Below are 72,089 nucleotides of genomic sequence, written 5' to 3' on the forward strand. Positions count from 1 at the left end.
TTCTGTTTGGAATCTAAAATTAAAGTCAAAGACTTAAATTTATACCAAATATAATGAGTAATTCTATCTTGGACCACCACTACTAATACAAACTCTAAGTCAGATTTGCCTATACAAGTAGGAGATTTCTAAGATTGAGGATTTATATCAATTGGGAATAGAATTTCGGGATTATAATCATAAGCGTCATTTAATTTCTTAAGAGAAAATATAATGACATGAAATGATTTATAGACCATTCATCCAATGATATATTATGGAGCTAATTCGAAATGAATAAGCTAAGAGGAATTAGGATAATTTCGTTTATAAATAAGAATCCAACGATGCTTCGATTAGCGAAAGACAAAGTAATCTTATTTATGCAATCTTCTTGTTTCATATTGTAAAAATACTAGTCTAAGGTGTCATCAATTGATGAACAGCTAGATGTTGCATATACCATATTTATCTTTCGAGATCTTACACTATTATGTATGTCTAATGGTGAAAATCTATTAGGGATTTATCTCATTAGAAAAACAAACATGTTAGACCAACAATGAAGATTCGAAATTAAACTACAACTTAATAACAGAAAATAACATGGTTCAATATAAATTCATACACAATTCAGAAATTATAAACATATAGCAAGTAGGAATGACAAGTGAAAATACTAAAACTTACAATCCTAAATAATTTCCAAGGTTTTCAACAAACTGATACAGTGTCCCGGTAGGAGAGAGTCAAAGCATCATTTATTGAATAGAGTTGTCAGCTCATCTAAAATAGAAACCATTCTAGCAACCTTTTATTCGATCAAAATAAGAATCCAACGTTGTCCCGGTAGGCGAGAGTCAAGGTTATTCTCATTTTATGAGCTTCCACCATTGTTTCATGTTTTATGAGTTTATCTCTAAGTAGTCTCCGTAGGGGAGAGTCTAAATAGAGACGAAAACTCACAAAACACTTATCAAATGAAATCTTACGGTGTTAAATGCGTTCAACGAATAACCATCCATAGGGGGACGAAGTCTAGCGTCTCGAGGTTATATTGAAAACATTTAACTTTTGTAAGACCAACAATGGAGATCGAATATCTTAATAATAATCAAGCTCATTATTTAAAGTGAGTTGTATTTTCTTTGATTCTCTTTATTTAATCTATTTATTTTAAATATATATTTATTTAAAATTTCTAATTTATGAAAAATTCTAAAAATAAATTTTAATTTAATATTTATAAATTTTACTTAGATGGATATGAAAATAACATGTATTTCTTCCATCTTAGTAATAATTTCCAATAAATATTTAGAAAAAATATTTAAGTTGTTACAAAATTAATTTAAATTAATTTACAACTCAAATTTAATTTTCTATAAATATATATTGCATTTCAAAAAATTAAAGTATTCAAGGATACAATTTTCGAAAATGCATGTTAAAATAAAAAATAAATCCTGGAAAAATTATTCTAATTTAATGTTGGCCCAAAATTAATTAATAAAATTAATTTACAACAAAAAATATAATTTTCCTATTTAATTAAATTTATAAGAAAAATTTCAAATATTTAAGTATGATGATGAAAATCAACTTAAATATTAATTTTCTATTTAATTAAATACACTAGAAAAATACTTTAAGCAAAAATATCACCTATCTAGATTTCCTTTGACTAATTAATGCAATTTCTAATAATATACTTTAATTCAATTTATTTTAAATTAATCAATAAATGAAAAAGTCATTGATTTAAGTTGATCCAAGAATTAATTAAAATAAATAATTAATTTACAACTTAATCTATTTTTCAAATAAAATTTGAAATTCCAGCATTTAAGAAATGCAATTTCGAAATTTGATTAATAAAATAAAGAAAAAATATATTTTGAAAATTATTTAAATTTAGTTGAAAAAAAATAAATTTCAACTAAAAATAATTTTCTATTTAATTAAATGTCATGAAAAAGAAATATTTAAGTATGATGATAAAAATCAACTTAGATATTCAATTTTCAAATTAATTAAATGTATTAAATTCAAGAAATAAATAATTAAGTGTAGAGAAGGCTTAATTATTAGTCTCTAGTTTAATACTAGGAAAAATATACTTAAAATAAATTGTACCAAAATTAATTATATAAATAATTAATTTCACAATGTATAATATTTTCCTATTTAATATTAGAAATAATAAGTAGTCTAGAAATAACTATCTAGAAAATATCTTATTTGACTAAGTATCTTTTCCACAAAATTTGAAAAAAATATCTAATTTAAGTTGTATTAGAAAAAATCTAGAACTTAAATATTTTTCAAATTTAAATTTAATTAAATATCAAAAATTAAGTTGTAACCACTTAATTTGAAAATATTCCATTTTAAGTTAATATTCGAAAAGATATTAACTTAAAAAAAATATCTAAAGAATCTTAATAACCAATGCCTAAAATTCCTCAACTTAATTTTGAAATTTGAAATTCAAAAGATATTCAGATTTAAGTTGGTTAGTTATAAATAACTAAATATCAACTTAAATAAGAATATTTAATGAAAAATTTAAATTAAGTTCCAGAAAGAATCTAGATGGTTATAATTCTATATTTAATTAAATACAAGAAAATACATATAGTTTAGCTTAGAATAAAGAATTCTTTAAACTATAATTTTCTTAAATTAATTTCAAAATAAATGAAATTAATTATGTTGCTAATCAATTTTAATTAGGTTAAACTAGTGTAATTAACCTAGTACAGTCATTCAAATCAGGCAAATGGGCCTTCACAATTGGGGTGCTGGGTTCAGTATGTCGTACCCAATTCTATGGCTCCCAACTCTCACACAAGGCCCAAAAGAGAGGAATTTAACCTTAATAAGAACAACTGTTATTAATTGAATAAGCCCAATAACTAAATGGGCCTAAATAAATTCTATCAAGAACTATGATAATTTATTTTAGCAACAACAACCTATATGTATCTATAATCAAATTAAACACATAGGCTCACACAGGCACACTTTGGATGGGTCCTATCATGTTGCTAGGTCATACACAGATGAAAGAAGATTGTAAATATACCTGTTACAAATTATTATCTTGACCAAGGGAGCCATCAGATCATTAGATCTGGCAAAAAGTAACCATGGCTATTTGCAATCAAGTAATAATAGGTTTTGAAAACTTACACATAAGCTAAAACACATACTCCTGCAACAAGGTTAGCTGGATAGTTGGATGTAGGATTTATTTAATTTTAAATTAAATTTTTAATTTCGAAAATAATTAATTAAAAAAATTTCGAAAAAATTTAAAAAAAATTTTGAAAAATTCGAATTTTTTTTTTAAAAAAAAATTAAATTTAAAATTAAACCTACAATTTTTGAAAAATTAGGTTTCAACCAACCTAAATATCATTTCAAAAATTTGCTAACTACTTTTAAATTTTAAATGTTATTTTATAAATAAAAATTAAATAAAAAATTAGAAAAGATAAATAAATATCTTTTTCAAATTTTAAATGTAATTTAAATAAATAAAATAACAAAATTTAAAAAATTAGCAAAATATCTTATATCATTTAAAAATTACATGATTATAAATATCTTATTTTTAAATTTAAAATAAGATAAGATATAATCAAATTTTAAAATAAGATAGATATTTTAAGCAAGAAGATAGATACTAATTCTATTCAAATTAAAATTACACTAATATCTTGAATTAAAATTAAAAAAATATTAAATTAATTCAAAATGATAATTAGAATTGAATTAGGAATAGTAATAGTATAAATACAAAACTATACAAAAAATTGGAAGTTAATTCCATGAAAAATCGAAGAAAAACGAAAAAATTGTGAACTATACGGACAGATTTGCGATCGCAGGAAAATATCAGCCCCGATTTTTTCAAATCTTCAAAAAATCATAACTAATTCAAATAAAATCCAAATTAAGTTCTGTAAAAGGCTAACTTGCTTAATTGTTTTCATACTATCCAATAAAAATAATTCCAGAAACAAAATCGCAATTATTTTTCACGAAAATTTACAAACATCAATCAATCATCAAATAACACTCAATACAACATGATACCATCCAAAGAACATACAAACAATCGTTTTAAAGTCCAAATTTCATGCAAGTAAATCAATTACCATGGCTCTGAGGCCAGTTGTTGGATATTATTTTACCAGGATCTTAGATCTACTCACAAGTATGTTTATTAACATCCTAAATAAGAACTTTCTAAAACGATAAATTAAACACATATAAAGTTTAAGAAACCTTACATTGGGTGCAGCGGAATAATATGACTCCTTCCGTTCAGATATCTAGCCCTTGATTCCTTTCTGTAGCAGAGCATTATCAATATCTGAACCTAGATCTCTTTCTCTGAATCTTTGATGCTGAAACTCCTTTCCTGATGATCTTTCTTCACGATCTTCCTCACTATGATTGAGGTATCACTTGATGTGTGTGGGCACTACTCTCACACTAAGATTTTTGAAATTGAAGAGGTAAGTAGAAAGAGAAGGGTCAGCCAAAGATAGGGAGAGAGAAGGCTTAGGTTTTCTGAATCAGAAGAAGTAATTTTCCTGAAGCCTTCACTATCTATTTATAGCATTCCACTAGGGTTAGATTTGAATTATATGGCATTAAAATAATGAAAAAATCAATTTAAAATACACTCAATAGGTGGCCGGCCACACCATTAATGGATTGGGCCTTGCTTTTTGCAATTTTGCAATTTTAACACCTTTTGTATCTGATTTTCTCAAAAATGCCAATTTCCTAATTCAACCATTTAAATGTCAATTCTAACTATTTAATAACTATAAATAATTATTAAATAATATTGTCATTTATCATATTTATTAATTGAACCATACAAAGTATCATAATTAACAAATATGCCCCTATAAACTCTTTCTTTACAATTTCGCCCTTACTTAGTGAAAAATTCACAAATAGACATAGTCTAACTTGTGAATTATAATTGATTAATCAAAACCAATTACATGAGTCTTACAAGCAATATTATCTCAACTAGTGGGGGGACCATGGGTCTATATAACCGAGCTTCCAATAAGTAGATCAAGAATTTAGCACTAAAATTCACTAACTTATTAATTCTTCGTTGAATCCACGCATAGAACTTAGAATTGCACTCTCAGTATATAGAATGCTCTATATGTTCCACCATATAGACACATCATTAGTTATCCATTGTTATAATCCTAATTTGATCAATTATCCTCTATATGAATGATCTACACAGTAAAGGGATTAAATTACCGTAACACCCTACTATGTATTTTATCCTTAAAACACTTGACCCCGTATAAATGATATTTCAGCTTATGTGAAATGAGATCTCCACCATTTATTTTCGTTTGGTCAAGCTCGAAGGAGATCATCCTTTGCTTACTATTCGCCAGATAGAAGCTATAGATTGCATGTTTATGCTAGCGCTCCCACTCAATTGCACTACCGTGTTCCCAAAAAGTACGTATCACCCTGACCTAAAAGTAGGCTTAACTAACAATTCAAGGAACACGAATAGCCTTTCAAGATTGAGCCTAATCATAACAGGATTAAGATCATTTGATCTAGGATCAACTAGGCGATATTGACTTGAATAGATTCTACGGTAAGTTTAATTAAATCTAAGTCAAAGTTCAATATCGGTCCCTTCCGATGCATACTCCATGCATCCAACCTGAGCTTTACTTTAACCAATGTTCTGGAAAGAACATAGTATTTCTCCAAATACAAGTAAACTCTTGTTGTAGATTATCATATCAGTAAAACCCTGTGTCTGATAAATCTAGGAAACTTTATTCACATAGTCATGTTTACTTTCCAATGTGTTGACGGCACAATAAACAGGATCAAGTATGTGAAAAGGGTTTCAGATGAATTTATACATTATGTACATATAATCATGAAATAAATCATGTGAACCATGCAACATTAAATGTTATTTCTGATCTATATTAATAAGTATATCTGATTATATTGAAATGAGTTTTATTTAGGGCATAAAACCCAACACATTTCCCACTGTCACTTTTTCCTTACCACCATACTCTTGCTTCTGAGGTATCACGGATGGGTCAACAGTGATATGGTTGCTGGCACCACTGTCAGCAAACCAAGCTTCACTATCAAGAACTTCTGGTGTAGCAATGAAGGCTGAGGGATTGTTGTTGTTTTGCCCAGTTTTGTTCTGGTTTGAGGAGTGTGGATCGGATCCCATATAACTGTCATCAAACCGATTGTAGCAAACCGCAGCGGAGTGTCCATATTTTCCACATACTTGGCATGTCGGTTTGGAATTGTTAGCTCTTCCTCGACCACGAGATCTGCCTCCATTTCCTCTATTAAAATGTCTGCCTCCACCATTGTTATTACCTCTGCCTCTGCTTCCTTGTGTTGGACGATGGGCATAGTTAGCATGAGGGTCAGTGAAGTTGGTGTGATTTTTGCCTTGAGATGAACCTCCTTGCAGCCTCTCCACTTTGCTTTCGAAGCTAAGAAGCAATTCTTGAAGTTCTTGCCAGCTAGTTTTTGTTCGAGCTTCAATTTGCAGAACAATGGTCAGATAATTAATATCAAGTCCAGATAGAACATTGGTTACCAGTTGGGCTTCAGGATATGGTTCTCCAGCAAGGGCAAGAGAATCGGCCCAGCTCTTCTTTTGTCTGAGATATTCGATCATAGGAGTGCTTCCTTTCTTGGTTGTCTGTATGAGAGTTCGAGTATCATCCATTTTGGATTTTGAGTGTGCACCATAAAGCTGCTCCAGTGCATGCCACAGTCCTGCTGCACTTGTTGATCCCATCACTTCGGTTGCTATAGTTTCGGTCATGGAACTATATAACCAGCCCATGAGTAACTGGTCATTGACAATCCAGTTCTCAAACTCAGGATTGAGTGTTGTGACAGTTTCAGACCCTTCTTCAGTGGAACATGTAGAAACAAATTCAGAGGGACAAATATTAGTACCATTCAAGAAACCGTCGAGGCGATGACCTCTTACTATAGTGGAGACCATTGTCTTCCACAAGCTGTAGTTGTTCATGTCGAGCTTCAAAGGGAATGGCTGGTTCAAGGTGCTGAAATGGTGTGGGACATGAAGCTGAGGGTTACTGGGTCCTGCGCCTGTATTTGTGGAAGCAGCAGCAGTGACAGCAGGATTTCCTGCATTAGATTGCGCCTGACTATTGGTTGACATCTTGGCTCTGATACCAAGTTAATTTTTAGAGATTTGGTTAATTGATTTCCTCAGCTTAATTTACTGCTGAGATTTCGGTTTCTTTATATAGACAAAGATGACCAAAGGCCAATTACAAACGTGAGCAATTAGCTCCAATATAGCTGGCAGAAATTAGGTAAAATAGGATCTTTTTGAATACAATGATTGGCAGGAAATCAAATATTCTAACGGAAAATATCTTCCTCAATTTCAGCAACAGAGGAGAGAGTAACACTTGTCCAATCATAGGACCACAGCAGCAACAGAATTGATTCAGTGAATATTCTTCTTGATTCCTTGGTGATGAGCAATGTTCCTCTGTAGTGCAGAGTGTAATGCATTAGATGCATCCCTCTGTTTCATTTTCTCTAACATTCCTTCAGTCGAAAAAATAGCTCCATCAACATTAACTTTTAACTTTAAGAAATCCGGTTTGACCCACCGCCCACTCACTTCCGGCCTCATCTGATAACTGTATCGGAATAAAAGACTTCTCTTGAGCAAAATGCCATTAATTAAAAGTAAGACTAGCTGATGAAATTATCTCAACTACCTTAGGAACTTTTTTGTTCCAAACCACATTGTTGCGAACTTGCCATAAAGCCCAAGACAACATCGAAACCTCAACCCGAACCTCCTCTCTCCATGAAACAGCCCCCGCCGCCAACCAAGTAGAAAAAAAAGTGCCTTCTACAAACCTCCAATCTAAACTAACCTTACTTCACATTGCTGTCGAGAACGAGCAGTATAGAAGAATATGGCCAATGGTTTTTGGCGTCCCCAAACACAATGGACAAGAGATATCAACATGGACATGTTTTGTTCTAAGTTTAAAACAAGTAGTAAGAATATTAGTGACTGCTCTTCATAAGAAATTTTTAACTTCAGTTTGAATCTTAAGATGCCACAAACATCTCCAAAAATTCTAAATTGGCTTCCTCCCCAACATTTTCTTTTAGCACTTAGTAATTTTTCATAGTCACGCTTAATTATGAAAACTCATTAAATTATATATGATATTCTTATTTTTCTTCTTCTTACTATCTATATATAATATAAAGGAAAGCATCAACAAGTTTAGGTGGCACTCTATATGAGTTTTTTCATCGATTATTAATTTTCTCATATTTGCCATTTTTTTTATTTTTTCAATTATTTTTAAAGATAAAAATTTATATATAAAACATCTACATTAATAACACATTTACTATCTATTATTATTACTAATAATTAATGATGAAGTAACTTATAACCACATCTAACTATTAATCTATTATAAATATCAATATATACAAAATATGTTAAATGATGTTATGTATATTTTTTAATCTATTTTTACTCTTTTTTTTAGTGTTTCATATTTTGTTTTTTCTTTTTTAAAAAAATTCCTATACCAACGTATGCATTAATATAACTTATTTTAAAAATCAATATATCTATATATCTATATAATCCTAATGTTAAACAAAGTACGTGGCATATAAAATTTTTCTAATGTGTTTTATCTTTTTTCTTATTATTCTAAATTTTTATACTTAACAAAATCTATTTTCATTTAAGAATAAAAACAAACAAAAAAATAATTACATATTTATTTTAGTTTCACATATGTTACACATCAATTCCTTCATATATGTAATTCATACATAACTAAATTAATACAAATTTTTAAAATGAAACGTTTTAACCTATGACATTCTAAATGACCTATAGATATATATTACACATCAATTTTTTTCATATATGTAACTCATACATAGCTACCCTAAATTAATACTAACTTAAAAGAAGAAATGTTTTGACCTATGACATTCTAATTGACCTATAGATATAATTTACATAGCCACATCACACGTTTTATAGTTCACTAAAGAGCATACATTAATTGCTATTTTTTTAAAAAAAAAAAAAAAGTTCATAACTCAATAGATTTATATGTGTTTAAAAATATAATAATAATGATTTAATTACAAGACTCATACTTTTGGATTTGTACCCATCTAAAAATCCAATCTATCTATAGCTATAAATATATATGGAAAAAAAAAACGCTTTAAAGAAGTTGATGTGGCATCACACATGGAATTTTTTCTACACTTTCTATTTTCTCCATTTTTTTTCTTCTTACTATTTTTATAAATTAAAACAAAAATTTGTAACAAAAAATTATTCATATTCTTATATCTCTTATCATTATTTATGTTTATATGTTAAAAGGAAAAAAACTATTTGTTTTCTTTATATAACTCTTTTTCATTTATGGTTATATATATATATATTAATTTTTATATTAATTATCAAAACTATTTGTATTCTTCTACTAAAAACTTAAATTATATATTTTCTTGCATGGTTTATTATGTTTGTATCTAGTACTCCAAACTTAAGTTGAAATTTTGTGTTCACTCATATAAGTTTTAAGTTGTTGTTATGCTCTCTATAAATATATATATGTTCTTTTTTTCATTTTAGTTGCAACAATTATTGGTTTTTAAATTTTTTGTTATGTTTTTTTTCTTCTAATTCTTAATGTTTCATTATAGATTACTTGGCAATGGCTATGAATTCACAAGTTCTTCTCCAATGGAAATATTTTACAACAAAACTATTAAGTAATTTTTCTTTTACTTTGAAAGATATTATTACTAGAACTATTATTATCATGTTAGATAAATTAACAATTAACCCAAGATCTATTTGTATATAACATAGAACACAATAATAAGATATAATAATTAGGTATGTGTACCTGATTGATCCATAGCAATTATCTCTGATTGATCCACAGCAGTTACTCCAATTTGATAGTGCAATACTATCAACTAAGTCTTCCTCCCTAGATCTCTAAATCAGAAGCAGTTTATTTTATCTGATTATCAAAAGGTATACAATTGTGATGAGACAATATGTATTTATAGAGTTAGGGAGGGGACTTAGCTACAAAACCCTAGTTGGGCTGGGCCTGCTCATCAAAGGCTTCAGTCAACTAGAAAAGCCCACACTTCTGCTTCACCTAGACTTTACTCACAGATGCTAAGCCCATTAACAATTGATCACCAACAACATGGGCTAACACAGCAAAGAACTATCCAATCAACCCAAGTTTTAATAAAACCAATAAAATTTAATGTAAGCCCAAATAAAAGTCTAACATTCTCCCACTTGGGCTACATTGATTTTAATACATATATATATTATATATCAAAATAATTTTATTTGAAAACGACTCATGGGTTGAACAACAGGATAACATTTGTGGCCACTTTAAAAAATGATAGTTCTCTGATAGCATCTCAACATACCGGTCCAATTCAACCTTTGATAATGAACTATGACAGTCATATTGTTTTTAGCTCAACAAAAGACATTCATAATCACAAATACCAAAGTATTAAATCGACATGGTCAATAAGTCTAGTAGTGTGGTAAGGAATTATGTTCAACATGTGATCAATTTAAAATAACATAATATCCTTATCAGTCCTCAATTTCACTGATACCGTGATGCTTAATAAATAAGCCAGTGAAATTAAACATACACCACTTAAAATAAGTAAGTGTCACTAAACTTGCTTAAAGAATTAAGCCAACAACATATCATTGTCAATAAGCAAATAAATTTAAAAGACAATGATCACAACAATATGAACCACATGCTTTCAATTCAATCATTCTCGAGAATATAACAAAACATAATTGAAAACATATCCATTCAATAATAAAAAATATTGAAACATAAAATGTAGTTCATAACTTTATTCAGAAAATTATAAATAATAATTTCTAAAAACAAACAAAAAAACAAAACTCCCACTAACCCAAAAGATCAAAAGATTCTAAAATGCCCATATTAACAACATGTTTATTAAACAGCACGGCACTTAACCCTTTGGTTAGAGGATCAGCTAACATCGACTCGGTCTTGCAATTTTCAATGACAATGTCTCCTTTCTTGACCAAGTCTCTGACAGTGAGATACTTTATTTCCATATGTTTAGAAGCACTACTAATCTTGTTATTCTTTGAAAAGAAAACAGCAGCATTATTATCACAATAGATTAGCATAGGTGTGGAAATAGAATCAACCACTCGTATCTCCGAAATAAAATTCTTCAGCCACAAAGCTTGCAAAGATGCCCCATAACATGCAACAAACTCAGCATACATAGTAGATGACGTGATCAAAGTCTGTTTGACACTCTTCCAAGAAATAGCGGCACTGCCAAGGTGAAAATATAGCCAGAAGTTGACTTTAAATCATCTACACAACCACCAAAATCTGAATCTGAATAACCAACAACTCGAAGATTGTCAACATGCTTATACACAAGCATAAAACTCTTCGTTCTTTGCAAATATCTCAAAACTTTCTTGGCTGCAACCCAATGATCAAGGCCAGGATCAGATAAATATCTCCCAAGAACATTGACTACGAAAGCTATGTCAGGTCGAGTGCAAACCTGAGCATACATCAAACTCCCTACTACACTTGCATAAGGGATGTTCTTCATTGCTCCTCTTTCCAAGTCGTTCTTAGGACATTACAGCTAGTGAACTTGTCCCCTTTCGAATAGGAACAGAACCACTTTACACAAATCCATGTTGAACCTTTTGAGCACACGATTAATGTAAGCTTCTTGAGATAAGCCAAGAACTTTTCGATTCCCCGTCACGATGGATCTCAATCCCCAAAACATAGGATGCCTCTCCAAGATCTTTCATATCAAAATTGGAAGACGAGAAAATTTTTGGTCTCATTTAGTAGTGACAAATCACTGCTGGCAAGTAAAATGTCATCTACATAAAGAACAAGAAAAATATAACGACTCCCACTGATCTTTATATAAATACACTGATCAAACTTGTTCTCTACGAAACCAAACGATGTCACAACCTTGTCAAACTTCAAGTACCACTGGCGAGATGCCTATTTGAGACCATAAATGGATCGTTTCAACTTGCAAACCAAGTGTTCTTTTCCATTCTCCTTGTAGCCTTCAGGTTGAGACATATAGACTTCCTCATTCAATTCTCCATTCAGAAAAGCAGTTTTAACATCCATTTGATGCAACTCTAAATCAAAATGCGCAACTAAGGCCATAATAATTCTGAATGAATCTTTAGTGGAAACAGGTGAGAAAGTTTCAGTGTAATCAATACCTTCTCTTTGAGTAAAGCCTTTAGCCACTAAACGCGCTTTAAACCTTTCAATCTGTCCCTTTTTATCCCTTTTAGCCTTTAAAATCCACTTACAACCTATTGGTTTAAAACCATCAGGTAATAAAACTAGCTCCCATACACCATTTTTCTTCATGGAGTCGATCTCATCATCCGTAGCTGTTAACCATTTTGAAGATTGTGGACTATTAAGTGCTTCACTAAAAGTGACAGGATCCACAAAATGATCAATATCATATTCTCCTTCTCCAAGATAAACAAAATTATCATGACACTTTGTTGACTTCTTTTGTCTCTGAGATCTTCTTAGAGGAGGTACTTCTGGAATAACTTCTCTTTGTTGATCATTGTTTTGAATAACATCTTCCACAACTGGAATTTCTTCAATAACAGGATTCTCATTAACAATAGGAGCTTCATCATTAACAAGCCCTTCATCAATAATAGGACCTTCATCATCTTCGATATCGGGAGCAATGTATTCATCAACAATGGGAGCATTACCAACTGGAGTAGGATTCGCATTATCATCTCTTGAAAATGACATAGGAATACAAATTCCTTTAGATGACTCCCCCATTTCAAGAGATGTTGAAGGAATCTTTTCAGCAACATCAAATTCCAGAAATTTAGCAGTCTGAGATTCAACAATTCGCGTATCACGAGTAGGACAGTAAAAGCGATAGCCTTTCGAGCGCATTGGATAACCAATGAAATAACAGCGATTTGTTCTCGGATCTAACTTTTTCAAATTAGGATCATAAATCTTTACTTCAGCTGGACAACCCCATACTCGAAAATGATTCAGACTAGGCTTCCGCCCAGTCCATAACTCAAAAGGGGTTTTGGGAACAGATTTACTGGGAACACGATTTAAAATATAAGTTGCAGTCATAAGTGCTTCACCCCATAAAAACTCTGGAAGATTTGTTCTACTCATCATACTTCTAACCATATCCATGAGAGTGCGATTTCTCCTTTCAGCAACGCCATTTTGCTCAGGTGAACCAGGCATAGTGTATTGAGCAACTATACCATTTTCTTGTAAGTACTCTGCAAAAAGCTCCATGTGTTGTCCAGATTCTGTATAACGACCATAATATTCTTCTCCACGATCAGAATGAACAACTTTGATGACTCTTCCTAATTGTATCTCAACCTCTTTTCGAAAAATTTTGAGTTTATCAAGGGCGTCAGATTTTTCTTTAATTAAATAGGTGAATCCATAACGAGAAAAATCATCGATAAAAGTGATAAAATACTTGTTTCTGCACAACGTGGTGGAATAAGGACCACTGATGTCTGTGTGGATAATTTCCAATACAGATTGACTGCGGTTTGCGCCTTCTTCTTGTTTTAGTCAATTTTCCACGAGTACAATCAACACAAGTATCCCAATCAGAAGCATCAAGAGGAGGAAGTATTTCAGATTTAATTAAACGATCAACCCTTTCTCTGGAAATATGACCCAATCTTTTGTGCCATAACAATAAGGATGTTTCCTTAATATGAGGTCTTTTACCCACAGTATTCACAACATTAAAAGAGGAATCTAAAGGAGCCAATGACAACTTGTAAAGACCATCAGAATAAAAGCAATTTCTAATAATTCGAGAGTCAAGCATAATGTCAACATTATCATTTGCAAAATGAAAAGAATATCCTTGTTTAACCAAAAGCGGAAGCGAAACTAAATTCCTTTTAAAAGTAGGAACATAAAAAGTATTGTTCAGAATAATCTTATCACGAGACTGTAATTCAAGAATAAATGTTCCAACATAGATAACGTCAACTCCAACATCATTGCCCACTTTAAGCTTGGACTCCCTCTCACTTGGCTTCCTGAGATCCCTTAGCCCCTGTAAGGAAGCAGAAACATGAACAGTAGCACCACTGTCTAACCACCAAGAATCAATAGGAACTTCAACTAGATTAGATTCAAAACAAACACATGCCAATGGATTACCTGATTGTGCTTGCTTCTTTTCTAACCAAGTCTTAAATTTGTGACAGTCCGTTCTCCGATGCCCCAATTTTTCACAAAAGTAACACTTCACATTAGAGTATTTGGACTTTCCGTTGTTATTTTTCTGTTTATGCTTATGCTCCTTACCATTACCATTCTGTTTAGTAGCACCATCATTTTTATTCTTGAATTTTCCTTTTCCTTTGTTGGGCTTGAGATGAGAAACATAGTTAGCAGATTCATTCTTCTCCCTTTTAAGCTTGCTTTCTTCAGCTACACACTGAGAAATTAGGTCGCTGATAGTCCATGTTTGATTGTAAGTGTTGTAGGCTGTCTTGATTAGGCTGAAAGAGGCAGGAAGAGCATGAAGAGCTCGATGAATAATGAAAGAGTCAGGAAGAGGAATATTATGATCTTTCAACTTGGACTGAACATTCACCAATTTCAGAATAAAATCTCGCACTCCTTTTAATTCATCATACTTAATGGTTGTCATTTCATCCATAAGATGTCCAGCTTCAGCGTTTTCACCAGTGTCGTATAATTTTTCTACAGCATTGAAAAACTCTTTGGCATTTGTAGTGTCTGGCAAACCACTCAATAGATGTTCAGGAATGGATCTTTTCATAGTAAGAAGACTAAGACGACTTGACTTTTCCCATTGTGCATGATGAGTTCTCTCGGCAGCTGTACTGGAGTCAGTAAGATCAGCAGGTTTTTCTTCTCGTAGGCACAAGTCCAAATCCATTATGCCTAAAGTAAATTCCACATCTCGTTTCCATGTCTTGTAGTTGGAAGCATTCAAAATATGGATGGAAGCATTATTGTTGTTCACAGAAAAGGAGACTGAAAAAAATTCAAAAATTAAAACTTGAATAAGCAATATGAGCAATGTATTAGAAAATATTGTAGAATCAACTGGTCATTATAAACTCCCCTTTGGGGTGAGAATATAACACACACATGATTTACCTTCATGAAGTTAACAACAAAGAAAAAATACATATCATTTAAGAATTTTATTACCTTTGGGCAAATAAATTTCTTAAAAATATGTATTAATTCAAGCAAAAAATAATAATAAATTTATATATTTAAATTATTACCTTTGGGCAAATAATTAAAATATATACATTTAATATTAACTCACTTCATGGAATGTGAACTAATATATGTAAATACTACCTTTGGGCAAGTAATTACACATATAGTCAACCAAAAAATATAATATTTTCTTCAACATGTGAAATTTGGTGATAAAACAATCATTGAAAATTAATAATTTTCAACCAAATTTCTAAAAGAGATATATAATTGCTTTTATTATATTGATAATAAAAAAAAAGTGTCTACCATAACACATTATTTTTATATCAAATAATCAAGTTTTATAACTTTAGAACAACAATTAATGGAAAAATGTGAAATAAAGAATATTGGTGGAGATTACATAGTCAAGATAAATTAAACAAGAGAGTGACTATGTCATATGGAACGAGAAGAAACTCAAAAAATTTTCTATGATTGACAAATTTTGAAAAATCATCAAAAAATATTTTTAATAATTTTTTAACTACATAATTATCATTAAAATAATAATAATTATTAAACGGAGTCAAAAAATTAATTAAAAATCATAGAAAAATCAGAAATTAAATTCTAAGCACGCTGAAAAAAAAAACGTCGAAAAACGATGCTCCACGTGGCCGCACGCGCCCCCACGCGCCACTGCCGCGAGTGGGCTTCGCTGGCTAGGAGTCATCTTCTTCCTTGGGCGGGTTCCAGTCGGGTCACGCGACCCGTTTGCCTCCAGTCGGGTCTGGTTGTGTTTTCCGGCCAAAAATCGACGAAAAGATGGGGATTTTGGATGGGTTTCGATCGGGAATCAATTTCTAGTTGATTTACACTATTAATTTCGTGTATTAAAGACTAAATGGGTAGATCTATGGCTAAAGTCAATCCGAAAATTGAAGAACACAACAAAAAAGAATTGTAATGCCAATCTTAGTTTAAATCCGAAATTAATTATGTAGAAACATTCTTAAACAATTGATAATGAGTTATCTATTATCAATTTTAGATCAAAAACTATAAAATTAAAAAACACAAATTATAATTTCATATTATAATCATATAAACCCTAAAACTTTAAATTTAAAATTCTCTTAATATAGACTATGAATTCAAACATATAATATATCAATTGAAAGAGAATTTAACGATGAATAAAAGCCCTAAAGTTTTAAGATTTAAAAACAAAAAATTGCACATAAAATAATAACGAAATTTATATGAAATTATGGATAATTAACATATACAAATTAATTATACTAATTATAGGTTCTAAATCATATACAATAGGCAATCTGATACCACATGTTAGATAAATTAACAATTAACCCAAGATCTATTTGTATATAACATAGAACACAATAATAAGATATAATAATTAGGTATGTGTACCTGATTGATCCATAGCAATTATCTCTGATTGATCCACAGCAGTTACTCCAATTTGATAGTGCAATACTATCAACTAAGTCTTCCTCCCTAGATCTCTAAATCAGAAGCAGTTTATTTTATCTGATTATCAAAAGGTATACAATTGTGATGAGACAATATGTATTTATAGAGTTAGGGAGGGGACTTAGCTACAAAACCCTAGTTGGGCTGGGCCTGCTCATCAAAGGCTTCAGTCAACTAGAAAAGCCCACACTTCTGCTTCACCTAGACTTTACTCACAGATGCTAAGCCCATTAACAATTGATCACCAACAACATGGGCTAACACAGCAAAGAACTATCCAATCAACCCAAGTTTTAATAAAACCAATAAAATTTAATGTAAGCCCAAATAAAAGTCTAACATATCATACATATGCATTTAGATTCAATTTCATTTCATTATACTTTTCTTAACATCGCTCAATCTTTTGCCATGCATAAGAGTATAAATTATCATTTTGCAATCTATATATAATTATTTTTCAGTTAAGATTTCATTTTCTTGGAAATATTTTTTGAACACCTTATTATATTTGGTGAAAGTATTTTATATACTTTATAATCTTTATTTTTTATTATGATATTTGTTCTAAGTAATCTTTAATCATAATAAATGAATTGTGTATTCTGATATGTATATATATATTATTACTGTTATTTTTTAGATACAAATTAATCATCATGTTTCATAAAATTATGATGGCATAACCTGAAGTTAACTAAAATATATTCTTATTGATTTGTTATAAAAAGGATTAGGATTGAGTCAACTATATATTCATCACCTTCTAAGTATATAATATTTTATTATTAATTATTAGTTAATAAATTTCTTAATTTTTTTATATAATATTAATAATGATAATTACAAATTATTAATATTATTTAATATATAAAAACTATTGAGAAATTATTATAAATAAGAATAATTTAACAATATATTAATTTAACATAGTTATATCTAAGAGTCATTATACAAGGAGAAAATAGAATATAAATATAAATATATATTTATATATATAGTTACATCTTTATATATAATAAATATATATAAGAGAAACTTAAAGAATATGATGTGTCATTTTTTCATTCCAATATTCTATTTTCTTTAAATTGTAATTTTTTCTAATTTTTTATTTAATATTTCCTAACAACAATTAATTAAAAGATAATAGAATTTTAATAGGCAATTCATATTAATTTTTAATTTTTAAAGATTAATGATAATGAATTATGTAATTATTATTCATTAAGAAAATTAATATTGTCTTTTCATTTTTTATAACTTAAATTATATATTATTATTATTATTATTATTATTATTATTATTATTATTATTATTATTATTATTATTATTAAATTCTTTATTTAATTATAATAATATGTTATACAATAAATTTTTTAAAATAAATATGATGTTCTATCATGAAAGGACTCATTCAAAGTAGCTAACCAAAAAAAAAATTGGTGAAAAAATATTTTCACATACAAAAATATACTCATGAAATTGTAGAAATATTCACCATACTTAAAATTTAAGAAAGAGTTATCGATGCATTAAGAAGATGTGCTTCAAGATCTTTATATGTTGTCATCAATTTTCTTATTTATAGATTTCACTTTGCCCTTTTTATGTAATTTTACAATCGATAAGAACAACAAGTGGGTTGTAAGAGCATTAATCAATACATTTTTATTTTCAAAAAAGTTTTGTCATTCTTGCTCTATGAAAGTATTTTTTTTTTTTTTTGTATTAAAAAATAAGAGCGAAGTGAAATATATGACACCCTAATTATTTATAAAAATTACTGTGTGTATATGTATATATATATATACTAACTATAGATTTTATCATGAAAATACGACTAAAATGTAAGTTATTTTCTAACATATTTTATCTCCTATTTATGTTGTATTTGTATTATTTTAATTTTTACAAAAATGGGACTTGATATGAAATAAACGTAGATAATTATCAATGTATAAAAAATTGTATTAATTCTCATAACAATTAAAAAAATTCAATATAAACATGATGTAAAATAAAATTATTAGTATTTTTTTTTTTACAAAAGAAAAATTATTAGTATTTAAAAAATATAAACACTTTATATAATATACTTTTAATAGGATATACGAATTAAAAAATATTTTTGGTAAACAATATTATGTTAAAAAAAATAATTAAATATATATAATATATAAATTTTATACTAAGAGTTGCACATGCAATAAATAAAATATTTTATGCTTCTATATCCACTAATATTTATATATTTATATCAAAGAAATCACAAAAGAATTAATATGAGGTGGCATTCTAAAGTATTTTTCATCTATTTTATTTGAATTTTAGTGAATTTAGTTCATTTGACTCATAGTAAGTTTTTTTTTTTCCTTTATGAAAATTTCACATTATGAGTAATTGTTAACTTAATCTTACCTAATTAGTTATAATTTTTTAATTATTTATTTTAAGCCATAAAATCAAAATTTATAATTTAAAAGTCGACTAATATTGTTTTTAATAGTACATCTATAAATTTATAATTTATTTATTAGCAATATCTATAATTTTTAATAGTAGACTAATAATGTTTTTCAATATTATACATATATATTATTATTATTATTTCGGAATTTATTAATTTTTAATAATTTTTTGTTAGCATTTTTAATATTTGTCCAAAAATCACAATCTTTCTATATATTTTAAAAATAATATTTTCAGTTACAATACTATTACTTTATTTATAATACACACGTTGAAATTAATGTTATACTTTAAATTATATTACTCAATGCGTAAAAATATAAATTCATATAATATTTACATAAAAAAATTATAAAAACTGGACAACACCGCGCGAAGCGCGGCTTAGTTTTCTAGTTATTATTATAAATGAAAGCCTCTAACTAAGCACGGATGTAGGTAACTTCAACATAGTATTTTTTTTTTGACATGAAATTGCAACTCCATTAAATTAGCATTCCGAATACAAAATAGTCTGAAGATCAGAGGGAATAGAAGTCTCAAGAATGCTACGACCAGGTAAGGATCGAGCGTACCTAGCAACAAAGTGGGCAGCTCAATTTGCTGATCGTCTAACAAAACGTAAATGAACATTGGAAAGAGAAGATAATAAATTTCTATAATCATTAACAACTAAACCAAAAACCGAAGTCATTGGCTGAGTAGAATGAATTGCTTGGACGACTAGCATACTACCACTCTCTATCATAACGCCTTTCCAGTTGTTTGTTTTAATCCATCTAAGAGCATCTTTTATGCCCATTGCTTCAATTGTTTCAGCTGGAAAATAGCCTCCATGATACATGGCTTGAATGTGGAGTGGGGAAGCATGATGATCACGGACAATAATAACAAACCCATAAGAATTTTCCTGCTCAAATAAAGCGGCATCGACATTAATCTTGATGGTTTCTATCTCTGGTTTAACCCAAAACTCATTTTGATCACCTATATTATCAAGGAATATAGATGAAAGTGAAATAATATCTTGAGCTTTTCTCCAATGATCAAAAGAAGTAATTGCCAATACCATAACCTCATTCAAAGAGGGGGTTTGATTTTTCCAAACTTTTTTGTTACGAGCTTTCCATAATGCCCAGCAGACCATGGCTATTTTGCACACATATTCAGTGGCAGCAGATGAAAATAAATGTTTGAGCCAAGAAGCAAAGGTGGCGAAAGGATTTGGACAAAGCACACCAAGCTGGTGCCAACAAGCAGCAACCAAAGAGCAATTAATAAAAGCATGGGTAGTGTTTTCAGGTTGGGAAAGACACATAGGGCAGATGGTAGAAATGTTTACATGATTTGTGACAAGGTTTAGACAGGTAGGGAGATAATTTGTCAAGGCTCGCCACAACATGTTTTTTACTTTTGGCGGTATCTTCAGTTGCCATAGATCTTTCCAAAACCCAAAATTATTTGCTGCAGGTTGAGGTGCTTTTTCCTTTTCCAGCAGCAAGTAGGCGCTGCTAACACTGAAGCTGCCATTTGCTTCACCAGTCCAGTACCAGCAGTCACCTGTTTCTGTAGAGCTCAGTGGTAGGCCGAGAATGAGGCTGACATCTCTTGGAAAGTTTAGAAACTATATATCTGGGTTGAATATGGGATAGGTAGTATCACCTCCGACCCTGCCCCAAACTCGCTTTGGATATATAAAATTATACCTCACCCTGTCCCATTACCCATGAAAGTAGGTAATTCCCATCCCATTTAAGATGGGTACCTATGGGTACCTGTCTTCGCGGGTACCCATTCTCACGAGTCAAATTTCTATCACTAATTAGAACGATAAAATAATTGACAATACTAATAAAAAATTAGTTCTTTCTATATGTTTTATAAAAATTTTGAAAATATATATTATATAAATGAAAAAAGAAAGAATTTGTGAAGTAAGTTTGCTATTTATTTTTTAAAAGTGAAAATTAAAAAGAAATAGTTTTTTTCCAAGTGTCTCTCTTTATCTTCCTCATAGAAGTGTAGAACAATTTTCTTTTACTCACTCATAATTTCTGCAACTAAATTCTCTCTCTTAGAATCTTTGTATATTATAAGAAAGCTGCTTCACAACCAAAAAAATATAATATATATCATAAAGATAACTTTTAAAGTTTCTTTTTCTCTTGAAAAAAATATATAAATAAAAACTAATTACATATTCTAGTAATAGTAATTTAGTGAAATTAAGTTATTCCGATTACCTTTTCTAATTATGTAAACAAAATAAAATGATTTTGATTTCCTTTCTGGTCAGTTTAATAAACAACAAAATAAAATATTATTTCTGATTATTTTATATTTTAACCCGATTTATTTCTTCCATTGATTATTCTGATTTCAATTACAGTAAACGTGCTATTAATATAATAAAACTACTAAAAAAAATTAAAATTATATATATGAAATAAATTAAGAATAATTGAGTAATAAAATTTATTAAATTTTAACTATAATAATTTTTAATTTATTTTTATCAAAATAATATGAGAAGTTTTTTTTTATTATTAACAAACCTTATGACATTTTTGGTATAAAATTAGTATTTGATTCGATGTTTGTTACATAAATAGATTATATAAGTATAAAATTTTCTTAGTATAGGTATGTAATAAAAAAAAAAGGAATCATTTATCTAAATTCAAATCTACATTTTTTTTTAGAGGGTAAATACTATTTTGGACCCTGTGTTTTGCAAAAATTACAGATTGGACCATGTATTTTGTTAAATGATAAAATGGACCCTATATTTTCTAAAATGGTAAAAATAGGACCCTGAGTTTAATTTTAGACAATTTTTTTTTTAATACAACCAACTTGAAGATAATTCCTAATACGAACAGATACAAAAAATGTAAACAATTTTGTCATAGCACTTTTAGATCGAATTATAATTAAACTTTAAAAATCAATTCAGGGTCCTATTTATACTATTTTAGAAAATACAGGGTCCATTTTATAATTTAACAAAACACAGGGTCCAATTAATAACTTTTACAAAATACAGAATCCAAAATGGTATTTATTTTTTTTTTAACGCGAAATTCAAATCCACATTTATATATAAATTAGTTAGATATAATTAATTGATTTGACCAAAAAAAAAAATTATATTGGAATTTTAAGAAAAAGAAATAGGGAAAGTCCTTTTCTCTTTTGGGTCTTTGGAAATTGGCCATTGGGCATGTAGGCGTAGGAAATGAAATAGAGTGTTAATTTGGTGAGCAACGCAGGCGGAGTGGGAGTGGGAGTGGGAGTGGGAGACTCCATTTGTGAAGGCTCAAATCAAATCTACACTAGTCAGTTTGGAGATGAGAGTGTAAACTTCAGTTAGCAGCAGCAGCTTTCTTATTCAAATGGCTTTTGTTCTTAGAAAAATTCAACAGGTATTTCTCTCTCACTTCTTTTTGTTATGGATTGGAAACTGATGCAATTCTTCAACATTTCAATTTTAGCTCACACTTATATCTTTTCGTTTAATTCGTACCCATTTGAGTGCTGGAGCTCAAAATACAGAAAAGAGGGAAGATTATATGACCTTAATCACTAATCTCGCTGATTCTTCCATTCATTTTTTTCCAACATAAATGCTTAGCTTACGTCGTTATGTGAACGAAATCTGTAAAGGCATCATTGCTGGCCTTGCCCTGAAACAATATCAGTTTTTTTAATTTTTTTGTGTGTATATAAATGTGTGTATATTTATCTATATTATATCTTTTCAGGTTGTAAAAAGTCTTGGAAAAAATAGAAAATTTGCTAAGGATCCAAGGAAATTGCAATATGAGGTAGACATGAACCGCCTGTTCTTATATACCAGGTTAGTTCACTCGGTACAACTTTCCAATGTATCAATTGTGGAGATTGAAGATGAGCAGGCCTTAAAGGCCTACAAACTTAGTGGTTAAGTTCTCAATGTTTGATATGTCAATATATCAGTGTGTAGTTCATTCATAGCATTACCATAATTGAGTGGCCAAACTATTTGACAAAGTTTCTTTTTCATGTTGTTGTAACCATGTATATATTAACCACTTGAGGCTAGCTCAAATGGCGATAGGTGGGTGTGTGTGTTGGAGGTCCTGGGTTCGAGTCTCAAGTAAAACATGATTGTAATATATAAACGCTTAAATCAAAAAAGAAAAACCATGTATATATCTCTTAGATCAGCGAGTTTTTGTGCTGCATTGCTGGGTTCATTTTGTTTTGTGATTTAATCTTTCAAAAGCCTCTGCTTCTGTTTGATTATAGGCTGTTACCCCATCTTTGCTCCCTCCTCAGTTTTATTGGCATCCCTTTAGGTATTCCTTTCAGTCTTCCAACAGCGTTGACTGAAAAATGAAAATATGTGCTTCCTTACTAACGCCTTACTAATTTTCATGACATATTATGTTAGAGTACTAGTGTTTCTGTCATGGTTAAATGGTGGAAACATCTTTTGTAATTAATACTCTCATCTTACTGTGATTAGTGCTTTGATTCGTCTGTACTGAAATCTATCTATATGAACCTGTTTTGTAGTTAAGAGTTGTATTTTCAACCCAGTCACAAGACACAACTAATTGGTTGCTTTTGTAATTGAACAATATTTTTCACTATTGAACAAAACAAAAAAAATCTGCAAATTATGTAGTTTACAACCACAACAGGAAAATTCAAAAATGGGCTATCTTACTACAGCACTCATTAGCAATAACCTTCCTTTCAATGCCTAAACAAATGACGATGGGTATATGCCGTGGTATATATGCATCTCACCATAAACGTACTCACTTTCACCACCAGTTCTCTGTCCTCACTACTAATTTAATTTCTTTTAAATTAGTCCTTTTTTTTCTTTGTTTCTAAATCCCTCTATCCATGATCTGACTCCATATAGTGTTAACAATGTTCTCAGCTATTACCTTCCATTAATGTCTTCATCGCCAGGCGTGTATACTATTGTACTATCATGTGATTTAGAATTTATAAGCATTTGATTTTTAGGAAATAAATTAGTTTGTTGACAAGGAGTTTAACAAGTGGATGTCCTTTTCTGTTTGTACTTTTGCTTTATTTTTAGGATAAGTGGCTAAATACTTCCCTGAACTATAGTAATTATCTTGTTTTAGTAACTCTCTCTCTCTCTCTCTCTCTACAAATATGGTAATAGTTCAGGCTCTGTAACTGTTTGTTTTAATTTTGATCATGTCTGTCTGAGTTTGTTGCCACGAAATTAATGCCGTTGTTCGTATGTTTCTAATTCTATTGCTTTCATTTTAGATTTTCTTAAACTTTTCCTTACCAGAAATCTTTTATTTTATTCAGTTTCAATCGTTTGGGAAAGAATGCTGAAGAGGCAGATGTAGATGAGATCATAGACATGGCAAGTAAATTCTCTTTTCCTGATCAGGAGAAGCTTGTCCAAGAAACTGTTCATTCTCAAATTAAAAGCTTTTGCGAGAAAATGGATAAAATTCTTGTTGACATGGATAAGAGAAATGAGCCAAGTGAATCACGTCAACGGTCAGATGTGGCTTCTGGCCGTAGTGGCCTTAGTTTGGCTATCGGGAGGAACACCTCATCAATTAATCATCCAGGTATGTTCCTATTGGCAATTTTTCCAATTATATGATACCAAAGCCCTTATAAAACTTGTAGGACTACTATTTTTTGCACGTAGTTATTTTGGTTCCAGGAATTTTGGGGACATTATTAATTGAGGCTAGGCCATTTAATTAAATTGAAAGTTTTTGGTGAGCGCCAATTAATTAATCAGTGCTAGAACAGGGCACTCTTTACTCTAGTTATTGTAGTATATTTGAATGGTTGTTGATAATGATTTTTCAGTGCAGATGTACCTAAAACTAAGCCATTAAGACGAGCTGAAGTGTCTCAGAAAATCAGAGATCTTTTGGGCTACACACTTGAAATCAAACCTTCCCAGATACCTCACAAGGAAGCAGGACAAGGTTTATTTTTGAATGGTGAAGCTGATGTTGGTAATGTGGTTGCCATCTACCCTGGTGTAATCTACTCTCCTGCCTATTACCGCTACATTCCTGGGTACCCAAGGGTTGATGCGAAAAACCCATATCTAATCACAAGATATGATGGGAATGTGATCAATGCTCAACCTTGGGGTTTGGGGGATGAAACCTGTGAAGTTTGGAATGCCTTAACCATTCCAAAAATCAGCGCCAATGTGCAAAGTGATGAGAAAGGTTCGGATAGGTTGTGGAAACTACTAAGTAAGCCTTTGGAAGGAAAACGAGTGGATTATGGTGGTGATGTTGTAGATCGGAGAAATCCATTAGCTTTTGCTCATTATGCCAACCACCCTGCCAAGGGTGTTGCCCCAAACGTTATGATTTGCCCTTATGACTTCCCATTGACTGAAAAGGACATGCGGGTTTATATTCCCAATGTTGTTTTTGGAAGTTCAGAAGACACAACAAATATGAAGAGGTTTGGCAGCTTTTGGTTCAAATATGGGAGTTCAATAAATACTGGATCTGATGTTCCCTTTCTGAGAACTCTTGTCTTGGTGGCTACGAGAGCTCTTTCCAACGAGGAAGTACTTTTGAACTACAGGTTAAGCAACTTGAAGCGTCGGCCAGAATGGTACACTCCTGTTGATGAAGAGGAAGACAAGAGAAGATGGAGCTAATTTTTCGGGGTCTGTAATCTGTTTTACTCTTTGTAGCATGGCCTTCCTTAGGTACTTCAGACTAGGGATTACCCGCTTTAACGGCTCAAAAGCTCCCCAAATATTGTGGGAGCAGAATTTTTTTCTGAGGCAGTTTTTACTTGTTTTGCAATAATCATTCTTACATCTAGATGTCAAGGCAGTAGCTCGTCTGATTGTCTAAATTTTGTTTGTTTGTCAATAACAATCCACATCTTGGATTCTAGAATGGTCAAAAAAGATTTAGATGGTGTGCGTACCATTGGATGTTACATTACTTCATACTTGAGTTATGGATAATAGTACTGGGAAAAAACTCCAATTGCTGGCCCCTCATGGATGTTACGACTTGTTTTCATGAAGCAAAACTTCATTTATAGCTGACAGTTTATAGTTATACATAGTTTTTTTTGCTGGAATAATAGTTATATACAGTTATCTGTAAAGAAATATTTAAATTAAAGTGATAAGTGTCTGCAATTTGAGTGTATTTAGCATTATTACACTTGTTTTTAATATTAAGAAATTTTAAATTTGGGATTATATTTCTAAAATACAGAAATCACATGATATGATCAGTGATTAGAATAAGGTAGATGAAGAAGAGAATATCCGTCTGTTACATTTAAAATTACTCGCTTTGCGTGCAGTTGTATTTTATTTAATGATAATTAAATTATAAAATTATATCAAATTTTAAAATTTAACATTTTCGTATAATTTTTTTAATAATGAGTACCTATTCGAAATTTTATTTTTTAACTCTTAATAACACAGAAAAAATAAATTAATGTTTTAGAGTCTTGATTTTTCTAATTATTTTAAATTCAATAAATTATAATTATTAATTAATTTATTGTAGACATATATATTTCTATAAAGTCCGTTTCAAAATATATAATTTTGGCATAAATTAAATTAGAATCAGAACATGATAGAATTTTAGTAATTTGATAAATATTATTTTGATGTGATTAAGTTTATATATAAAAAAATAGAATTGGGAAAAAAGATATAACGATTGATAAATCTATAGAAAACTCATCAATTTTAAAATTATTATCATCATCGTATCTCACTCGTCACTACATTTAAAGTTGTTGTTATTAACGTATCTCATTTGTAATCGTCACTATCTCAAAAACAAAATATAAAAGGGAAATTTGAATATATATACTTAATAATACTTAAAATTGGACCCCTAATCTTATACTATATAATATTTGTAAAGTGGGATATATTTTCATAAAACCCAATTTTACCCCCCTCATTTGAAAAGCCACTCTCTCTCTCTTCGTCCCATATTCTCTCAACCCACTCTCACCACTGAAGCTCCCCCAAACCAAATCGCACCACCCACTCGAACAATGAATCCACCACCGCACGGAGGGAACTCGCCACACCACGGAGGAAACCCGCCACCCCAACCGAACCCAAGACCCCACGGCCCGAACCCAGAATACGAGAGCAAGGTAAAATTCCCCCTTTCATTTTTTATTCTTTTATGTTATTGATTAGCGTTAAATTGTTGTTTATTTATAGGTTTAGGGTGTGATATGATTAGATCTAGGGTTAGAACATGTGGATCTAGGTTCTGTGATGAATTTGGGTAAGATTTCAAATTTTCCAAGTTGGCCTGATGCATCCCGATGCAGGTCCGATGTAGGTCTGATGCATCGGGATGAATATGATGACATTGTGTTGAAGATGAAGGCCCGATAAGGGCCCGATAGGGGCCCGATATATGGGCCCGATGCTTGCCTTTGATTTTTGTAAAATGCCTGGCCTGATAGGGGCCCGATATAGGGGCCCGATGCTTGCCTTTTGATTTTTGTAAAATGCCTGGCCCGATAGGGGGCCCGATAGGGGCCCGATGTATAACTTTTGAATTTTGAAAATGCCTGGGCCCGATAGGGGCCCGATTTAGAGCCCGATGCATGCCTTTCAATTTCGTAAATGTCTGGGCCCGATAGGGGCCCGATGCATACTTTGCTTGGCCCGATGCCTTTACAATATTAAATTTTCATAATTATTGCATATGATGGCCCGATGTAGGGGTCCGATGGGTCCGATAGGGGTCCGATGCCTCCACTTAATTTAAAATGATGGCCCGATTAAGGGGTCCGATGGGTCCGATAGGGTCCCGATGCCTCCACTTAATTTTGTTTTTAATTTTTTTTTCTGTTTATATTTTTGCAACATGTATTTAAATTTTGTGTCATTATTTTTTTACATATTATTTAACATGTATTTGTTTGTTTGTTTTTTGTTTTTTTTTTTTTGCGCCTTTCCAAAGTTCCACGACTTTTACTGCCAGTGTCTGAACATTACACTGGTCGTGTTACTTGGTGGGGCGGTAGTTGGTATTACCCCAAAGTAAAAGCCAAGTTTGTAGAAATGCAGTTGTTGGAAAGGGTGAAGGAGGAATCCCCTTTCAACAATTTTTTTGAGAGAGAGCCATTAGCGTTTTCAGGTGCTCTTATCCATCAGCTCTTCATGCATAAGATAAAATCAGATAAAGATGATGAGGTGCATTTTTATATTGCAAAGAAGAGATCCCGATTCGGCCGAACTGAGTTTGCCTTGGTGACTGGGCTTAATTTGTTACGTGGACCGACTGAGGCTGAGGTTTCGGAGAGGGCGACGTCAGACCGTTTGATAGTAGAACATTTTAATGGGGATCCATCTATCAGCATTGGTCGTCTGCGCAGCGTCTTTGAGAGTTGCACTGAGAAGGATGATTGTTACAAGTTGGGTTTGGTGCTGTTCGTGATGGGTGTTCTGACTGGGAAAGAAGAGAAGACCCTGGTTCCCCCATTTATCATTAGAATGGTTGAGGACCTCCCTTTTTTCTACAATTACCCGTGGGGGAAAATTTCTTTCAACTTGTTGAAAGATACTTGGAGTAAGGACTTCGTACAAAAGAAAAAGCATATGGATAAGAAGATTGAGAAGGGAACGACTCAGAAGGAGTCAAAGTATTCGGCCTATGGATATGCTGTAGCATTGCAGTATTGGGCTTATGAGTCCATCCTCGAGCTTGCTGAGAAATTTGCAATCAGAAGATCGCATCGCTTTCCCCGAATGGTGAACTGGGAGAGTAAGGATGCCCCACTCGGGAAAGAGGAAGTCATCAGATTATTTGCAAAAAAAGTGAGTTTGTTAATTCATTGCATTTGCTTACGTTTATTTATTTATTTTATTTTAATTTAAGTCTAATAATCAATTTGTTATAATTTGCAGTTGACAGTGTACTCCGTTTTATGTCCGCGGAGTAATGAGGCCGAGTTTTTGAGCCACGTCACTGGAGGTGAGGCGCCTCTATTTGTGGATATGGAGGAATTGGTTATTGGCAATGATGGCCAGCCTACTCAGGATAGTTTGCGCAGCCAAGCTTCAAAGCTTGCACTCACGCTAGAACAGCGAGCGGAGGAAGCTGGAATCTTCAGAGATGATACACCACCACATTCTCCACCATCAGGGGCCCGTTCTGTTCCACCGTCTGCCTCAATGCCCGATTCTGCATCTATGCCGCAGTCAGCATCTATTCCCAGCACCTCACAGCCTCAGGTGCCAATATCTTCTGCCATATTGGCAAGATTGGAGCGTGTTGAAAAGGAACAGCTTGCTTTGAAGCAAGGCCAGACTGATATTTTGAAAGGGCAGAATGAGATAATGGGTTACTTGAAGACCCTATTGGCTCTTATGGGAGATCAGAGAAGGCCCAGCGCAGAGGCAGAGCCACAGCCAGACGCCGTGTCTCCAGGAGATGAGTTCATTCTTCCGAATGATTACAGACCTAATGATGTGGAAGATGTACTCCAAACACCTCAGAACATGTCGGTCACGTCCATTGGAGATACCCAAGATTCAGAGGTTCAGGTTTTAAAGACCGTTCCAACACCGGTGGAGAAGAGACCGAAGAAAAGGCCAAGGTGGTTTGACGAGTACACCGAAATGAAGAAGAAGATGAAGCCATCAACAACCAATGTGAATGTTGACCCACTTCGGCCCGTTGATGAGAAGCTACTACATAGTTTTCGAAATTGGTTAGTGGGAACCATCGGAAACAAGTATCCGAGGGACGTCTTCACCGGTCTGTGTGGCGTGGCTTGGTTCTCGACCCTAAATACAGACAACAATGGCTTTCTGATGATGTAAGTTTATTAACTAAGTATTATATGTTGTTATTTACTGCTATTTACCGTTGTTATTTGTTTTATTTTTTTTAATGTTGTAATGTGGTTGTGCTGACTTATTTGTATGTGCTGTGCAGCATTTGGATGCTGCTTTCCATATGATGAGGAGGAGGCAACACTTCTTCCCGGAGTTGTACCCACGTAAGTGTACTGTCATGCCATCTTGGTTTTCCTCATCGTTGAGGGGTCGGTGGGATGCTTGGAAGAGCAATACTGACCATGATGGCTTTGTTTGGGATGAGTCCATCTTGGAACTCCTTCGTGGGGATCCAAACCAATTCTTGCCTTCTTGGAAGGGTATGGAGTGCATATACATGGCCATGTTCTTGAACGGACCGAAACATTGGATCGCTATGGAGGTCAATCTTGAGTTGTGGAAGCTATTCGTCTTCGATTCGAGTCTTGGATCTCTAACGAAAGACGAACTGAATTCGCTGATGGATGTGTGGTGCCCTTTACTAGCCAAATTGGTGGATCAGTGTGGTGTATGTGACACTCATTACATGGTGATGGTCCCTCAAATGACAGCCTCTGAAAGCCAGGTCAGACCCTTCGACTGGGATATAATGGACAATAAAGTTGTACCTCAGACAAAATCGAGGTAATTTAAATGCATTTTTTTATAGTATGTTTATTAATTAACAAAAAAAATTTATAATATTCTCTATGGTTTATTAAATTTTGCGTTTACCTACTATTGCAGCGGCGATTGTGGAATGTACGTCATAGAGCATATTGAGCATAAGTTATTGGATCTACCATTCGATGGAGTACATGATCAGCATATGTCGCTCTTTCGCCAGAGATGGGCAGTAGATTTATTCTACCAGAACTTGGCATGAACTTTGGATGTTTAATTTTTTATATTTGTTGAACAATGTTTACTTTTACACTTTTCAATTTGAACAAACTACTTTTCACTTTAATTATTTTATTTTATCAGTAGAACTTGTTTTTGGCTCAGATGTTTAACAAAGTTTAGAAATAATTTTCTAAGAAATACATAACAGTACAACACATGTTCATGCCACAAATTAAAAATATTTTACACCATAAATATAAATAACATAATAGTCCAGCGCATCACAATACTAATAAACTAAAAATTTATGTTCAACCTCGGTAGGTGCAAGTGCTTCTGTTGTGCCCCTTGGCACCGCACTTGCTACAGTTTCGTGATTTGATAATCCTTTCACCATTACAAGCAGTTCGGTTGTTCTTAATTCTTCCAACCTTTTGCTTCTTGGGTCGCCCTACTGGTTGCTTCTCAACAGGCACTCCAACTGTCATGTTCTTTATGTCATCAGGCAATTCCCAATCATCCTCGTCACCAACTGGCATAATTGTTCCTTCGTATGTCCTCCTCCAATATTCTGTTGTGTAATATGGCGAGCATAGTGTGTACACGCTAATACTTCGCTCTTGAGATGCAGCACATGCATGAGGACAAGGAAACTTCATGCACTGGAACAAGCCGCAAGTGCAACTCTGTTCCTGCAAGTCCACTACGCCACCGGTGAGAACTGTTCCTCCAGGGTGAACCTGCAACGTGTAAGGTCCGCATGAGTCAACGTTCAAAAACTGACCTTTTTCAAAATGCAATGCCAAGTCCTCCTCCATTTCTGGTGCTAGGGGTTTCGTCCACTTGTCAGCTTTTTCTTTTCGTGAAGCAAACCACTTTTGGACTTTGGACCTCAGGAATGCCACAGCAGCAGTGATCGGGAAGCCTCTTGCATCCTTAGTTGTGTTGTTGAAGCTCTCAGCCCAGTTGCTCGTCATTACATTGTAACGTACCCCTGGAAAGTACGACCGGACCCACTTTTCAAATCCAATTTCCTCAAGATATTGTGCAACCGCAGCATTCATTGCCCAAATGTTCTCAAATTCTCTGTGAAACTCTGATCTTGAGTACGTGTAGGCACACGTGTAAATGTGATTCGTGAAGACGTCAGTCTTGAACTTGTGGTTGACGTTCATAATAATGTGGTGGTAGCATGCACCGTGGTGTGCATCAGGGAACACGATATCCAAAGCACGAACAATGCTTTGATGCCTATCCGAAACAAAGGCTAAGTTCTCAACATCACCAATCGTTTCTTTCAATTTTCTCATAAAATAGGTCCAGGAATTGTGGTTTTCACTGTCAACTATAGCAAAAGCTATCGGAAAGATATGACTCCCTGCATCCAAAGCCACTGCACACAACATTTGCCCACCATATCTAGTCTTCAAGAAAGACCCATCAACGCATACAACAGGTCGACAAAACCTAAACCCCCGAATACAAGGACCCAGAGAGAAGAAACAATACTTGAAGCGACCATCTTCTACCACAAAATCCGTGATGGTACCTGGATTTTTCAACTGTAGCATGTGCAAGTAACTAGGTAATTTCGAGTACGAATCTTCAGGTGTACCCCGAGCTAGGTGTAGTGCCTTCTCTCTGCACCTCCATGCCTTTTCATAACTCATTTGGATCCCGTAATCCTTGTGCATACTTTTTCTTATATCAGACGCCAAGTGATCCGAGCCGTCAGTTGCGAACTTATCCTTAATTAGATGGGCAACTATCAAAGGTGATGCTTGACGGTTATCTTTTCCTCGAAGATCAAGGGAACATGTATGTACATTATGAAATGTACTCACCTCGAACATGTTAGAAAGTACGTTCTTCGTCGCTCTTAATCTCCACCCACAATCTGTATCCTTACATGTGACGTACCAAATATCAGTACCAGACTTCCTAACGTAGTAGTCAAACCCTTTCTTCATTGCATACAGGCCAACAACCATCTTTAAATGCTCTTTGTCTCTAAAAAACTTTCCCACATGTAACTCCCCACCTGGTGTGCCACCCGTAGATATATAATGACTATGATCCTCGATGTCTTCTCTTGTATACATTTTCTCCTTGAATTTACCGTAACTTGTCGAAGAAGAAAATGGATCGCTCCATCCAGTCACATTGGTCCCTCGAGCATCAGTAGGACCACTAACATCATTGGTCTCTCTACCATTATTAGGACTTGTACTGTCAGTAGTTCCTCTAGCATGACTGGTTTCGCCTGGACGACTACTACTAGTACCAGGTGTTTGGCAATTTTCTCTACAGGGCATTCTTTTCTGTGTCGGTGGCCTCGGTGGCCTCGGTGGTATTTGGTACGATACTGGAGTTAAGTTCAAAGGTACAGCAGCAGGGGCCTCTGTACCTTCGTCGTCTCTTACGCCATCATTGCCCTCAACATAATATTCAGGGTCTGGACCATCAAAAAAACCATCAATGAAGGGCATTTGTGCTACAATATCAGCACTCGGCATCATAGTATTTAATTCAGGTAATACATCCGCAACCAACACCTCTGGATTTGTTTCTGGAACAAAACTCCCAACCTCGCTACGATTATCCTTAACAGAACTTGGTGTGGGACTAGGATCGACCCAAACATTCTTCTTTAACAAAGTCACAAACAAAGGAATAAATTCATCTGGCTTCTTCGCAAGTGTAGATAAAAAGTACCTTGCACGCTTATCATTTCGAATAACTTCAGGGCGATACTCATAGCCTTTCCTGTACTTGTAATTTACTTCCAATTTCAAGTCATACTCCGCTTTGTCAACATCCAGTTCTTCGTACAAAACATCAACCAAACCTGAGTAGCTTAGGTTCGGATCAATGTCAATTGTCAAATTTTCACTCCCTTTATAAACCCAATCTCTACCATCAAGCTCCCAAACACCATTATACATAACACACGCATTAACAGTTGAACCTGTCACATACATTTAAAAAAACACAATTATAATTTACAACAAAAATCTCACCAATAAAAACTAAAAAACCATTTTTTTGGGCCCTATGGGACCCAAATCGGACCCAAAAAAAACTTAAAAACTGACATTTTAGGGTACAATCGGACCCCTATCGGGGCTCCATCGGACCCCATCGGGCTCCTCCCAAATAAATAAGGAAATGGGTGGCCATTGGACCACTATCGGGGGGTCCATCAGACCCATCTCAAAAAAGAGCAAAAAAGTACGTTGTACAATGCCCATCGGACCCTATCGGGGGTCCATCGGACCCCATCGGACCCGGCTCAAAAAAAGACAAAAAAAATATGTTTTACCAGCCCATCGGACCCTATCGGGATGCCATCGGACCCCATCGGACCAGGCTAAAAAAATTAGACAAAAACATTTTAGGGGGACCATCGGACCCCATCGGGCTTTCACCCCTGTTAGCCCTTTTCACTATGCATCGGGCCACAATCAGGCCACCATCGAACCCCATCGGGCCATACGGAAAAAATTGCAGGAACTAGGAAAATTCCAGTTTTCACACGCAGCAAACAATTTAACAGAAAAAACAGCAACATTCCACAGATGAAGCATCAGAACAACATTCTAAACTAAGTATAATAACAACAAACAAGATTACACAAAAAAAAAATAAAAAATTACCCATGAGTTAGTGTATGCTCGGCCAAAATGACAGAAATTAAGTGGTGAGCTTGTACTCTAGTAGTTGCTAGTGTAGTGAGGTGAAAATCCCGGTGAAAAGAACGAGACTAGAGAAAGGAAAAATTTGAGCTTCCCTCCCTTTGTGTGGTGTAGCTACGGGCAGCAGAGAGAAAGAAAGAGAGAAGGAAAGAGAGAAGAAGTGAGAGGGAGGGGGTGAAGTAATTAAAGGGGTATTTTGGACATAATATAAAAGTTGTCATATATAGGCAATTTTATAGTATTTAGTTTTACAAAAATAATTTTAAGGTTAATTAAGTATAGATTGTCAAATTTCCCATATAAAAATTGATAATTTATATAAAAAAAAATAATGATACTAAATATAGAGAATAAAGAGTATTAATAAATGATAATGTAAGCAAATTAATTTAAATTGTAAGATAATAGCATGCAATTAGAAAATTCTTTTAGAAGAACTTCTCAAAAACCTGGAAAAAAAAAACATAAGAGGTCAAGATGATAAATAGAAAATCGTGATGATCCCAGCTAGAGGGGATGTTACACCTTGGCCCACAGTTGGTGGCTGCATGTTTGGTTATTCATGATTATGGTGGGACCCTTGTATTCCCAGGAGTCTGCAATGTAAGATCTGCTAACAGTGGGTCACTCTGATCAACCACACCTCTGCGAGTTTGCACCACCATTTTGTGTGTCTGATGAAACTTAAGACAAAGAGCACACTTGGATTTCTGCTCTCAATGAAAGCACCAAAATGTTGATATCGCTTTTAGCCAACGACAATGAGTCAATTAATAAGCGATAAGAAATGTAATTAAGATAGAGCAAAAATCAGTAAGCAATAAAGAACACAAGATTTTAAAGAGGTTCGACCCCTTTAGTTCGGTAATAGCCTACTCCCCTTGGATTGTATTAACTTGAGAACAAAACAGTGTTTCCTCTCTCAAACCTCTCACAATGAAATCTATGAGTATTTTTTCTTAGATCTCTCTGAAGTAATTCTTTCGACCCCTTTTACAGTGAGAATGGATCACTATTTATAGGACTAAAAGCATGAAGGAAGGTTTCCCTTTTGCTTACAATATCTATAATGGCTAAGAACATACATTACATTTTTAGAATACATAAATTGAGGGATTCGGACAGCTTGCCATATCCCTTTGATACGATCTCATGATTGTAGGGATTGCTTGTGTGCTTCACGATATCAATCTTGAAGTTGCTAAGTTGATACATTGCTCGGAGAAATAACTCAGTTTGTTGTCCGGACCATCTACCCTTGCTCTGCTCGGTTAGGAAGACTTTGTCCGTGCAAATGCATGGCTGAGGTCTGTTCGGAATATCTCTCCAGCCAAATGTAAAGAATAGCAGACATGTGTCACCAGTATGCGTTGCCACGTCATAGTGCAAAAATTGGGATAACATATATATATGATGTAATTAAGAGTTGAAAAGCACAACTCGAGAAATCCCGAAGCCCATATTAAGAGATTGGTGTGATTTTTCTCATCTCATTTCATGGTGTCTCATGAGTTGATTACACACTGTGATAGAATTTTCGTCTCTCGAAATAATCATATAAGTCCACTCTTATCTTGAGTGTTAAGGACTTCCCCTAGTGGGAAGTCTTCATCAAGTTCTTAATTTTTGGATCAAATGATCGATATTTAATATGAAAAAAAAATCTAGATTATCTTGATAGACATCAAGAGGTAAAATTTATTTACTCATTGTTTAGATTTATTTTATGTAATTCTATTGAGATCTTAGACTTACGGTTCAGATTAGATTTATCTAAAATATTTTTTATATAACTCATGTCTGCTTTCTAATCTGATTTAGACTATAAAAATCAACAAATACTCCCTCATACAACAAAAAACATACCACAACTCCGAACACAAGTATCATGCCAACAAACATAAAAAATCAAGGTTTTGGAGAGACCAAATAATAAATGATCAAGATTTGTGGGTATATTTGGACATTGCCACCTCCGATTCGGATTGCATAATGAACACAAAAACTATAAATATTTTTCTTAGCTTTCCAAAACATTATGAATCATATAAATCAGAGTAAGATTGAAGAAGTTATGCTTGAAATATGGACAGAGTACATGGTAGGTATGACAATCTCAGCAAAAAGGCATAAAGCATATTCTTGGCCAGAAGACCTTGAGCACCATCTCGACCAAGAGGCCTTGAGCATCATCTTGGCCATGTCTCCATAAACATATATTGGCTCTGTAGATCTTTTTCTTAGATTTTCAAAATATTTTGAATCATCCAAATCAGAGTAAGATTGAAAAAGTTATGCTTAAAATACAGACGGAGTACATAGGAGGTATGAGCATCTCGACAAAAAAACCTTGAGCACCGTCTCGTCCAAGAGGCCTTGAGCACCATGGTGGCCATGTCTCCAAGAGCATCTCGGCCAAGAGGCTCATATCCACACCTCCTATGAAATCCCAAAGAGAGCTCTTCAACTCTCAAATGTCCAGAACCTAAAGAAAAATTTCACTCTCTCAAAGGTCTAAGATCCCAAAAGAGAAATCATCTATCAAGGTAAGAGTTCATAAGAGTACTTTTAGTACTCTTATGAACTCAGGACAAGTATTGAACCCAAAATTCTCCAAGTAAGAATCTCGAAATCATAATGAGAAAAAAGAGATTTGAAGGGAGACTTGAAGACCTTCTCGCATATGCATACCCTGATGTCCCGATAATGGCTGTCTTGCAGCCACTACCTCTGCATGTCGGGACTACCTGACACCCAATAAGGGGCACATTTGCAACCACTACCTCCTACAACTTGTGACCCAATGTTCTACTTGTCCTGTTGGAATATATCTCAGGTCATTAGAGCTTATAAATACTCTATATTTTAGATTAGAATGAAGGTTGAAAAATCTTTGTAACCAAATCATTTAGAGAGTAATAAAAGCTCCTACTTCTTCTTCATTAAATTTTTACAACTTACTTGAAGTTCTTAATTTCTTAAATATTTACTTTCATTTCGTCTTAAATTTTTTATTTCCCGGCCACAACTTCGTTGACAAAAATCAGTTCTCAACAGATCCCACCAATAAGCCCCAAAACCTATGGAGGCAGAGAATGAACACAAGAGCCACCATTAAAAATAGTCTCAAATTGCAGAAACTTCACCCTCACCATTAAAGATATTTTTTATCTAGCTAGCCCTCACACTAAGCATAGAAAGTCAAATTTGTCATTGAGAATTTCAATATTAATGACATGGACATTTAATACTCCAAAAGTACTGCCAAAAAGAAATGGTGTCCACAGTTTTAGGGGAATAAAAATAGTGAATAGTATCTTTTCATATACTTCCAGCTGGGAGAAAATGACCCCCCCAAAAAAAAAAAGGTAACAGCAAGACTACGCATATGAGGCTTATCTGTCTCACTTGAATCTTTCCCTGTACATAATCCACACGTACAATTTACACATCCCTTTTTATCTATATATATAAATACCTAGCTAATAATCTCGTAGATATAATTTGAAATCTTGTAGTATAGAATAATGGGTATGAAAAATAATTATCTGATTTTTGTTGTGATAAGTCTGAGCTTGTTATTGGTTGGTAGGATTAGTGGTACTGGAAATAGTGATGAATATTATAGTAATAAAGTGAGTGAGAAAATTAAAGCAGAGCAAGAGGCAGACCGAGTGGTTGGATTGCCGGGACAGCCACCTGTGAGCTTCAAACACTACGCCGGATATGTTAACGTTAACCAAACTAATGGAAGAGCTTTGTTCTATTGGTTTTTTGAAGCCATAAACAATTCTCAACACAAACCTCTCGTCTTATGGCTTAACGGAGGTACGTCCTTCTTTATATACATTATTAGCTAAGCTTTTATTTCAATTATTAATTAATTAAGCTTCTATACATATATGCAAAATATACCAACAATTATTCCCATTTCCCACCATTCTATTAATTTTGTGCTAAATTTTTGTTATCTGGGAAAACAACTCGATTCATCTGCTGCTATAAGGAATGTGCCCTTTTCCAATATTCTTTATTTTATTAATTATTAACATAAAAAAATTTACCATCATAATATAAGAAAATTAATAAAAGAAATCTTTGTCAACGTTCTTCTTATTCTATTTAATATTTAATTAGCATATCTAGTCAAACATATAATAATTCTTACAGTAATAATTTTTATACCGCTAAGATTATCAATAATATGTTTCAAACAAAAGCCAAATTGCATGATATTCCTCTATAATTGATCTCTGCTAGCAAATGGCATAAATGTATTTTAAAATATTTAATTACGATTCAGTTTTACGGATATAACATCTAAAAAAAAATAGATCTACTCGGGTAGTCAAATAATACTGACCATATTTTTTTTTTCTTCACTGTTATATTATTTATTGCACGACAATATTAACATTAAAATTTGGTTTATTTCCTAGCTAGATAGAATTACTATCTATTGAATTAATTACATTCGCACCAATCTATATAATAAATATATATAGTTTTGTTTACTGCACAATAATATTATGATGATGATAGAGACTGTACAGAATTAATATATATGACCTTAATCTTTCTTTCTTTCTTTCTTTCTTTTCATTTTCAATTAAATATTTAGATATTTTACCACATTTACAAGCTTTTCACAGTTAACTTTTCTGCGTAAGTAATGTTTTCATTAGAAAGAGCAATAATATTATAATAGGTGACTGCTTCATAATTATTGATAGATTAACAAGTAACAACTTTTCTCAAGATTTATATGAATATGTTAGTAACTTAGTATCATGTAGTACATATTGAGCAAAGTTAATCGTTTTATAATATTATTATTATATCATTGGATTCTTTTATTTTACAAATTACTAGATAAGGGAGCGTACTTACACTGAATGCAAATCAAACATGGAATATGTGTGGCTGTTAATTCTCCTCTTGTCATATATTTACAGATAACTCAATGAATTATTGTAATTATTGTTGAAACAAAAAAAATAAATAAATGAATTATTGTGTGAAAGCCTTGTCATGTTGTAGAAATTGTACAACTCTCATTAATTGAGTTGTGGCGAGTACAGCGCAAGTGGAATATTCTACTGGCAGGCTTTTAGCACACACAATAAGCTGCTATATATAGAAGAATAATAGTAAGAAACGGGAAGATTAATTAGTAGTGCATATGTACTAATATAGGAATATTTATCAACAATCAATATAATATTAATTGCAAAATCAACTACAAAATTTTTGAAAGCTAACGTACTTAATCATCTCTATACTGTATATTTGTTGTCCCTAATAATACTTTTATTATTAAGTTATGTCGCCTTAAAATTAGTTGCCCCTACAAGTTATATTTATTGTAGTGATAAATATTGCATGATTTGGTAATTAAGATACAAAATCCTAATAATGTATGATGCTTATACAGATATATATAATATCAATACTAATTTAGCTATGTTAGATAGTACCACATTCGTAATACATGCAAATTAAATACTATACATAAGAAATAGACTACTCTTCTTATTATCAATGTATGCACCTTATACTATATACACACTCCTAGTTCAACTACACATTTCCATATATTCTAACAAGTAACAAGCTATAATAAAATACTAGTTATATATAGATACTTCATGAATTTGTCGTACATTTATATAATTAACAGGCAATATATATTGCTTGTTATACATTTATACTATAATTATAATAATAATATTTATCACGTATTTACAGGACCTGGATGTTCATCTATTGGATTTGGAGCAGCAGAAGAAGTAGGGCCTTTCTTTCCTCAAAAAGGCAGCAAACCTAAGCTAAAGTTCAACCCTTACACATGGAATAATGGTATCAATTATAGAGTAGTTTCATTTTAATGTTCTTAATTTTATTATTAATTAATGATTCCATATCTTTTTTTCTCTAAAAAGAACCATTTTATAAGTAATTAATTATTACATTATTTATTATGCGAAGCTGCCAATTTGCTGTTCCTGGAATCTCCTGTTGGAGTTGGGTTTTCTTACACCAATACCAGCAGTGACATTGATAAACTTGGGGATACAGTCACTGGTAATTTTTATTAATTATGTTCAGAACATCCAAATTAATTTTCCAAATGTATATCGTAATTAAAATAATTTGTACTTATATATATAAGGAAAACATCCCAATTAATTATGATCAATATATATGTTTGTCGTAGCCAAGGACTCTTACAATTTCCTAGTCAACTGGTTTAAAAGATTTCCTCAATTTCAGTCCCATGAGTTCTATATTGCTGGAGAAAGCTATGCAGGTATGTCTTAATTTTCTTTATTTTATTTTTATTTTTTTGTGTAAGTATTGCTTTTTCTTAATTAATAAAATTATAAGTTTCTAAGAGGATCTCCATTGCAGTACGTACCAAAATATATGTAGCTTATTTTACAAAAAGTTTACTGCAATATAGTGTTAAAATTAAGCTGTTAAATTTAGCACATACTTTATCATAAAATATATCATGATGTATATATATATTTTGAGCCGTATTAATTACTCAATTTTTTATTTAATTACTTAAGTATAGATCATATTATGTCAAATTAAGAAAAGATTAATTATATTGCTAATACATATTTAATGAGCATAATTCATTAACTTTTGCATCAAGTTTTACTGTATTATTAGAACATGCAAAAGTTTGAGTCAACCATATTATTTATTGATTTTTTGGACCAATTAATTTTATATAATCTTTATATCTTTCATTAGAAATGATGAAGATTTTATTTCTGAAGGTATAGGCTGTCACTTTTTTATATTGTATCATAGTAATAACTTTTAATAAAATAGGGCACTTTATAATATGTATATTATTAATTTGAGATATTTTTAAAATAATAGGCGGCGTAATTTTAGAAAGACATGCAAGGATGGTGTATAACGAATGGGCATTTTCAACTATTATAACATTTTTTAAAAAGATTTTGCTTTTGAAATAAAGTTATTATTATTGCCTATAGTTATTATCATCGATTATAGTTATCACTATTGGGTTTATTATCCTTTATTTTATAAGTAGTGTTATATACACATGTGGTAGACCAACAATTTAAGTCAAGGGAGTGTATCCCCTAAACTTTTTATTTATTATGCCTCTTATAGTACTATAAATATAAATTTGGTTAATAATATCTCTTAACAGTGACGGACCCAGAAATTTTACTTTGTGGGTGCTTATTTATTATTAAAAAATATTTATACATATATTATAATTACTCTTACTAAATTTATTTAATTTCGTGGGGGCTTTTTTATTATTTTAGTCTATAATTATCAAATTAAAAATAATTAAATTTAATTTTTAAAAGACAATATTTTTATTAGTGGGTCCCTGTCCCTTAAAATATAATTTTCACAATAATATAATTATTTTCATTATATTTTATTTAATTTTATTATAAAACAAGTAAAATGATTAATAACAATCAATAATAAATACAAATTAAATATCTTTCACTATTTTTATTTTAATGATTAGAAAACTAAAAATAAAATAAAAAGTCTTTTATTCTATTATATAAAAAGAATGAATGAAGTTTAATTTGTATTTATTTATCAATTATCATTTACTATTTTATTCATTTAATAATAAAATTGAATACAATTTGATGACTACTGTAAAAGTTGTATTTCGATGAAAATATTATTAACAAGTTATATACTATATATAGGGTACAATTTGGTAGTGTAAAAAGTTCAGAGGTAAAAATGTTAATTATTCTTTTTTTTTTTTTACTTTTTTTTTTAACAATATAATATGCTAAAAATATTGATTAAAATTTGATAAAAACTTAAGTTGCATTTAATGAAACTTTTATTATTAATTTTTTAAATCACAAAAATAAAAGTAGAATTTTTATCTTTTATTTCGTATTTTTGAAAAACAAAAGTGTGTGTTTTTTAATTTTGAAAACAAAAAGCAAAGAAGTATGTTTCATAATTAAGTATTTTTAATTTTTAATTTTAAAAATAAAATAATTTTTTATATTTACTTAGAAAGAAAAATAGATACAGAAAACAAAAATGGGGTTCGGGTTGGGGCTAGGGTCTCGAGTTTGGGTTCGGGTCGAGTCTGGGTCCAAAGATCGGATTGGAGCTAAGGTCGAGACTAGGGTTCAAAATATTAATAAAAAATATATAAATAGATTGTAATTAAGAAAAAAAAAATATATTGAAAGAGATATTTTTTTCAAAATTTAATTTTCATTTTAAATTTAAAAAGTAAAATAGTTTTGTTGAGTATTTTTTCTAGATATTTTCACAAAACAAAAAGGAATAATTACATAAGGCACCATTTTTTGTAAAATATTTACATTTTTACGTTCAAAGAATGTTTTTTTTACATTTTTACGGCTTTTCAAAAAATAACACGAAAACAACATAAAATCAACAAGAAAACAACATAAAAGTAACATGAAAATAACATCAAAATAACAACAAAAAAACAACAAAAAATAACATACATATAACAAAAAATTAACAACAAATGAAGAAAATTTCAACATAAAAAGACCGTATTTTATGTAAATAAAATCAAAAAAATCGTAAAAATGTTTAAAATTCCGTGAAACCGTATTTTTGCTGTTTTTATTGTTGTTTTTGTGCATTTGTGAAATTAACCCAAACAAAAAACTATTTAAAAAATATATATATTAGTAAACACACCCTTATATTTCTATAGTATTAAATATAATAATAACATGTATCCTATAACCATCTTTTTTAAATGTAAATGTATAAATATGCTGGTAGATTTTTTAATCACAAAAATAAAAGTAATATTTTATTACTTTTGAAAACAAAAATATATTTTATAATCATTTTTGCTTTTCAATTTTAAAATAAAAAAACAAAAGTTCGCTATGTAAAATTTATTTTATATTCATTTGATGATTTTATTTAAATTGGGTACGAGTTGGGATTTGGGTCCAGGGTCGGGATCCAGGTTCGGATTCTAAAGTCTAGATTGGAGTCAGAATCTAAAATATTGATTAAAATAAAATTTGTTTATAAAAAAATCTAAAGTGACTAATTTTGATTCTCAATTGAAAAATTGAAACGTGAAAATAATTTTATAAAACATGATTTTAGAAAATATTTTTTTTCTAATGTAAAAAATAAAAAATTGATTAAAAAAGTGTTACTAAATGCATCCTATATTAAAATAAAAATACTCTTGTTAGGAATTTGAACTTTTGATTATCTTTATTAATTATAAATATATGTTATGACTAACTAAATATATAACATATATAGTTTTGGGATTATTTCACAAATACACAAAAATAACAAAAAAAATTACAAAAAAACGGTTTCACAGAATTTTAAATATTTTTACAATTTTTTTGATTTTATTTAGAAAATACAGTCTTTTTGTACTGTACTCTTGTTAATTTGTTGTTGATTTTTTTGTTATCTGTATGTTATTTTTTGTTATTGTTATGATGTTATTTAGATGTTATTTTCATGTTACTTTTATGTAATTTTTTTGTTATTTTCGTGTTGTTTTTATGAAAATCCGTAAACATGTAAAAAAAAATCTTGAAATATAAAAATATAATTTTCTTAAAAAAAAATAATATCTCATCTAATTATTCTTATATTTTTTTTCTGCTCCTTGCTTTCATATGGGTCTGCCTATAGTTACCAAAGGGCCCTCCATAAAAAAAATTAAGTAAATATATATTTTTTAATTGATTACAATATATTTGTAATTAGAAATAACGTTTATTAACAAAATGTTAGTTTTGCTTAATAATTAAGCTACTTACACATAATAAAAGTCGAAGGTCTAAATCCAATAAGGAGTATAATTGGTTTTTCATTATTAAAGTTTAATTTATAATAATATGGTTCTAGTATTTGAACCCTTCCCCAACCAATAAGACTTTATTTTTCTATTATTGTTTTTTAATTATAGTCAATTCTTTTATTGTCATTTTTTATAATATTATAATATATACAAGTTTCTATCGATCAATTTTTAAACAAAGTACGCCCCCTTAAAAAAAAAACCTACGCCCACTTGTAACTTAAATTCTAGGACCGCAACTCTGTCTAGGAACACAGAAATATACTGTTAAAAATAATTATACTTACTATCAATTGTTTATTTTTTTGTGGCAAATTATACAACTATCGTTAAGTGTACAATACATGTTCATGTGTATCGCAATTGTTTCCTTGGGCTATCATAAACCAATTTACATTTTCCACAGGACATTATGTCCCACAGTTGTCCGAGGTCATTTTTGACCAAAACAAGCGCGTGGCAAAGAGAAATTACATAAATCTCAAAGGTTTCATGGTAAGTACAATTAAATATATAGATTAGTACTAAGCCTATTATAGGTCCCAAAATCCCAATTTCAATTTGGTTAAACTTGATTAGTTGTAAAAACTAACACTGTATAACGTTTGTGGTGCATTTTAACGTTAACAAATATGAATATACATGTATATATATATATATACACACACCGGCCAGTAAATAGGTGCGTTAATTTAATTTGCTTGAAATTGCAGGCATATATGTTACATATATATATAAGGGTGACTATTCAATGGTTACATTTTTATTGTAACCATATAGTTACATTTTTCTTTAACCTGTAATAGCAGGTTACCAATAGGTAGACTTTCTTTTTTTAGATTTAATTAATTATAATTAACTATTTTCTTAAAATAATTAATAAAATAGACATTCCTTTTTTAGAATTATTTAATTATAATTAACTATTTTCTTAAAATAATTAATTAAATATTTAACAAGACCTTTTTTAGCAATTAATATTTATATTTAAATCCTTACTTGAATTATTTTAATAATTAAGCCATTTAATTATAATATTTACAATAAAATTTATTTTTTACAAAAATTAAACTTCTTTTGACACAAATTAAAATTCTCTTCTTATAATAAATTTTTAAATAATTAATTATTTTTAAATGATATTTAATTATTTTGTTACAATTATATGAACTAAGTATGAGGCCTCAAGCTAATCAATCGATAACAAGTGCAGCCATTTTTTTTTCTAAAAAATCCTTCAACTTATTTCATTTTTTACTTTTTAAATATTTAAATTAAGAAATTAAATAATTAAGTGTAATAATTTAAAATTAAGATTACAAGAATAATAAAATTTAAATTCTGAAATTATATGTGTATAATTTTAAATTATAAAAAGTTTTGCTATAAAATTCTAAATAATTTAAGTGTAAAAAAATAAATTGCTAAAAGATCCTTATATAGTAATAAATTGCAAAAAAATTAATTAATAATTATAAATAAGTTAATTTTAAAATATAATTAATCTTAATTAAAGTTTTATAAGGAAATAAATGATTAGGTTACTTTCAGGTTACAAGTTATTTATAATTTATTTTTATTTAATTTCCAAATTAATCACAACCATTTAATAGTAATCCAATGGCTTAAAAAATGTAACGATGATGGTTACAATAAAAATGTAACCATTGAAACCTCTTCCATATATATAAATATCTATTCTATATAAAGTGTGCCTATATAACTGAAATTCTTGGTTTATGAGAAATTCATGGGTGACTTTATTATTTTTATTTAATAAAATAATAAAATATTATTTATATATCATAAAATAATAATAAAACAAATCCTATTAATATTTGAACTGATATTTAACAAATTTCAACTCTATATATAATCACAACTATAGATCTATATATAATCACAACTATAACTCTAGAAATTAAAAATATATATATAAAATAAATTGAACCTTAAACCGCATATACAATACTTTGTTGAGAGAGATCAGAAAAAAAACGAATTATATATGGAATTTTTTTTTATCAAAAAAATGGACAATCCAGTTATATGCAGACTCGGTTAGAATGAAAAGTGCAAAATAAAAAATTATACTATTGTCTCTGTCGAAGCAAATGTTATCTTCAATTATCAACAATTTAGAAATTAATTTTTAATTTTCTTTTTATCTTACACACATTGTGTTTCCTTAAGTATTTGAACATCAATTTTTAGTTTATTGTTGGATTAACTTAAGAACATATTTAAATTATCAAGCTTTTTTAAGCACTAATATACTGCATTCAGTATTTACTTTTTATTTATATTAAAAATAAAATGGTTTATTATTAAAAATAAAATGGTTTATGAGAAATTCATGGGTCACTTTTCATTTATATATAATAAAATAAACAAAATAAATCCCATTCAATCCAAAAAAAATACGATTGAGTTTTTGCTGTTGTACATCTACGATTAGGTTTTCTTCAATTATTTATTGTATTCCTTTTCCTATTACAATTTGGACATTCTCATGGGATCACATATAATATTCCAATCTGCACTTCTCTTTTTTCTTCTTCACAACTTAATAACAAATTATATAAGTAATAATAAGAATAAAAAAGAAGCGTGACTTTTATCAAAGTTCACAAAATCAAGCATCAATGGCGAAAAAAATCCAACAAAATTTACAGCTAATAAATGATTCTAAATGCTCGGCATATGCATTAGTTGCCAGGAGTAAAGTTTTTTAAAGTTACGTAATAATTTACATATATGTTGCAAACACAATACACAAAAAATAAAGAAGAATATGGAAGAAAGAAGAGACCATTATGCACATCTAGAAAGGCAGTGGAGATAATAATAGAAACTTTTCATTTTTTTTTCTTTTTTTTATCAATTTTTTTTTTCTTTTTGAGTAAAGATAAATATGAAATTTTAATCGCATAGAGTTTTATTTTAATAAAATATAGTATTTTAAAATATTTTAATAGTATTTTGTTATAGAATACTATCACTTTTTGTTAAACATGGTTTTCACTTTTTGTCGACACTACCATATTCAATTTATCAACGAAAAAATGGACAATCTAAATATATGCGGACCATAATTTAGAATGAAAAGTGTAAAATACAAAAATTACACTATTGTCTCTATCGAAGCAAATGAAGATTGAAATCCACCAATGACTATCATTAGTTTTCTTATCTACAATTTTTAGACAAATGTTATCTTCAATTATCAATAATTTAGAGATTGATTTTTAATTTTCTTTTTATCTTACATCCATTTAAGTAATGTTTCTTTAAGTATTGGAACATCAATTTTTAATTTATTTTTGGATTAACTTAAAACATATTTAAATCATCAAGCTTTCTTAAACACTAATATATTGCATTCGGTATTCACTTTTAATTGACAACATTATAAAATATAATATTTAGATACACATAATAATCTCACCTAATATTTAGTAATACTTTTTTTTTAATTTTTAATTGTATCGCTTTCAAATAACATAGAAAAAAACTAGCATAAATTTAGTATACGTGCCTCGCACGTAGTTTTTTGCTAGTATATATATATATATATATATATATCTTTTTTACTAATTATCTAGGACGACGAAATATACGTGTGTACGTACTTGCACTTGCAGATAGGTAATGCTCTAATGGACGACGAAACAGATCAGAATGGAATGATCGAATATGCATGGAACCATGCAGTGATATCAGATAGTTTATACGATGGGATTAGGAGGAAATGCAATTTCAGTGATGATCAACAAGTTAATGATCATAACGAGTGCAGTGTTCTAATGAACAAGTATTTTGATGTGTATAAGATCATTGACATGTACAGCTTATACACTCCCAAATGTGTCATCATTAATAACACTAAGAAGATCATCACTACTTCTGCTAATAATAACCACCATTCCCCAGTTTTCCAACGCTTTCGCACTAACCATTTGTTTTCTGAATCTGTAAGTACGTTATATGTATACTTGTTCTTATATATATAAATATATATACCTTTTCAATAAAAATGATTAATTAATTATGTATTATAATTTGGCAGCGTGGGTGGCACAAGAGGCCAGCAGGATACGATCCATGTGCATCGGATTACTCAGAGGCATATTTTAATAGGCCTGATGTCCAGGCTGCATTGCATGCCAATATCACCAAAATTTCATATCCATGGACTCATTGCAGGTACTGCAAATATATATATAGGCTAATTAGTAATTTTTTCCCGAATTTTAACATATACTAAATCGTGCCCCTAGAATTTTTTTGGCTGTTAGAAATTCCCCCGAACTATTGAGGTTGTTAAATTTAAGGACTTTTGTCTAATTTTATTCAATTTTACTGTTTCAGTGATTGTTCATGTACTAAAACATGCTTCCCAGACTTTGATATCTACCAAATCATGCCCCTCAAACTTTAATATATACTAAATCATGTCTCTTAAACTTTCATCCATGTTAGAATTTTTTTACTAAAATTAAACAAAAGTCCTTAAATTTAACAATCTCAATAGTTCGGGGAGAATTTTTAACGGCCAAAAAAATTCAGGGAGTACGATTTAGCCATATATATATATATATATATATATATATATATAAACACACATTTTATTAGTCACCCACCCAGATGCATCAATTGCTCATCACAACTCTCTCTCTCCTTAATTTATTTGTCTCTTCTACGGAAAGCATACATCTCTATATATAGTTTACTATCTGTTAATAATATATTATGTGTTAATAAATCAAAGCAAACTCATTTTTGACAGCGAGAAGATCGAGTTTTGGAAGGATGCACCGGCTTCTGTACTTCCTATAATCAAAAAGCTTATTGCTGGAGGGCTTCGCATTTGGGTTTACAGGTACGTATAAATCAAAAATAAAACTACAATAATTTGTTCTGTCACCAATTATTATGTTATAATTATATTTTTGAAAATATACAGCGGAGATACTGATGGGAGAATTCCAGTCACATCTACTAGATACACATTAAAAAAGCTTGGATTACAAATAACTCAAGATTGGACTCCTTGGTACAATAGTAGACAGGTATACAACAATTTTTTTCCTTTAATTTATTAATTTATATTTTTAATTAATACGATTTTGTTTTCTCTTTGGTCCTATATAGGTGGGAGGTTGGACTGTTGAGTACAAGGGTCTAAATTTTGTGACCATAAGAGGAGCTGGTCATGAAGTTCCTCAATTTGCACCAAGACAGTCCCTTATGCTCATTGAGCACTTCTTGAACAATAGGAAATTGCCAGCTAAACCATTTTAGCATTACTTTGCCGTTGTGTTATTCATTTTTAGGAAAATTAAAACACCAATTGAAAGAATTGTTGGTTAGGAAGGACCATATTGTTCCAATTGTATCAAAAGATACATACGGTACAATAGCCAAGTAGCCAAGTAATATTGAATAAGTAAAATTCAAATAGTTTCTTCAATGATAATATACTACCATTATGTAATCTTGAAATGATAGAGAGAGATAGAGATGTTACAACAACAACAAAATTCAGCTTGAACTACTCACTCGAAATACAGCACTAATCCTAATCTTCGTGTGCTTCATTCCTCGACTAAATTACAATCAATAGCATAATTATCCTTCATAATATTACAAAAGTAAACAAAAAAAACTTTAATCTATGAATACACTCAATTGGGAACAATCACCTAAAATTGCATAAATAGCATCAATATTCTTATTATGTTCTAACACTAAATAATCAGTTACTCAGCTGTCAAAAAAGCCAGGACCTGCCTGTGAGAGAAGCTCCTTCCCTGCATCCTTTCCCATACTGACCATATCTTCATAAGTATATAGACCTTTTCTGGATGTCTCAATAACTGAACAGCAAGGAAGACGAAAACAGTGTTAAAAATGAAAAATATCTAAGACATCACTGCAGATGAAATTGAGTAATAAAAGTATTATTTTTGTTGACATACCTCGAGTTCCATCAGGAGAAGCCACTAACCCTCTGAATATGCAATTACCATCCTCATCTTTGCTAGCATACCCGGCAATAGGAGTGCGGCAAGATCCATCCAATGTTAGAAGGAAGGCCCTCTCGCATGCAACTGCTAGTCTCGTCTCCTCATGGTTCAATGAGGCTATGTAATTTGCCTGCAAGAGCAAAGGGCGAGAAGTGTCACGAGGTGAAAATTTTGAGACAACTACTGCAAGAATATTAAGTTATTAGAAAAAGAGATTGCTTCACATTTTCCAAAAGAAAAAAACTACATAAACTAAAGAATGTGCCAAAATTACGGCAAGGGACTATGCTTTTGAGCCCATTTTGCCCAGAAGAGACTATGCTTGCATTCCAATGTGTCAGCACAGAAAGGACCTAATGTTTAAGGTGACCAATGTGGCCTAAAGAGAAAAGGTTTTACACAGGTAAGATGACACATGCTCTGGGTATCAGTTTGATAAAATTTCATATGCACTGAGCAAGGTGCCCTGCTATGAACTCCAACATAAAATCAATATTCAAACTTACAAAGCATAGACTATCACATCCAAAACCATAACCGTTTGGAGTTCAGAAGAGAGGACAGCAAAACTGGTGGCTTCAAATCAAGCACGCTACTAGATTAGAACGGCAATGTGAATATCAGTTAATATACTGAGTTTGGTGCATATTATAGGACAATATGAGGTGAAAAATAAAAGAATTTCAAATTTGACTAATTTTATCAAATCATAATTAAAAAACAAACTAAAAAGAAAGAATATTAATTACATATAAATTATGTTAACAACTAACAACTAACAAATTAAATTAAATAATTTTCATTGAAAATAATAATTTTGGATATAAAATAATATTCCAAAAATGTTTATGATATAATTTATAATTTTGAGAAATTTTTAACAATATCTTTTTTTTTTCGTTTTATTTACAAATTTACGAACTAAAGTTTTATTGACAAAAATACACTTTCAAAGTTTTAACAGTACAAAATTACATTTTGCTCAACATTAAAAAAAACAACTAAAAAAACAACTACACTACAACTATAAATCAACTATAAAACAACCAGAAAAATAACCTCATGACAACTATAATACAACTATAAAATCACAAAAAAAATATAGTTTATTATTTTGACTAAAAAGGTATTTTATAAATAAAAAAATTAAAAAGTAAATTTTTTCCGTGTTGAAGTATTTTTGCAATTTTTTTCAAATTTTTAGTCTATTTTGTAAAATTATTTTATAATTTTTAAGATTAAGAAAGTATAGTTTTCCAAATATAATTGATATTCACATATATTATATAAAGAAACAATTAATAATAGAGAAATAAAAAGTTGAAAATAAAAAAAATAAAAAATCGATAAAGCTTACAATTTTAAAAATCGACAAAGATTTTTAAAATTTTAATTAAAAATATATGTACACTTAGTATAGAAACAACCAGTTGGACAAAAAAAAAAGGTGTTCTAGTGGGGGTGAGTAAATATAGTTCTCAACTAGGGGGACTAATTCGCTGTCCAGTCCTCCAAAACAGACCAAACATGGGACTAGACAAGTATTAGTGAAGGGCAACATACTTGCCCTAACTATCATATGGAAGCTTAAAAATTCTTTAAAACAGTAATAAACTTTTCATGGATAACAAATTACTAAGGGGAATAAATAGGTCATAGCAACCAACAAACTAATTCAGGAGGTGAAATTAGAGACCCACCATTTTATCGTCATCACTTCGACAGGCAATCCCAATAGCACCTTGAGCAACAGCTGGAAGCATTTCATCCATTGGAAGAATGGAAGTCACATTTTCTGTCATATTTAAGCGCTTAAGTCCAGCTAATGCCAACAAAGTAGCTTGGACAACCCCTTCACTAAGTTTTCTCAACCTTGTCTGGACATTGCCACGAAAATTCTCTTCTACCTGTCAAGAAATTCAAAAACATAAACAAGATGCAAAGATACATAACAATTCCAAAAAAAAAATCCAATTATTTATTACTCGGAAAATTAAAAAAAAAATTCCAGTCAAGAGAGCTAGAACAGAATTGGCAGGGGATTAGGATCTTAGCAATCAATCTATCCCATTTATTTCATTACATGGTGAAAGGAACAAAACAGATTTTTATTCCACTTTTCAGTTTATTAGAACGAGTAAAGAATAAAGTGACTGTTTAGCTAATTAACCCTGAGTCACACAGAAATAATTAACTTGGGACAGTTTGAATATCCTCACAACTCCTAATATGAATATAAATAAATGTAACATAACCCATTAAGCAGTTCCTTAGACAATGCCACAACAAACTACGGGTCTACATGATTCGTCAGCAAAGTATATGCCATATGTCAATGATTATACATCAGAGAAGTAAGTAAGTCCAGATAAAAAGCAAACAAGAAGCAAGAGATAGCAACAAAAATTTTTCCCCATTGACAAAAACTGAAATCCACAACTACCAATCATGAGACCTATGATAACTTTAAAGCAATTTACCACTGTTAAATTATTCCTCCATGGTACCAATATAACATTGTAAAAAAATTGCAGTGCCAAGCAACTCCAAACACAACAGTCAACTGTGACTGCCCCAAGTACTAAAGTTCATCCTTTTTAAGTTGTGAGTTCACAAATGAACTATATACCATCACACATGAACTGCAAACATACATAACGGTTCAAATCAACTTTGATCACAGGCTTGTCCTAAAACACGCTTTGAGGCACGTTACTTTCATGTACATTAATAGTATCTTACCTTGAGTGATGGAAATCTGTGGAGTATCTGTGATTTCCGTCTAAGGGAAGCAGTACCAATCACGCTCCCTTCTGGGAGCTCTGCAAGTGAGGCAGCACTCAACGAGATAAACGCATCACGAACATCTTCACGAGGAAGATTGCACGGAAGAATTGTCTTTTCTGGCAAGTAGGTTGGAACATCTTTCATTGAATGGACAGCAATGTCGATGTCGCTATTTATTAGTGCCTCATCAATTTCTTTAGTGAATAATCCCTTTCCACCTATGTCAGCAAGGGGTTGAGTTAGTATTTTATCACCTGTTGTTTTTATAATTACAATCTCAATAGCTCCTTCTTCAGCTAGCTCCGCATGTTTTGCCATGAGTTTATCTCTAGTCTCGTAAGCTTGGGCAAGTGCTAGTGGGCTATCCTATATCCAGATACAATATTAGTAACTCACCAATAAACTGTTTAACTAAAAAAAAAAACACTGCAAACAAAACTTAGAGAGTATAAAATCACAAGCAATAAGTACGTAATATAATCAGAGGACATTAAAATATTAAGGTATAAAGCAATAGTTCCACTAAATGCTTCAACCATGTTTCTTCTACTTGAAAAGTGGAAACTCTCGGCAATCCTTAGTAGTATCAACATAGAAAGAAGTCCAATATAATAAAAGGTTTTAGTTAATGTCACATATATTTGTTACAAACATCAAATTTATAGCATCGGTATTACTATAATGATTTCTATATAGAAGTACATTTATGGTAAGTGTTAAGGAATTATAGGAAAAAAAAAAAGCATAATTAATCGTTTGGATCAACAAACCATGTATAGATGCACAAAAAGTAAAATTCTCAACACATCAAGATCCGAAAGAATGAACAGGAAAAGGACATAATGTGGAAAACCCATGTCAATTCGAACACCCAAAATTGAACAAAATTCTAGCTACATTTGCAATTTCTTGCCAAGTCAAAAGAAGGTGAAACGAAGAACTAAAATGAAAAAGAACGCACCTTCCTCTAGTCCCAATTCTGATAAGAGCTACTCTAGTCTTCTGGGTCTGTTGTTCAACTGCGACTGAGGCCCTTATGACCCCAATTCCATGGTTTCTCACACAAGCCATTCTCGGACTGGGTAAAGAGAACCCAAGAACAGAGACCGACCCACTACTAGACAAGTTGACCGGACATGAAGGACGAGCCATAAGACTCTGGTTAGTGAGCATTGAAGAAGAAAGGATATCCATTGTCAAACTCATTAATGGAGTTAGAAAGAGAGATGGGGGGAAGGAGATTGGAGATGGGGGATGGATAGTTTGGGTTCGAAGGAAATCTGTCTTAATGAAGTCGAAGGATGTTGTTGGATAGGATTGCAGGGTATGGCTCAATCCAATACGGTTCTTGTCGTACAGTTCCTACTTTACACGTGTCATCATCTATTGTGAGAGGGCCTACTTTTCTAATCTTGGGGTATACGTGCCACGATCGCTTCCCTTTGTTTGTGAACATGTACCCGATTACTTTTCTTTTTTTCTTTTTTTTTATTTTTGGAAGGAAAACATGTTTTCATCAACAAATCTCAAACCAACTATTGCAAGAGCACTAATAAAATGAAGACAAATATTCGTCTAAACATTAACTCCTATTAACCTAGTAATAAATTTTGCCCGTATATGGGCCACACCTCACATTTTGTGAAATGGTATGACACGAACCACCACCAACAACAACTAAAAGAGAAACAATCTCAGCAATAACCGGTCTAAAAGCAAGATTACCATTTGGAGATTTCACCCAATTATAAACAATCAACGAATCTGTTTCAGCTTTTCACACCATGAACCTCAATTCGGCCACCCAACGCAGCCCCCCACGAAGAGCCAAAAGCTCTGCCACCTCAACTTTGAAATCACCAACAGATCCTATAGCCCAAGACGCCCAAACAGTACCCATAGCATCTCTTACGACACCACCAAATCTTGCAAACCCACTCCTTGGGGTAATCGCTCCATCAACAGAGAGGGTGAAAGACTTTCGCACCTGGGGCAGCCGGCAGCATCCATCAAAACGCCCCTTCCCACACCACCAACACCTACATTCACACCAGTCCCCACACCAGCAGCAACCCCAACCCCATCCGCCCTCACACCAGCAACCACACCAGAGCCCGCACCCACACCAACAACATTGGACCTCACACCAGCAGCCCCACCATCAAAACCACAAACCCCCACCCCCACACCAGCTGCACCAGGCCCCAAAACAGCCCCCACCCCCTCCTCCCCCAACCGCACCCCCCACACCAACAGGCCCCGACCCTACAGTAGCCACTCCCTCACCTCCACTAGCAACACCAACTGAAAAACCAGACACAACCACACCTCGACTCCCACAACTGCCTCCCAACATCGCCATCTGAAACTCATCCAACGAAGAAGCTGCCAAAAGCTCAAGCACATCCAACCTCGACTGTGTCTTCCCAAACATAACCAAATTTCTATCAAACCAAATCCACCACCACACCATTGCTAATAAAGCAAAATCCTCACGCAAAATCTTATGGAAAAGCATAAGAAATATCTCGGCTAAAGGCTCAATTTAAAGCTTTGACAATAAATTCCAACACTTGAGGCGACACCACACCGGGATTAATGTGCTACAAAAAACTAAAGCATGCTCTGAAGTTTCCTCAACCTCTCCACATCTCTCGCACACCGCATGAACTTGTATCTTCGACTTAATGAGTTATGTTGCCACAAGAATAGCTTGGTTATACATTCGCTAGATGAAAATCTTGACCTTTTGAGGCACTTTCAAACTCCATAAGTCGTTCCACCACTCACTCAAATCTGACAACAAAGCAGGCTATTTCGTAGTCACTGGGTCAAGAGACAAACAGTACCCATTATAACCGAATAATAGCCATGCGAATCATAATGCCAACATCATGAATCCATCGCAGACCTAACCGATAAAGGAATCCCCAAAATAGCTTTCACATCCAGTGGAGAAACTTTGTTCTAGGTTTGGTATACACCAAGCTCCATCACCATCTATAAAATCATTTACCATCGATTCTTCCCTAGGCCAACAAGTAATAGGACGAAACGATCTTAGTTTAGGAATCCACAGGTCTCGAAAAGCCTCTATCTGGCTCCCATCACCCACTACCCTACGCATACCCTTCTTCAGTAAGTCAAGCCCCCAAATCAAACTAGACCATAAATGAGAAGACCCAGTCTGTACTCCCTGATACTTAGGCACACTATAGTGATTTTTTAATTACAGTGCTATCTTTGCTAATCAAAGAAATTTTCTTGAAAATCGTGTCAAATTAAAACTTTAAATTTAATTACTAAACTTTATAAACTTTTATTTATTTACAAATAAAACTGGATCCCATAATTAAACTTTTTACAGAATATTCAAAATACATATAGTTAGGTCGCACAGCGACAACAAAATAAAACCCCAAATGTCCTGAGACCAAACACTCCAAGTTGCGTCGCCATGACATGTACAACATCATCTTAGCTCGAAGCTCACTCCTGTTCAGCCTTCGCCTTTCCCTTACCTACACATTAAAGTATAACTATGAGTCGACAAACTCAGTAAGAAAAGCATGTAACAAAACATATAATCACGACTTGTGTCTAGGCGCCCGTACATCTATCCACAATGCTTACCAGATGACTTAAGAACATTCTTAACTATTGGTGCTACTGACCATGATATCATCCACTATCAGCACTATGGTTGCACTGCGGGACCGACACTATGTTTGTACTGCTATGACAGCATCAATAGCACCCAAAAGTATAATTGGCCATGATATCACTCTTAACCAGTACGATGACTGTACTGCTGAACTGACACAATGGTTGTGTCGCTATGATAGTTCCAATAAATACTTTCTGGGGTGAATATCACTCTTAACCAGTACGATGCCCGCACTGATGAACCGACACAATGGTTGTGTCGCCATGATAGCACCCAAACATATATATTATAAACACAGCATGCATATATATCACACATACATACATTCGCATATATACAATATGTTCTATGTTATTCTTACCTCGTTTTTTATTTCAAGTGAGTTGGTCGACCTGAACGAAAAACCTCGTGCTGGATGGATGCCCTAATCACATAACATAATTGGGTAAATAACACACCTAAAACCCTAATTTGGGAAACCCAAACCTCCAACTTAAGGTTCTCCTATTAATAACTAAAACTACAATACCCTAAGAAATTGGGAATTACCCAAATAAGGCTCTGAAATGGACACGAATCGAGGAAATGAATTGTTCGAGGAACCTGCCAGAATCGGCTAACTAGTTTTACAGGTCTTGGTAAACTGATTAACCGGTTTGCACCGGGTTTTCCTAAACAATTCCAAACATGCTCTGTAACGCCCTAATGCTAAGACACGCTACAATGATTTTTCAATTACAGTGCTATCTTTGCTAATCAAAGAATTTACTTAAAAATCATGTCAAATTAAAACTTTTATATTAAATATTAAACTTTTTAACTTTACAAAATCATTTATAAGTACCGGGATCCCATTTTTAAACTTTATACAAAATACTCAAAATACACAACCAGGTCGCACAGCGACTACAAAATATTAACTCCAGATGTCCCGAGACCGAACACTCCAAGTCACGCTGCCATGACATGTACAACCTCATCTCAGTCAGGCTCACTCCTGTTCAGCTATCGCCTTTCCTTAACCTACACATGGAAGCAGAACTGTGAGTCGAGAGACTCAGTAAGCAAAGCATATAACATATCATATAATACCGACTTGTATCTAGGCGCCCATACACCTATTTACAAGGCTCAACATATGAGTAAGAACATTCTACTAATGATACGACCATGTACCATGTACCACATGCACTCAGTATACCTTCGTACTAGTGTAGGTAGGGTATGGACCGCACCTTGAGTATTGTTAAGTGTTATACCACATACACCTTGTACTTTTCTGTACAAGTGCTGGTAACACCATGATGTACTTTGAGACATCATACACTTTACCAATGCACTCTGTACCGCAACCGTACAAGTGTTGGTAGTGTATGAATCACAACATAAACATGCATATACACTAAACATATACATACATTCGCATATTCATATCACACATTATATACAGTTCTTACCTCCTTTCCAGATTCAAATGAATTGGTCGACCTGAACGGAAAGTCCCGTGCTGAATGGATGCCCTAATCACATATTGAAATCGGGTAAATCACACGTTCAAAACCCTAAATCGGGAAACCCGAGTCCACAACTCAAGGCTTTGTTATACTCACTAGGGATTACATTAACCTAGGAAATAGAGAAACACCCAATTATGGCACTGAAATGGACGAGAGTTGAAAAAACTTGTTTTTTGGGGAACCCTGCAAAAATCGGCAGACCGAAATCCCAAAACCAGTAAATCGGTTTCCTAGCCTGCCCAGAAAATCGGTTAACCGGTTCTGCAGAACCGGTAAACTGGTTTTCCCTGCAGAAAAACCCCAAACTTCGAAACTTCACCAATTTGACCCCAATTTCCACCATACCTTCCAGAACACCTAAATAGGGTATACACAACATATTCCAACAAGAAAATCCCAGAAAAACTCATTGAATCCAACACATGCCATTAAAGATCAAAGCTTAAGTTTAAAAGCACAAACTTATGCAATTCTATCACAACTCAACTAAACCAATATCCAGAACTTAGAATCAACTTAAAATCAACTTAGAAATCATATTACACAAACTTTAAACCCTAACAGCCCCTATCTTTCAAAATTACATAATCAAACCAATTAAAACTAGAGAAACACATAACTTAGAGAGTGTCTAGGGTTTACCTCACTTGCAAAAAACCTTGAATCCTTGCTGCAAACACCAAAAACCAGCAGCAATTCCTTGGTTCCTAGCTGGTTTGAAGAGGGGAAGAGAAGGAAGAGAGAATGAACTTCCTTTGGTTTTCTTACTTTTCTTCTTTTTAATTTTTTTTTTTTTGTCTAATGCATAAAGGATTAAGGAAAAATTAATTTCCTTGCTGAATTGACATGCTAGGTGTCACCAAAAAGGGCAGCCACCAAACCACTAATCTAAGCAAAAGACTAAAATACCCTCAATGTTAATTTCTAGCTTATTTCCAACCTAGGGGCAAAATGGTCAAAAACCATAACCCCGATATTCTATTTCCTCTAAAATATATCCCACTAAGAAATAAGGTTCTAAACTTACCCATGTGATCAAACTAGCCATCCATCGCATTTTCCGTTGTCGCCGAGCACAAATTAAAAAAAAATAACATATTTCACATATAATTAAAATAATACACTTAGAGTTTAATAAAATCTCCGAAATTGAGAAATTATAACTCTAATGCCCATTTCTAAAAATGGGGCCCACAAGTAATTAAATTCATAAGTAATTATAAAATTACCAATAATTAGTGCTAATTGCCTTTACTAATCCAAATTAAAAATGCGGTCATTACATGCTCAAATCGTGTCCAAACTTCACCAAGACTTCCAGAACACCTATATTGACCTCCTACAACATAAACCAATCAACAGAATCCAGAAATACATACAAAATCAAGACATGCCATGGATGAACCAAGCTTGAGTTTTCAAACTCAAACTTGTGCATCCATCACACCAAACATTAAAACCAGCTGCAAGAACCTATTTCTAACTTAAATTGAGCATAAAAATGAATTCCAACTCATACAAACCCTAGCAGCCCCTAAACTTCAAAATTACATAATCAAACTAAACTTCAAGTTAAGAAACTAAAGAACTAGGGTGCTAGAGCTTACCTCCAATTGAAAACACTAAGATTTCTTGTTGAATTTCCAGAAAAGATGAAGAAATTGAGTGAGCTCCTTCTGGTTTGGGTGGTGCACGAGCAAAGAGAGAGAAAGAGAAAAGAGTTTTCTCAAATTTTGGTTTTTTCTTTAATTCTTATTTTTCTTCTAAGTGTAAAAGGGTTAAAACATTAATTCATGATGAATCAAACCTTGTGGCCAACTGCCACAACCCAAAACAGTCACCTAATCCCCCCTTGCCAAAAGACCAAAATGCCCTTAGTGCTTAAACTTAAGCTAATTCAAGCCCAAGGGTAAAATGGTCAAAAACTATAACCCCGCTCAAACCCGGTATTCAATTTTTCTCCAACATTTATCCCACTAAGAAAAGGTTCTAGACCTACCCATGTGATTTAAATAGCCATCCATCGCATTTTTCATCGTCGTCAAGCAAAAATTATAAAAATAGCATAATTCATATATAACTCAAATAATACCTCTAGAGTTTAATAAAATTTCTGGAATTGAGAAACTATAACTCTAGTGCCCACTTTTAATAATGGGACCCACAATTAAATAAATTCATAAATAACTATAAAAATATCAATAATTAGTGTTAATTTCCTTTACTAATCCATATTCTAAAATGCGGTCATTATAATTATCCCCCATTAAAAGGATTTTATCCTCAAAATCTAACTTGAATAGCTCTGGATATTGAGTCTTCATGTCAGACTCTAACTCCCAGGTGGCTTCCTCCACCTTGTTGTTCTCCCAAAGCACTTTGACCAAGGCTATGGTCTTGTTTCGAAGAACCTTTTTCCTTTCTATCAAGGATCTGAACTGGTTATTCTTCGTAGGACAAGTCTGATTGTAGTTCAAGGGCTTCGTAACTCAAGACATGAGTCGGGTCTGAAACATATTTCCTCAACATTGAAATATGAAATATATTATGGACAACCGATAACATTGGTGGTAAGGCTAGCCGATATGCTACCTGCCCGACCTTCTCGAGTATCTAAAATGGCCCAATGAACCTAAGGTTTAACTTGCCTTTCTTCCCAAAACGTCTAATACCCTTCACCGGAGAAACCCATAGGAAAACATGTTCCCCTGCCTAAAATGCAACATCTCTGGGCTTCAGACTAGCATAACTTTTGTGCCTGCTTTGTGAAGCAAGCATCTGAGCCTTGATCTTTTTTATAGTTTCATTGGTCTTTTGAACTAATTCTGGACCAAAGTACTTCCTTTCTCCAATTTCGTCCCAATGTATTGTGCTTATTGTGCTTTGGTAGTTGATGTTGTACCATACAACATTTCATAAGGAGCCATCCTTATTATGTTTTGGTAGTTGTTGTTGTAGGAGAGTTCAATCAAAGACAAGTACTTACTCTATGAACCCTCAAAGTCCATGACACATGCTCGTAGTAAATCTTCTAATATTTGAATTGTTCTTTCTGATTGCCCATTAGTCTAAGGGTGGAAAGCTGTACTAAACTTCAGCTTTGTACCCATAGCTCTCTAAAGACCTACAAAAAATTTCAATGTAAACTTTGGATCTCTATCTGAAACAATGGATTTAGGAGCTCCATGAAGACGAACTATCTCCTTCACATACAGCTCAACGTACTGATCCACTGTATAAGTAATCTTTACTGGTAGAAAATGAGCTGATTTCATGAATCGGTCCACTATGACCCATACTGATGTTAGGTTTTATGCCCTAAATAAAACTCTTTACAATCTGATTAGTTATCAATATAAGAAATTTGAAGTGATTGATGTTTGCATGAATTTTACATGCTAATGGTTTAATATGTTTAATATGTTTATTACATTCATACACACAAAATCAGTTAAATCCAGATCATATGTTTATTCACAATTACAGTATCGTCAACACAGTGGAATGTGATTGTGATCATATGAATCAAAAGTTTTGGTCCCTGTTTCATCAGTGTTATTGGATTTACACTAATGTGATAATCAGCGATGATGTGTACTTACACTTGAAGTAAGTCTTATGTTCTTTCCAGGACATTAGTAAAGTATACTAGTTTCGAATGTATGGAGTATACATTGGATTGGACCGATATTGCAACTAAGTTAAGATATTACAAACTTACCGTTATACATATCTTTCCAAGTCAATATCAGTAGTTGATCTTAAGATTAAAAAGAATCTAAATCCTGATATGCTTGGGCTCAACTCAGGAGTGCTATTCATGTTCTTTGATTTATTAGTTAAGCCTACTTTTGGGTCAGGGTGATACGTATATTTTGGGAACATGATAGTATGATTGAGTGGGAGTGCTGAACATAAATATGGAATCTATAGCTTCTACTGGTGTATAGAAGTTAAGTGATGATTCCCTTCGAGCTTAGCAAATAGAAGTAAATGGATGAGCTCTTGTTTAACTGACTAATTATTAGATCACTAAACACCATTTACAGGTAGCTAAGTGTTTTAAGGGGCAAAATACATTGAGGGGTGAGAACGGTAAAGAAATCCCATCTCGATGTAAATCATCTATGTAGAGGATCTTTAAATCACAATAAGATTATAACAATCGTTAAATGAGATAGTATATTGGTATCGTGAAACATACAATATGCTCTATATAAGTCTGAGAGTGCAATTCTAAGTTCTAAGAGTGGATTCAACGAAGAATTAATAAGTAGGAATTTACTTGGTAAATTTGGTTCACTTATTGGAAGCTCAGCATATAGATCCATGGTCCCCATTCTAGTTGAGAACATTCTGCTTGTAAGACTCATTAATTGATTCGTGATTGATCAATTATAATTCTAAAGTTAGACTATGTCTAATTTTATGAATTTTCACAAAGCAGGGGTGAAATTGTAAGGAAAAAAGTTTTCTAGGTTTATTTATTTATTAATGGACTTTATATGTCTAATTAATAATTAAATTAAATGACAATATTATTTAATAATCTATTTTAGTTATTAAATAATTAGTTTTGGCATTTAAAAGGTTAGAATTGGAAAATTGGCATTTTTTGAGAAAATAGAGATAAAATTTGATAAAATTGCAAAATTAAGTAAGGCCCAATAACACCATATGGCCGGCCACTTAATGATGATTTTTCAAATTATTATTTTCATTATTTTAATGCCAAATAAATCCTAACCTAGACCTAGTAGTTGCCTATAAATAGAAAGTGATGGCTCAGTCACAACACAAGTTTTCAACAAGCCTTTCTGACAGAAATTTCTCTCTTTAGAAAACTGAGCCTTCCTCACTCTCTACCTTGGCCGAAATCTCTCTCTCTCTCTCTTTTCCCTTCATCTTTTTCGTGACCCTAGTGAAAGAGTAAGTGCCCACACACAGCAAGCAGTAACTCAATCATAGATTGGAAGACTGTGAAGGATCAAAGCTTGAAGAAGAAGGAGATTCGGGCTCAGATCTTGATTATACTCTGCTACAAAAAGGAATCAAGGGTTAGAGATCTGAGTGGAAGAAGACATTTATTTCGCTGCATCAATGTAAGGTTTTCTTAACTTTATATGTGTTTATTTTATCGTTTTAGAAAGTTCATATTTAGGATGTTAATAAACATACTTGTGAGTAGATCTAAGATCCTGGTAAAATAATTCCCAACAACTGGCTTCAGAGCCATGGTAATTGATTTACTTACATGAAATTTGGACTTTAAAACGATTGTTTGTATGTTTTTTGGATGGTATCATGTTGTATTGAGTGTTATTTGATGATTGATTGATATTTGTGAAATTTTCGTAAAAACTTATTGTGATTTCGTTTCTGGAATTATTTTTATTGGATAGTATGGAAAAAATTAAGTAAGTTAGTCTTTTACAGAACTCAATTTGGATTTTATTTGAATTAGTTATGATTTTTTGAAGATTTGACAAAATTGGGGCTGTGCTGATATTTTCCTGCGATCGCAGAACTGTCCGTACAGTTTCGAATTTTTTCTTTTTTCTTCCATTTTTCATACTTTTTCATGGAATTAACTTCCAATTTTTTGTATGGTTTTGTATATATACTATTACTATTCCTAATTCAATTCTAATTATCATTTTGAATTAATTTAATATTTTTTTAATTTAATTCAAGATATTAGTGTAATTTGAATTTGAATAGAATTAGTATTTATCTTTTTGCTTAAAAATCTATCTTATTTTTAAATTTGATTATATTTTTTTTTAAATTTAAGGTTAGATTTTATAAGATATTTATAATATCTTTTAAGATATTTATAATATCTTTTAAGATATTTTAAAAATATCTTATCTTTTAAGATTTTTTTTAAAATTAAATCTTTTTAGATATTTTGACCTTATTTAAATTTAAAATAAAATATTTATAATCATGTAATTTTAAATAGATATAAGATATTTTGCTAACTTTTAAATTTTGTTATTTTATTTATTTAAATTAAATTTAAAATCTGAAAATATATTTTATTTATCTTTTCCAATTTTTATTTAATTTTTATTTTTAGAATAACATTTAATTTTTAAAAGTAGTTAGCAAATTTTGAAATGATATTTAGGTTGGTTGAAACCTAATTTTTCAAAATAGTAGGTTTAATTTTAAATATTTATTTTTTAGATAATTTCGAAATTTAAATTTTTTTTTATTTTATTTTCGAAAATTAATTAATTTTTTTTTATTTTTTTTATTTTTTCGAAATTAATTAAAATATTTTTTTTAATTATTTATTTTTCGAAATTATTTATTTAAAATTAAATAAATCCTACTTCCAACTATCCAGCTAACCTTGTTGCAGAAGTATGTGTTTTTAGCTTGTGTGTAAGTTTTAAAAACCTATTATTACTTGATTGCAAATAGCCATGGTTACTTTTTGCCAGATCTAATGATCTGATGGCTCCCTTGGTCAAGTTAATAATTTGTAACGGGTAAATTTTACAATCTTCTTTCATCTGTGTATGACCTAGCAACATGATAGGATCCATCCAAAGTGTGCCTGTGTGAGCCTATATGTTTATTTTATTATATAAATGCATATAGGTTGTTGCTAAATAAAATGTCACACCATGATAGATTTTATTTAGGTCCATTTAGTTATTGGACCTATTCAATTAATAACAGTTATTCATTTTAAGGTTAAATTCCTCTCTTTTGGGCCTTGTGTGAGAGTTGGGAGCCATAGAAGTGGGTACGACATACTGAACCCAGCACCCCCTCACATAAACTACCCCAATTGTGAAGGCCCATTTGCCTGATTTGAATAACTGTACTAGGTTAATTATATTAGTTTGACCTAATAAAATTGAATTAGCAACATAATTAACTTTTAAAATATATGAAAATTTATTTTCATTTTAATATTTTAAAGTTAATTTTAAGAAAAACACTTTTAGTTTAGATATTATTTCTAGATAAACTATTTGTATTTTTCTTGTATTTAATTAAATATATAATTTTAACTAACTAATATTCTTTCTGGAACTTATTTAATTAAATATTCCTATTTAAGTTATAAATTAGTTGTATCAACTGATTTTTCTTAACTAACTTAAATTTGAATATTTGATTTAAATTTTAAATCAAGTTGAGGAATCTTAGGCATTAGTTATTAAAGATTCTTAAGATATTTTTTAAGTTAATATCTTTTCAAATATTAACTTGAAATGGAATATCTTAGATATTTTTTGGTTAATATCTTTTCAAATATTAACTTTAAAAAGATATCTTCAAATTAAGTGGTTACAACTTAATTTGTGATATTTAATTAAATCTAGATTTGAAATTATTTAAGTTTTAGATTTTTTCTATATAACTTAAATTAGATATTTTTCAAATTTTGAAAAGATACTTAGTCAAATAAGATATTTTCTAGATAGTAATTTCTAGACTACTTATTATTTCTAATATTTAAATAGGAAAATTATACTTTGTGAAATTAATTATTTAAATAATTAATTTTGGTACAATTTTATTAAGTATATTTTTCCTAGTATTAAATAGAAATTAATAATTAAGGCTTCTCTACACTTAATTATTTATTTCTTGAATTTAATACATTTAATTAAGTTGAAAAATCTAAATATCTAAGTTGATTTTCATCATGATACTTAAATATTTATTGATCTTTCATGACACTTAATTAAATAGAAAATTATTTTTTAGGTTGAAATTTAATTTTTCAACTTAAATTTAAATAATTTTCAATATATATATATATTTTTCTTTATTTTATTAATCAATTTGGAAATTTGCATTTTATGCAATATTTTCGAATTTTTTTTTGAAAAATAGATTGAGTTGTAAATTAATTATTTATTTTAATTAATTCTTGGACCAACTCAAGTCAATGATTTTTTCATTTAATTGATTAATTTAAAATAAATGAATTTAAAATATATATATATATATATTATTAGAAATTGAATTAACTAGTCAAAAGAAAATCTAGATAGGTAATATTTTTGCTTGAAGTATTTCTTTTCTATTTTTATTATTTTCGAAAATTGTATTTTTATATACTTTAAATGTTCGAACCCAATAAATATATTCTCAAAGGAAATTTTTAAGTTGCTAATTATTTATTTAATTCAACTTAAATTAATTTCCTTAATATTTATATTTAAGATTATTACTGAGATGGAAATAATTAATTTTATTTCAATCACCATCTAAGTATAATTTTATAAATATTATATTAAATTCTTATTTTTGAATTTTAATTCTTAATTTAGAATTTAATGAGATTTATTTATTAGAATAATAAAGAAAATACATTTTAAACAATGAGCTTTATTATTATTAAGATATTCGATCTCCATTGTGGGTTTTACACCGCGTTTGCTTTAGTGAGTAATCCTCCCTAATGGAGGAACGTTCATTAGCAATTTCGCACCGTTTAATCTCGCATGATAAGTGGTTTGTAAGTGTTTTATATGGTATAGATCACCCTAATGGTGGCGACCATATTTGACTTGCAAATTGCGAAACAATGGTAGAAGCTCATGAGATAGAATAGCCTTGACTCTCGCCTAAACGGGACAACGCTGGATTCCAATCTTGATCGAATAAAAGGTTGCTAGAATGTTTAACATTTTAGATGAGCTGACAACTCTATTCAATGGATGATAGCTTTGACTCTCGCCTAAACGGGACACTGATATCAGTTTGTTGAAAACCTTGGAAATTATTTAGGATTGAATTTTTTTTTAAGTATTTTCTCATATCATTCCTACTTGCTATGTGCTTATAATTTCTGAATTGATTTTGTGTGTTAAACCATTATTAATTTCTATTTGTTGATTTCTATTATTTTGTAGTATCCTGTTTTGTCAAAATGAATCCCATGTTATCACTGTTGACTGAAAACAAGCTGAATGGATCTAACTTTAATAAATGGAATGAGAACATTAATATTGCTCTCATAGGAGAAAGTGCCTTGTTTGTTTTAAGCGAGCCGTCACCGAAGTGCACAGGGATAATGCATCCAAAGCTGTGAAAGAAAAGTATGAGCATTGGCAGAAAGCAAATGACAAAGCTCTATACTTTATGCTTTCTAGCATGGTTGACACCCTCAAAACTCGGTTTTCTAAAACTGAGAAGACTGCTGAAGTTATGACGAAGTTAAATGAGCTATTCGGTAAGGCATCACTTCAGTCACGCTTTGACGCGACTAAGAAGTACATCAATGCACGGATGGAACCTCATCAAAACGTGCGTGATCATGTTCTTCTCATGTCCAGTTATTTCCAAGAAGCCCAGGATCATGGTGCTGAAATGGACAGTGCTACTCAAGTTAGTCTTATCTTGAACAGCCTGACTCCAGCATTTCTACCATACACATCAAATTATGTCATGAATAAGAAGGAAATTGACTTTCATGAATTAGTCAATGACCTTCAAACTTATGAAAATTTGATTGGAGGACCCAAGAAGAAAGGGAGTAAACCTCATAATCCTGGTAATGGTAATGGGACGATAAAATCTGAAGCAAATTTTGCCTCTGCTTCAAAGCCCAAATCGAAGAAGAAGTGGAAGAACACCAAGAAGCGAGCAAAAGCCATGAAAAAGGCTGCTCCTTCTGGTGATGCTACACTTAAAGGAAAGTGTTTCCACTGCAATGAAAAAGGTCATTGGAAACCCCAGTGTCCTAAACTTCTTGCAAAGAAACAAGGTATTTCCATTTATAAACTTAAAGAGTTTTAGTGAATTATTATCCAATTGGATTTATGATTCTGGACTAACTTTGTTTATTTGTTTTCTTCTTCTTATAGGCCAAGCTACTTGAACTCAATTGAGTTGGATCAGAAAGCTGGACCAAGGGTGAAATCGTCCAGATGAAGATGAAGCTCTTCAATCTATTTTTTGAATTAATTGTTTTAGTTTAAAGACAATTTGGATTTCAAATTTTAGTTTAGGGATATTTATCCCTGTTTCTCTCATATTGTTGCAATACATTTTTTTTATTAATAAAGTTTTAATTTTTTCGAAATCACTATTGCAAAATTATGAGATTGAGCTTCATTTATTTTATCTTCATCAATTATTACCACATTATATTTGTATGTTTGTATGTGTAAGTGTTTTTATTATTGATGCAAATTCTATAATATTTACAACTCTTCATAGAGTTATATTATATAAACATTAGAAATTATTTCTATGTTTATCAATAATTGTTAATTCTCATACAGTTATTAAGAATTTGTTTAATAAAAGGATCTTATGATCTGATAGGGGTGGAGAAAAGTTAAGAAAACTATGCAGTTCAACGATCTTTTATATCTAATGAACTCTGGATAGTATTCAACTCCACATAAACTCTATCACACTAAGAGAATCATGATCTTTACAACCTTTAGGGGTGGATCATAATCACTATATACTTAGGGGTGGAGGTTATCCATAGTACCCTATATGTATATTCTTAGGGGTGGAGTCTATTCCACAATTCCCTATGAAACACATATCTTGTTTAAACATAGAAGTAATATAATGAGTCAGCTATTGTCAATATAAATTCTTGATCTTGATTGTATGTTCCATTTCGTTTTTACTTTCTATACCCATCTTCATTAGGTTGATACTTGTGATAGGTACTTAAGAACACTACTGAAAAGCAAATCTAACCATTCACATGGATAGGTATAGCTTATCAGAATTATGAGAATAAGATAAAGAACTCTAGTTCAGTCCATTCAAATGACTTGAACATAGAATTCTTAATCCTCATAAAATTTGATGGTATCTTAATTTTGATTACTTTAATCTCTGGCATGTATTTTTCACTTCAAATACTAGTCTGCTATGTTGATGACTTAGTCTTAACTTAAAGTTTCAGACTAATACAAAAGTCACAACTAGGTAACTCTCTAAACAATCAGAGGTTAAAAGTATTATTTAACCAGACATCTGCTATTGAGTGGGAGCTATCTGAGATGTAATCAAATAGGGAACATTAGAAGATATTCAAAAAGGATTTATGAAAGTGATCTATATGTCAGATATTAAGGAACTGTGTATCAGTTGTCCTTGTATCTCACCATCTAATTTCGATTTATATCAGATGGTGCTTACTTTGGGGGTGGAGGAATTATTGTATAATAATTCAAGCTCTACTAGAGAAGAACTATAACTTGGTCTATTCGAAAATACCAGAAAGTTATATCACTGAAGAAAAGTCTACACTGTATTATCTCAATTACATATTTTAAAATATGAGAGATATGTCTTTTGTTAATTCAGATGTACTTTTAAAACAGTAAAGATTTCAGTATCCCTTGATGAGTAAAGCATATAGTAAAGGATGTTTCATAAGAGTATTTATGAACTAGTTTCCAGAAGTTTGGGTGGATTCAAATATACTACACTTGATCTCAAGATCAAGACATCAGATTGACCTATTTGCGCAGTTTGTTTTATATTAGTGCAAGTGGGAGTTTGTTAGGTTTTATGCCCTAAATAAAACTCTTTACAATCTGATTAGTTATCAATATAAGAAATTTGAAGTGATTGATGTTTGCATGAATTTTACATGCTAATGGTTTAATATGTTTAATATGTTTATTACATTCATACACACAAAATCAGTTAAATCCAGATCATATGTTTATTCACAATTACAGTATCGTCAACACAGTGGAATGTGATTGTGATCATATGAATCAAAAGTTTTGGTCCCTGTTTCATCAGTGTTATTGGATTTACACTAATGTGATAATCAGCGATGATGTGTACTTACACTTGGAGTAAGTCTTATGTTCTTTCCAGGACATTAGTAAAGTATACTAGTTTCGAATGTATGGAGTATACATTGGACTGGACCGATATTGCAACTAAGTTAAGATATTACAAACTTACCGTTATACATATCTTTCCAAGTCAATATCAGTAGTTGATCTTAAGATTAAAAAGAATCTAAATCCTGATATGCTTGGGCTCAACTCAGGAGTGCTATTCATGTTCTTTGATTTATTAGTTAAGCCTACTTTTGGGTCAGGGTGATACGTATATTTTGGGAACATGATAGTATGATTGAGTGGGAGTGCTGAACATAAATATGGAATCTATAGCTTATACTGGTGTATAGAAGTTAAGTGATGATTCCCTTCGAGCTTAGCAAATAGAAGTAAATGGATGAGCTCTTGTTTAACTGACTAATTATTAGATCACTAAACACCATTTACAGGTAGCTAAGTGTTTTAAGGGGCAAAATACATTGAGGGGTGAGAACGGTAAAGAAATCCCATCTCGATGTAAATCATCTATATAGAGGATCTTTAAATCACAATAAGATTATAACAATCGTTAAATGAGATAGTATATTGGTATCGTGAAACATACAATATGCTCTATATAAGTCTGAGAGTGCAATTCTAAGTTCTAAGAGTGGATTCAACGAAGAATTAATAAGTAGGAATTTACTTGGTAAATTTGGTTCACTTATTGGAAGCTCAGCATATAGATCCATGGTCCCCATTCTAGTTGAGAACATTCTGCTTGTAAGACTCATTAATTGATTCGTGATTGATCAATTATAATTCTAAAGTTAGACTATGTCTAATTTTATGAATTTTCACAAAGCAGGGGTGAAATTGTAAGGAAAAAAGTTTTCTAGGTTTATTTATTTATTAATGGACTTTATATGTCTAATTAATAATTAAATTAAATGACAATATTATTTAATAATCTATTTTAGTTATTAAATAATTAGTTTTGGCATTTAAAAGGTTAGAATTGGAAAATTGGCATTTTTTGAGAAAATAGAGATAAAATTTGATAAAATTGCAAAATTAAGTAAGGCCCAATAACACCATATGGCCGGCCACTTAATGATGATTTTTCAAATTATTATTTTCATTATTTTAATGCCAAATAAATCCTAACCTAGACCTAGTAGTTGCCTATAAATAGAAAGTGATGGCTCAGTCACAACACAAGTTTTCAACAAGCCTTTCTGACAGAAATTTCTCTCTTCAGAAAACTGAGCCTTCCTCACTCTCTACCTTGGCCGAAATCTCTCTCTCTCTTTTCCCTTCATCTTTTTCGTGACCCTAGTGAAAGAGTAAGTGCCCACACACAGCAATCAGTAACTCAATCATAGATTGGAAGACTGTGAAGGATCAAAGCTTGAAGAAGAAGGAGATTCGGGCTCAGATCTTGATTATACTCTGCTACAGAAAGGAATCAAGGGTTAGAGATCTGAGTGGAAGAAGACATTGATTCCGCTGCATCAATGTAAGGTTTTCTTAACTTTATATGTGTTTATTTTATCATTTTAGAAAGTTCATATTTAGGATGTTAATAAACATACTTGTGAGTAGATCTAAGATCCTGGTAAAATAATTCCCAACAACTGAA

The 72,089-nt window shown here is 31.6% G+C and overlaps 6 protein-coding genes across 6 annotated transcripts; 4 read left to right on the forward strand and 2 right to left on the reverse strand.

Annotated features, from left to right (window-relative positions):
• The first annotated feature begins 22,530 nt into the window (after nt 1-22,530).
• On the forward strand, nt 22,531-26,459 carry LOC115724175 (uncharacterized). The gene is made up of 4 exons (XM_030653647.2): nt 22,531-22,816; nt 23,156-23,250; nt 24,738-25,009; nt 25,265-26,459. The coding sequence occupies exons 1-4, from the start codon at nt 22,787-22,789 to the stop codon at nt 26,077-26,079; spliced, it is 1,212 nt and encodes a 403-aa protein (XP_030509507.2). The 5' UTR covers nt 22,531-22,786; the 3' UTR covers nt 26,080-26,459.
• A 1,942-nt stretch (nt 26,460-28,401) lies between these two features.
• LOC133031162 (uncharacterized) lies at nt 28,402-30,265 on the forward strand. The gene is made up of 2 exons (XM_061104587.1): nt 28,402-29,250; nt 29,341-30,265. The coding sequence occupies exons 1-2, from the start codon at nt 28,495-28,497 to the stop codon at nt 30,256-30,258; spliced, it is 1,674 nt and encodes a 557-aa protein (XP_060960570.1). The 5' UTR covers nt 28,402-28,494; the 3' UTR covers nt 30,259-30,265.
• A 129-nt stretch (nt 30,266-30,394) lies between these two features.
• On the forward strand, nt 30,395-31,138 carry LOC115704858 (uncharacterized). The gene is made up of 2 exons (XM_061104588.1): nt 30,395-30,897; nt 31,000-31,138. Exons 1-2 carry the CDS (start codon nt 30,395-30,397, stop codon nt 31,136-31,138), a joined length of 642 nt encoding a protein of 213 aa, XP_060960571.1.
• Nucleotides 31,139-31,409: 271 nt separating this feature from the next.
• LOC115725253 (uncharacterized) lies at nt 31,410-32,075 on the reverse strand. The gene has a single exon (XM_030654702.2). It carries the CDS (start codon nt 32,073-32,075, stop codon nt 31,410-31,412), a length of 666 nt encoding a protein of 221 aa, XP_030510562.2.
• A 5,875-nt stretch (nt 32,076-37,950) lies between these two features.
• Nucleotides 37,951-50,204, forward strand: LOC115722323 (serine carboxypeptidase-like 34). The gene is made up of 10 exons (XM_030651510.2): nt 37,951-38,621; nt 40,542-40,652; nt 40,782-40,877; nt 41,011-41,103; nt 45,068-45,156; nt 48,306-48,635; nt 48,731-48,867; nt 49,451-49,543; nt 49,628-49,733; nt 49,816-50,204. The coding sequence occupies exons 1-10, from the start codon at nt 38,321-38,323 to the stop codon at nt 49,963-49,965; spliced, it is 1,506 nt and encodes a 501-aa protein (XP_030507370.2). The 5' UTR covers nt 37,951-38,320; the 3' UTR covers nt 49,966-50,204.
• LOC115722324 (porphobilinogen deaminase, chloroplastic) lies at nt 50,126-54,847 on the reverse strand. Its single transcript, XM_030651512.2, has 5 exons — nt 54,439-54,847; nt 53,433-53,838; nt 52,391-52,597; nt 50,643-50,820; nt 50,126-50,540 (listed from the first exon to the last, which is right to left on the reverse strand). Exons 1-5 carry the CDS (start codon nt 54,681-54,683, stop codon nt 50,428-50,430), a joined length of 1,149 nt encoding a protein of 382 aa, XP_030507372.2. The 5' UTR covers nt 54,684-54,847; the 3' UTR covers nt 50,126-50,427.
• Between the last annotated feature and the right edge of the window lie 17,242 nt (nt 54,848-72,089).

This window comes from Cannabis sativa, chromosome 9, assembly GCF_029168945.1.
Source record: "Cannabis sativa cultivar Pink pepper isolate KNU-18-1 chromosome 9, ASM2916894v1, whole genome shotgun sequence".
Classification (NCBI taxonomy): domain Eukaryota; kingdom Viridiplantae; phylum Streptophyta; class Magnoliopsida; order Rosales; family Cannabaceae; genus Cannabis; species Cannabis sativa.

What these genes read in the sequence shown, in the direction of transcription:
- LOC115724175 (XM_030653647.2), top strand. Translation starts at nt 22,787, where the DNA reads ATGGCTTTTGTTCTTAGAAAAATTCAACAG. An exon ending in TTCTTAGAAAAATTCAACAG is followed by an intron (nt 22,817 to 23,155) that starts GTATTTCTCTCT and finishes ATATCTTTTCAG; the next exon opens with GTTGTAAAAAGTCTTGGAAA. An exon ending in CTCATCAATTAATCATCCAG is followed by an intron (nt 25,010 to 25,264) that starts GTATGTTCCTAT and finishes TTTTCAGTGCAG; the next exon opens with ATGTACCTAAAACTAAGCCA.
- LOC115722324 (XM_030651512.2), bottom strand. Translation starts at nt 54,683, where the DNA reads ATGAGTTTGACAATGGATATCCTTTCTTCTTCAATGCTCACTAACCAG. An exon ending in ACAGATTTCCATCACTCAAG is followed by an intron (nt 52,598 to 53,432) that starts GTAAGATACTAT and finishes ATTTCTTGACAG; the next exon opens with GTAGAAGAGAATTTTCGTGG. An exon ending in GAAGTGATGACGATAAAATG is followed by an intron (nt 50,821 to 52,390) that starts GTGGGTCTCTAA and finishes TTGCTCTTGCAG; the next exon opens with GCAAATTACATAGCCTCATT.
- LOC115704858 (XM_061104588.1), top strand. Translation starts at nt 30,395, where the DNA reads ATGATGAGGAGGAGGCAACACTTCTTCCCGGAGTTGTACCCACGTAAG. An exon ending in GTACCTCAGACAAAATCGAG is followed by an intron (nt 30,898 to 30,999) that starts GTAATTTAAATG and finishes CTACTATTGCAG; the next exon opens with CGGCGATTGTGGAATGTACG.
- LOC115722323 (XM_030651510.2), top strand. Translation starts at nt 38,321, where the DNA reads ATGGGTATGAAAAATAATTATCTGATTTTTGTTGTGATAAGTCTGAGC. An exon ending in TGCTGGAGAAAGCTATGCAG is followed by an intron (nt 41,104 to 45,067) that starts GTATGTCTTAAT and finishes CATTTTCCACAG; the next exon opens with GACATTATGTCCCACAGTTG. An exon ending in CTTCGCATTTGGGTTTACAG is followed by an intron (nt 49,544 to 49,627) that starts GTACGTATAAAT and finishes GAAAATATACAG; the next exon opens with CGGAGATACTGATGGGAGAA.
- LOC133031162 (XM_061104587.1), top strand. Translation starts at nt 28,495, where the DNA reads ATGCAGTTGTTGGAAAGGGTGAAGGAGGAATCCCCTTTCAACAATTTT. An exon ending in TCAGATTATTTGCAAAAAAA is followed by an intron (nt 29,251 to 29,340) that starts GTGAGTTTGTTA and finishes TATAATTTGCAG; the next exon opens with TTGACAGTGTACTCCGTTTT.
- LOC115725253 (XM_030654702.2), bottom strand. Translation starts at nt 32,075, where the DNA reads ATGACGAGCAACTGGGCTGAGAGCTTCAACAACACAACTAAGGATGCA.